Genomic DNA, 72,089 nt, shown 5'->3' on the forward strand with positions numbered 1-72,089 from the left:
GTATCATAAAGCTCCCGGGATCTTTAAGCTTTTCTGGGAAGCTTTTCAAAATGACTGCACTGCATTCTTCAGTGAGGAGAACTATTTCATTTTCTCTCCAATCCTTCTTATGACTCAAGATATCTTTCATGAACTTGGCATAAGAGGGTATTTGCTCAAGTGCCTCTGCAAATAGAATCTTTATTTCAAGAGTCCTGAGATAGTCTGCAAAGCGGGCAAATTGCTTATCCTGCTCCTCTTGGCGGAGTTTTTGAGGATAAGGAATCTTGGCTTTGTATTCCTCAACCTTGGTTGCTGCAGGTTTAATTCCTACAGAAGTGGTTGGAGAAGCCTTTTTAGAGGGGTTGTTATCAGCACTTGTGTGTGTCTGATCCCTCACTGACGTTTGAATGCCAGGGTTAGAAGCTTGATTGCCATTAGACGCCAGCTTCTTACCTATTTCTGGCATTTGAATGCCAGAACTGAGCTTCCATTAGGCGTTTGACGCTAGCTCCTTGCTTGTTTCTAGCGTTTGAATGCCAGAATTGTTCCTCTCTGGACTCTTACTATCCTCAGAGGGATTTTGGATAATATTTTGCTCATCCTCTGTCAGTTGTTCTTTCTTTGGCTTTCTACTGCTCTAAAGTGAGGTATTTAATGTTTTTCCACTTCTTAATTGAACTGCCTGGAACTCATCTATTATCTGTTTTGATAACTGCGGTTTTGTCTGATTCAATTGTGCCTCCATATTTTTATTAGCATTTTTAGTGTCTTGTAGCATCTCCTTGAGTTCCGCTAGCTGTTTTGTTAGAAAGCACAATTGTTGATTGAGTTCAGCAACTTGTTCTGGAGGACCAAGTTCAGTAGACACTACTTTGGCTTCTTCTTTTATGGAGGACCCATTACTTATGTACAGATACTGATTTCTAGCAACTATATCAATAAGCTCTTGAGCCTCTTCAATAGTTTTTCTCATGTATAGAGATCCACCAGCTGAGTGGTCTAGAGATACCTGAGCTCTTTCTGTAAGCCCATAGTAGAAGATGTCTAATTGCAGCCATTCTGAAAACATTTCAGAAGGGCATTTCCTTAGCATCCCTATGTATCTCTCCCAGGCATTATAAAGGGATTCATCATCCTCTTGTTTAAAGCCTTGGATGTCCAGCCTTAGCTGTGTCATCCTTTTTGGAGGAAAATATTGATTCAGGAATTTGTCTGATAACTGTTTCCATGTTCTTATACTTGCTGTGGGTTGGTTATTTAACCACCTTTTAGCTTGATCTTTTACAGTAAACGGAAACAGTAACAACCTGTATACATCCTGATCTACCTCCTTGTCACGTATTGTGTTAGCAATTTGCAAGAATTGTGCCAGAAACTCAGTAGGTTCTTCCTGTGGAAGACCAGAATACTGGCAGTTTTGCTGCACCATGACAATGAGCTGGGGATTTAGCTCAAAACTGCCTACTTTGATAGAGGATATACAGATACTACTCCCATATGCAGCAGTAGTGAGATTACCATATGACCCCAGAGTCCTTCTGAACTGTTCATTTTCACTTAGATCCATGATGGATAAAATGGAATTGATATGAATTGCAAAGAAAGTAAATTTTTTTAAATTTTTTTTTGAAAACCGAAATTAAAATAAAATAAAATAAAATAATTGAAAAATTGACTATAATTTTGAAAATTAGAAGAAAAAGAAATAAAAAAATTGAAAACTAAATTAATTAATTAAAAAGATTTGAAAAAGATGTGGGTGAGGATTTTCGAAAAAAATAAAGAGAGAGAAATTGGTTAGGAAGTTTTGAAAAAGATATGTCTTAAAATTAAAGATACTTGTAAGAAAATAAAAAAAAATAAAAGATATGAAAAATATTTGATTTTAAGATTTGAGATTAGAAAAGATAAGATAACCTAGGTAAGAGAAGATAAGGAATTTAAATTAAAATATTTTGAAATTTGAAATTTGAATTGAAAATTGAAATTTGAAAGTTGAAATTTGAAAATTGAATTTTTGAATTTTCGAAAAAGTTAACAATATAAGATAAGGATTTGAAAAAGATTTAAATTTTGAAAAGATTTGATTTTTAAATTTGAAAATTAGATTTTGAATCTTAAATTTTGAAATTTGAATTTTGAAATTTTGGAAGTTGAAATTTGAAATTTGAAATAAGATAAGATAAAATTTTGAAAAAGATATGATTTTTTTGAAAAAAAAAATTGAATTTTGAAATTTTTAAAACTAAGATAAGATAAAATAGAAATTTTAAAATAAAAATCTGAATTTTTTTGAAAAATTTCGAAATATTTGCTCAAAAATAGTTAGAGAAGATATTTTTTTATTTTTGAATTTTATGATGAAAAAGAAAAACACACGAAAGACACATTTTTAGATCTAATGCTCCTTGTTTTCGAAAATTTTGGAGGAAAAACACCAAGGAACACCAAACTTAAAATTTTAAGATCAAAACACAAGGAAGACTCAAGAATACTTTGAAGACTCACAAGAACACAAGAACATGAAGAAAGAACACCAAACTTAAAATTTTTAGAAAACCAAAATAAAATTTTTGAAAACTAAAGAAAAGTTAATAGGAGAACACCAAACTTAAAGTTTGACACAAGATTTATTCAAAGAAAAATTATTTTTGAAAAAGTTTTAAAAAGAAGATAGCCAATTACCAAGAACATAAGCACAACGCTCTAGCCAATTGAGCTATAAATTTAACGTGTTTTAATAAGGTATTTAATAAATAAATTTTTTTAGATACTAATAATTCGAAAACGCACAAGAAAAACAAGAAAAATCACAAAACAAGAAAAACTAAAGATCAAACAAGAAAAATAAAGAAGAACAACTTGAAGATTAAGAAAGAACAATGAACACAATTTCGAAAATTTAAAAGAAAATAAAAACATACAATTGACACCAAACTTAAAATATAAAACTAAACTCAAACAGAAAAACTCAATTATCAGTTTATAAAATTTTTAAAAAATTTAAAAAGAGAAAATAAGGATTTTAAAAAAAATTTCAACCAAAAACAATAATAGAAGACTCTAGACCAAAAATAAAAATTTTTCCTAATCTAAGTAACAAAATAAACCGTCAGTTGTCCAAACTCGAACAATCCCCGGCAACGGCGCCAAAAACTTGGTGCACGAATTGTGAATCACACTTTTCACAACTCGTACCACTAACCAACAAGAGCACTGGGTCGTCCAAGTAATAGCTTACGTGAGTAAGGGTCGAATCCCACGGAGATTGTTGGCTTGAAGCAATCTATGGTTATCTTGTAATTCTTAGTCAGGATATCAATAATAATTATCAGTTTGGATTGCGAAAAATAAAAGAGCATGAATTAAATACTTGTTATGCAGTAATGGAGAATATGTTGGAGTTTTGGAGATGCTTTGTCTTCTGAATCTCTACTTTCCCCCTGTCTTCTTCTTCACGCACGCAAGGTTCCTCCTATGGCAAGATGTGTGTTGGTGGATCACCGTTGTCAATGGCTACCATTCGTCCTCTCAGTGAAAATGGTCCAGGTACGCTGTCACCGCATGGCTAAACATCTGTCGGTTCTCCCTCATGCTGGAATAGGATCCATTGATCCTTTTGCGTCTGTCACTACGCCCAACCCTTGTGAGTTTGAAGCTCGTCACAGTCATCCAATCCCTGAATCCTACTCGGAATACCACAGACAAGGTTTAGACTTTCCGGATTCTCAAGAATGCTGCCAATGGATTCTAGCTTATACCACGAAGATTCTGATTAAGGAACCCAAGAGATACTCATTCAATCGAAGGTAGAACAGAGATGGTTGTCAGTCACACGTTCATAGGTTGAGAATGGTGATGAATGTCACAGATCATCACATCCATCATATTGAAGTGTGAATGAACATCTTAGATAGAAACAAGCGTGTTTGAATAGAAAACAGAGATAATTGCATTAATTCATTGAGACACAGCAGAGCTCCTCACCCCCAACAATGGAGCTTAGAGACTCATGCCGTCAAAGAGTACAAAGTTCAGATCAAAAAATGTCATGAGGTACCAAATATATCTCTAAAAGTTGTTTAAATACTAAACTAGTAACCTAGGTTTACAGAAAATGAGTAAACTAAGATAGATAGTGCAGAAATCCACTTCTGGGGCCCACTTGGTATGTGCTGGGGCTGAGACTTGAGCTTTACACGTGCCTAGGCTGTTTCTAGAGTTAAACGCCAGGTTGTAACCTGTTTCTGGCGTTTAACTCCAACTTGTAACCTGTTTCTGGCGTCTAACGCCAGAATGCAACTTGGAACTGGCGTTGAACGCCAGTTTACGTTGTCTATCCTTGAACAAAGTATAGACTATTATATATTGATGGAAATCCCTGGATGTCTACTTTCCAACGCAATTGAGAGCATTTCAATTGGACTTCTGTAGCTCCAAAAATCCATTCCGAGTGCAGGGAGGTCAGAATCCAACAGCATTAGCAGTCCTTTTTCAGCTTGAATCAGATTTTTGCTCAGCTCCCTCAATTTCAGCAAGAAAATACCTGAAATTACAGGAAAACACACAAACTCATAGTTATGTCCAGAAATATGAATTTTTCCTAGAAACTAATAAAAATATATTAAAAACTAACTAAAACATACTAAAAACTACATGAAATTGACCCCAAAAAGCGTATAAAATATCCGCTCATCACAATACCAAACTTAAACTGTTGCTTGTCCCCAAGCAACTAAAAATAAAGTAGGATAAAAAGAAGAGAATATACAATGAATTCCAAAAATATCTACGAAGATCAGTCTTAATTAGATGAGTGGGGCTATTAGCTTTTTGCTTCTGAACAGTTTTAGCATCTCACTTTATCCTTTGAAGTTCAGAATGATTGGCATCTATAGGAACTCAGAATTCAGATAGTGTTATTGATTCTCCTAGTTTAGTATGTTGATTCTTGAACACAGCTACATTATGAGTCTTGGCCGTGGCCCTTAGCACTCTGTTTTCCAGTATTACCACCGGATATATACATGCCACAGACACATAACTGGGTGAACCTTTTCAGATTGTGACTCAGCTTTGCTAAAGTCCCCAATTAGAGGTGTCCAGGGTTCTTAAGCACACTCTGTTTTTGCTTTGGACCTCAACTTTTACCGCCCAGTCTCAAGTTTTCACTTGACACCTTCACGCCACAAGTACATGGTTAGGGACAGCTTGGTTTAGCCGCTTAGGCCAGGATTTTATTCCTTTAGGCCCTTCTATCCACTGATGCTCAAAGCCTTGGATCCTTTTTATTACCCTTGCTTTTTGGTTTTAAGGGCTATTGGCTTTTTGCTCTTGCCTTTTAGTTTAAAGAGCTTTTGGCTTTTTCTGCTTGCTTTTTCTTTTTCTTGCTTTCTTTTTTTTTTTTTTGCATTTTTTTTCTGCAAGATTTGTTCTTCACTGCTTTTTCTTGCTTCAAGAATCATTTTTATGATTTTTTAGATTATCAAATAACATTTCTCCTTTTTCATCATTCTTTCAAGAGCCAACAATTTTAACATTCATAAACAACAAATTCAAAAGACATATGCACTGTTCAAGCATTCATTCAGAAAACAAAAAGTATTGCCACCACATCAAAATAATTAAACTATTTCAAAATTCGAAATTCATGTACTTCTTTTTCTTTTTCAGAAAATATTTTTCATTTAAGAAAGGTGATGGATTCATAGGACATTCATATCTTTATGACATAGACACTTAGATACTAGTGATCATGTAATAAGACCCAAACATAAATAAACATAAAGCATAGTAAACAAAAAACAGAGAAATAAGAACAAGGAGATTAAGGAACGGGTCCACCTTAGTGAGGGTGGCGTCTTCCTCTTCTTGAAGAACCAATGGTGCTCTTGAGCTCCTCTATGTCTCTTCCTTGTCTTTGTTGCTCCTCCCTCATAGCTCTTTGATCTGCAGTCAAATGCTCTACCACTGAACTATGGACCCTTGAGATGAACCTCTCCATCTCTCATGACTCGGTGATGGAAGCAACTGCCTTCCTTTTCCTCTTTCTAGAGGTTTCTCCGGCCTTAGGTGCCATAAATGGTTATGGAAAAATAAAAAGCAACGCTTTTTTCCACACCAAACTTAAAAGGTTTGCTCGTCCTCGAGCAAAAGAAGATAGAAGGGAGTAGAAGGAGAAGTTTGAATGGGTGGATATGGGAGGGGAATGGTTTGAATTGGAATGGTGAGGTAGGTGGGGATCCTGTGGGGTCCACAGATCCTGAGGGGTCAAGGACTTAGCATCCCTGCTCCATTGAGGCCTGCAAAATGCCCTTAGTGTGCAATCCTGGCATTTAACGCCAGACTGCTGCTTGTTTCTGGCGTTAAACGCCAGCTTTTCCCCTTTCTTGGCATTGAACGCCAACTTGGTGCTTGTTTCTGGCGTTTAACGCCAGCTTGATGCTTCTTTCTGGCGTTAAACGCCAGTTTGATGCTTCTAAATGCCAGTAAGCTCTTCCTCCAGGGTGAGCTGTTTTAAAGCTGTTTTTGACTTTGCTTTGATTTTTATGACTCCATATGATCATCATCCTAAAGAAAACATAAAATAAAAATGGAAAACAGAAAATTAACATAGATAAGTAAAAATTGGGTTGCCTCCCAATAAGCGCTTCTTTATTGTCAATAGCTTGACAGTGAGCTCTCATGGAGCCTCACAGATAATCAGAGCAGGGTTGGGGCCTCTCAACACCAAACTTAGAGTTTGAATGTGGGGGTTTTGTTTGACTCTGTATTGAGAGAAGCTTTTCATGCTTCCTCTCCATGGTTACAGAAGGAGAACATTGTGTCTTATAGTTTGCAATGTCTGCAAACCACAGAGCTTCCTGAATAGCAAATAATTGCTCATCCGGAAAGGTTTCAGAGATCTCAGTAGGAGGGAGGGATGCTCCTGCTACTGGTTCTATCCGGGACAGGTGATCAGCTACTTGATTTTCTGTCCCTTTTTTGTCTCTTATTTCTATATCAAACTCTTGCAGAAGCAACACCCATGTTATGAGCCTGGGTTTTGAATCCTGCTTTGTGAGTAGATATTTAAGAGCAGCATGGTCAGTATACACAATCACTTTTGATCCTACTAAGTATGATCTAAACTTGTCAATGGCATAAACCACTGCAAGCAATTCTTTTTCTGTGGTTGTGTAATTTTTCTGGGCATCATTTAAAATGCGGCTAGCATAATAAATGACATGCAGAAGCTTGTTATGCCTCTGTCCCAGTACTACACCAATGGCATGGTCACTGGCATCACACATTAGTTCAAATGGTAATGTCCAGTCTGGTGCAGAAATAACTGGTGCTGTGACCAGCTTAGCTTTCAGAGTTTCAAACGCCTGCAGACACTCTGTGTCAAACACAAATGGCGTGTCAGCAGCTAGCAGATTACTCAGAGGTTTTCCAATTTTTGAAAAATCCTTTATAAACCTCCTATAGAATCCTGCATGCCCCAGAAAGCTTTTGATTGCCTTAACATTGGCAGGTGGTGGTAATTTTTCAATTACCTCTACCTTAGCTTGATCCACCTCTATTCCCTTGTTCGAAATCTTGTGCCCAAGGACAATCCCTTCAGTCACCATAAAGTGACATTTTTCCCAGTTTAAAACCAGGTTAGTCTCTTGGCATCTTTTCAGAACCAGTGTCAGGTGATCAAGACAGGAGCTGAATGAGTCTCCATATACTGAGAAGTCATCCATGAAGACTTCCAAAAATTTTTCCACCATATCAGAGAAAATAGAGAGCATGCATCTCTGAAAGGTTGCAGGTGCATTACACAGCCCAAATGGCATCCTTCTGTAGGCAAATACTCCAGATGGACATGTGAATGCTGTTTTCTCTTGATCTTGGGGATCTACTGCAATTTTGTTGTAGCCTAAATAGCCATCCCAAAAGCAGTAATAATCATGACCTGCTAGTCTTTCTAGCATCTGGTCTATGAATGGTAAAGGAAAATGATCCTTTCTAGTGGCTGTATTGAGCCTTCTATAGTCAATACACATGCTTCACCCTGTAACTGTTCTTGTAGGAACCAGTTCATTTTTTTCATTACGAACCATTGTCATGCCTCCCTTTTTGGGGACAACTTAGACAGGGCTCACCCAGGGGCTATCAGAAATAGGATAAATAATCACAGCCTCCAGTAACTTGGTGACCTCTTTTTGCACCACTTCCTTCATGGCTGGATTTAGCCGCCTCTGTGGTTGAACCACTGGCTTAGCATCATCCTCCAATAGGATCTTGTGCATGCATCTTGCTGGGCTGATGCCCTTAAGGTCACTTATGGACCACCCAAGAGCTGTCTTGTGTGTCCTTAGCACTTGAAGTAGCGCTTCCTCTTCCAGGGGATTTAAAGCAGAGCTTATGATCACCGGAAAAGTGTAACCTTCTCCCAGAAATGCATATTTCAGGGATGGTGGTAATGGTTTGAGCTCGGGTTTAGGAGGTTTTTCCTCCTCCTGAGGAAGTTTCAGAGGCTTTTTCAATTCCTCTGAATCATCCAGATCAGGCTGAGCATCTTTAAAAATGTCCTCTAGCTCTGATTCGAGACTCTCAGTCATATTGACCTCTTCCACCAGGGAGTCAATAATATCAACGTTCAGGCAGTCGTCTGATGTGTCTGGATGTTACATAGCTTTGACAACATTCAACTTAAACTCATCCTCATTGACTCTCAGGGTTATCTCCCCGTTTTGGACGTCAATGAGAGTTCGTCCAGTTGCTAGGAATGGTCTTCCTAGAATGAGAGTTACACTCAGGTGCTCCTCCATTTCCAGCACTACAAAGTCAGTAGGGAAGGCAAATGGCCCAACCTTGACAATCATGTCCTCAATTATGCCTGATGGGTATTTAATGGAGCCATCAGCAAGTTGAAGACAGATCCGGGTTGGTTTGACCTCTTCAGTCAAGCCAAGCTTTCTGATAGTGGATGCAAGGATTAGGTTGATGCTTGCCCCAAGATCACATAAAGTTGTCTTGGTGTAATTACCCTCTAATATGCATGGTATCATAAAGCTCCCGGGATCTTTAAGCTTTTCTGGGAAGCTTTTCAGAATGACTGCACTGCATTCTTCAGTGAGGAGAACTCTTTCATTTTCTCTCCAATCCTTCTTATGACTCAAGATATCTTTCATGAACTTGGCATAAGAGGGTATTTGCTCAAGTGCCTCTGCAAATAGAATCTTTATTTCAAGAGTCCTGAGATAGTCTGCAAAGCGGGCAAATTGCTTACCCTACTCCTCTTGGCGGAGTTTTTTAGGATAAGGAATCTTGGCTTTGTATTCCTCAACCTTGGTTGCTGCAGGTTTAATTCCTACAGAAGTGGTTGGAGAAGCCTTTTTAGAGGGGTTGTTATCAGCACTTGTGTGTGTCTGATCCCTCACTGGCGTTTGAATGCCAGGGTTAGAAGCTTGATTGGTGTTAGACGCCAGCTTCTTACCTATTTCTTGGGTTTGAACGCCAGAACTGAGCTTCCATTAGGCGTTTGACGCTAGCTCCTTGCTTGTTTCTGGCGTTTGAACGCCAGAATTGTTCCTCTCTGGACTCTTACTGTCCTCAGAGGGATTTTGGATAATATTTTGCTCATCCTCTTTCAGTTGTTCTTTTTTTGGCTTTCTGCTGCTCTGAAGTGAGGTATTTAATGTTTTTTCCACTTCTTAATTGAACTGCCTGGTACTCATCTGTTATCTGTTTTGATAACTGCTGTTTTGTCTGATTCAATTGTGCCTCCATATTTTTATTAGCATTTTTAGTGTCTTGTAGCATCTCCTTGAGTTCCGCTAGCTGTTTTGTTAGAAAGCACAATTGTTGATTGAGTTCAGCAACTTGTTCTGGAGGACCAAGTTCAGTAGACACTGCTTTGGCCTCTTCTTTTATGGAGGACCCATTACTTATGTACAGATGCTGATTTCTAGCAACTATATCAATAAGCTCTTGAGCCTCTTCAATAGTTTTTCTCATGTGTAGAGATCCACCAGCTGAGTAGTCTAGAGATACCTGAGCTCTTTCTGTATGCCCATAGTAGATGTCTAATTGCACCCATTCTGAAAACATTTCAGAAGGGCATTTCCTTAGCATCCCTCTGTATCTCTCCCAGGCATTATAAAGGGATTCATCATCCTCTTGTTTAAAGCCTTGGATGTCCAGCCTTAGCTGTGTCATCCTTTTTGGAGGTAAATATTGATTCAGGAATTTGTCTGATAACTGTTTCCATGTTCTTATGCTTGCTGTGGGTTGGTTATTTAACCACCTTTTAGCTTGATCTTTTACAGCAAACGAAAACAGTAACAGCCTGTATACATCCTGATCTACCTCCTTGTCACGTACTTTGTCAGCAATTTGCAAGAATTGTGCCAGAAACTCAGTAGGTTCTTCCTGTGGAAGACCGGAATACTGGCAGTTTTGCTGCACCATGACAATGAGCTGAGGATTTAGCTCAAAACTGCCTACTTTAATGGAGGATATACAGATACTACTCCCATATACAGCAGTAGTGAGACTACCATATGACCCAGAGTCCTTCTGGACTGTTCATTTTCACTTAGATTCATGATAGATAAAATGGAATTGATATGAATTGCAAAGAAAATATATTTTTAAATTTTTTTTTTGAAAACCGAAATTAAAATAAAATAAATGAAAAATTGACTATAATTTCGAAAATTAGAAGAAAAAGAAATAAAAGAAAATTGAAAACTAAATTAATTAATTAAAAAGATTTGAAAAAATGTGGGTGAGGATTTTCGAAAAAAATGAAGAGAGAGAAATTGGTTAAGAATTTTTGAAAAAGATATGTCTTAAAATTAAAGATACTTGTAAGAAAATAACAAAAAAAAAGAAAAGATATGAAAAAGATTTGATTTTAAGATTTGAGATTAGAAAAGATAAGAACCTAGGTAAGAGAAGATAAGGAATTTAAATTAAAAAGTTTTGAAATTTGAAATTTGAAATTTGAAATTGGAAATTTGAAATTTAAAATTTTGAAAATTGAAATTTGAAAATTGAAATTTGAAAGTTGAAATTTTAAAATTGAATTTTTGAATTTTCGAAAAAGTTAACAATATAAGATAAGGATTTGAAAAAGATTTAAATTTTGAAAATATTTGATTTTTAAATTTGAAAATTAGATTTTGAATCTTAAATTTTGAAATTTGAATTTTGAAATTTTAGAAGTTGAAATTTGAAATTTGAAATAAGATAAGATAAAATTTTGAAAAAGATATGATTTTTTTGAAAAAAAAAATTAAATTTTTAAATTTTTAAAACTAAGATAAGATAAAATAGAAATTTTAAAATAAAAATCTGAATTTTTTTGAAAAATTTCGAAATATTTGCTCAAAAATAGTTAGAGAAGATATTTTTTTGATTTTTGAATTTTATGATGAAAAAGAAAAACACACGAAAGACACACAACTTAAAATTTTTAGATCTAATGCTCTTTGTTTTCAAAAATTTTGGAGGGAAAATACCAAGGAACACCAAACTTAAAATTTTAAGATTAAAACACAAGGAAGACTCAAGAATACTTTGAAGACTCACAAGAACACAAGAACATGAAGAAAGATCACCAAACTTAAAATTTTTAGAAAACCAAAATAAAATTTTTGAAAACTAAAGAAAAGTTAACAGGAGAACACCAAACTTAATGTTTGGCACAAGATTTATTCAAAGAAAAATTATTTTTGAAAAAGTTTTAAAAAGAAGATAGCCAATTACCAAGAACATAAGCACAACGCTCTAGCCAATTGAGCTATAAATTTAACGTGTTTTAATAAGGTATTTAATAAATAAATTTTTTTATATACTAATAATTCAAAAATGCACAAGAAAAATAAGAAAAATCACAAAACAAGAAAAACTAAAGATCAAACAAGGAAAATAAACAAGAACAACTTGAAGATTAAGAAAGAACAATGAACACAATTTCGAAAATTTAAAAGAAAATAAAAACATACAATTGACACCAAACTTAAAATATGAAACTAAACTCAAACAAAAAAACTCAATTATCAGTTTATAAAATTTTTAAAAAATTTAAAAAGAGAAAATAAGGATTTTAAAAAAAATTTCAACCAAAAACAATAATAGAAGACTCTAGATCAAAAAGAAAAATTTTTCCTAATCTAAGTAACAAAATAAACCGTCAGTTGTCCAAACTCGAACAATCCCTGGCAACGGTGCCAAAAACTTGGTGCACGAATTGTGAATCACACTTTTCACATCTCGTACCACTAACTAGCAAGTGCACAGGGTCGTCCAAGTAATACCTTACGTGAGTAAGGGTCGAATCCCATGGAGATTGTTGGCTTGAAGCAATCAATGGTTATCTTGTAATTCTTAGTCAGGATATCAATTATAATTATCAGTTTGGATTGCAAAAAATAAAAGAGCATGAATTAAATACTTGTTATGTAGTAATGGAGAATATGTTGGAGTTTTGGAGATACTTTGTCTTCTGAATCTCTGTTTTCCCCCTGTCTTCTTCTTCAAGCACGCAAGGTTCCTCCTATGGCAAGATGTGTGTTGGTGGATCACCGTTGTCAATGGCTACCATTCGTCCTCTCAGTGAAAATGGTCCAGGTGCGCTGTCACCGCACGGCTAATCATCTGTCGGTTCTCACTCATGCTGGAATAGGATCCATTGATCCTTTTGCGTCTGTCACTACGCCCAACCCTTGTGAGTTTGAAGCTCGTCACAGTCATCCAATCCCTGAATCCTACTCGGAATACCACAGATAAGGTTTAGACTTTCCGGATTCTTAAGAATGCTGTCAATGGATTCTAGCTTATACCACAAAGATTCTGATTAAGGAATCCAAGAGATACTCATTCAATCGAAGGTAGAACGGAGGTGGTTGTCAGTCACACGTTCATAGGTTGAGAATGGTGATGAATGTCATGGATCATCACATCCATCATATTGAAGTGCGAATGAACATCTTAGATAGAAACAAGTGTGTTTGAATAGAAAACAGAGATAATTGCATTAACTCATCGAGACACATCAGAGCTCCTCACCCCCCAACAATGGAGTTTAGAGACTCATGCCGTCAAAGAGTACAAAGTTCAGATCTAAAAATGTCATGAGATACCAAATAAATCTCTAAAAGTTGTTTAAATACTAAACTAGTAACCTAGGTTTACAGAAAATGAGTAAACTAAGATAGATAGTGCAGAAATCCACTTCTGGGGCCCACTTGGTGTGTGTTGGGGCTGAGACTTGAGCTTTACATGTGCCTAGGCTGTTTCTAGAGTTAAACGCCAGGTTGTAACCTGTTTCTGGCGTTTAACTCCAACTTGTAACCTGTTTCTGGCGTTTAACGCCAGAATGCAATATAGAACTGGCGTTGAACGCCAGTTTACATTTTCCATCCTTGAACAAAGTATGGACTATTATATATTTCTGGAAAGCCCTGGATGTCTACTTTCTAACGCAATTAAGAGCCTGCCAATTGGACTTCTGTAGCTCTAAAAAATCCATTCCGAGTGCACGGAGGTCAGAATCCAACAGCATCAGCAGTCCTTTTTCAGCCTGAATCAGATTTTTGCTCAGCTCCCTCAATTTCAGCCAGAAAATACCTGAAATTACAGAAAAATACACAAACTCATAGTAAGTCCAGACATATGAATTTTGCCTAGAAACTAATAAAAATATACTAAAAACTAACTAAAACATACTAAAAAGTACATGAAATTGACCCCAAAATGCGTATAAAATATCCGCTCATCAAGAGTCGTCTAGTTAAATGCTTGTGGTGATTATGTATCAAGTGGTAATACTTGAAAACAAAGCATTTAGAGTCAAAGCTTTCAAACACATGGTGCAAAGCACCCAAGAAGCTAAGCAAAGAAAAGAATGAAAAGCTTGTTTCAAGGAAGGAACATAAAGAAAAAGATTTCATAAAATGAGCTAGATAGAAGCATTAATCTTTTGAATCTCTTTTGTGATTGTAGCATGCATAAGAAACTAGCCAACTATGAACATAAAAATTGCTACTCTTCTCACCTTGGTTTGTCAAAATATATTGCATGATTCTTTGTTTGCTTGAGGACAAGCAAAGTTTAAGTTTGGTATTGTGATTACTTGCATTTTTTACCCCTTTTTCTTATCTAAAAGGACCATAAAAAGAGCATAATCTCATTGAATCAATGCAATATCATGAACCAAATGATATATATTATGGTACATTGCTTTGAAATGGGTTGTGTTGAATTTCAGGTGAAAAAGAGCAACAAAAGGGGAAGGAAACAACAAATAAAGTTGGGCGTGCCACTTGAAGCTCTGGGCGTAGCACGCCAAGCTTTTGAAGCCAATTATCAACAATGGGCGTGCTACTTGGAGCTCTGGGCGTGGCACGCCAGGCCAACATTCCAGCAAAGAAGGTTGAAGAATTTTACATGGGCGTGCCACTTGGTGCTATGGGCGTGGCACGCCAAGTTTGTGAAGCCAAGTCTCAAAGAAGGCATGCCACTTGGTGTCTTGGGCGTGGCACGCCAGGCTTAAGTTCCAGAGGAGTAATTTTGAGCCCCACTATGGGCATGGCACACCAAGAAGTGGGCGTGGCACGCCGGGGCATATGGCAACCTGACCTCCTCTCATTCAAATGAAGATATCTTGAGCTACACAACTCCAAATGGGGTGGATCCAGTGCCATTAGAAAGTAGACATCCAGGGCAATCCATCCATATATAACACTTTATAATGGACACTAGAATTGAGAAAGATATTGACCCCGAAAACACAAGGAGAAAAATACGTCACTGTAGAGTTACCAGCTTGACATCTTCATCTTCAAAGGAACATAACTTGAGTTGTAGAGGTCCAAATGATCTGATTTTGGTGACGTTGAAAAGTTGACATCAAGAGCTATCCAATGATATATAACACTCTAGAGTGGACATTAAAACTAAAGGTGAAAAAGGCCATTATTTCAGCGTTGCAAAACCTGGCCGTGCCACTTGATATCGAAGATGTGGCACGCCAGCTCTATTTTCATAACGGGCGTGGCACACCAGGTTCTGGGCATGGCACGCCAGTTCTAATGGCCAGAGAGCATGATTTTGTGCATCATTAAAGGTGTGGCATGCCAAAGAGTGGGCATGGCACGCTAGTTTCATAATATATGGGCGTGGCACCCCAAAGAGTGGGCGTGACACGCCGGGGTACTGACAGACTGACCTCTTCACCTTCAAATGGGTATAACTTGAGCTATAAAGGTCCAAATAAGTTTATTCGAAAGGAGTTGGAAAGATAACATCCAGGGCTTTCCAACAATATATAATACTTCATAGTGGACATTCAATTTGAGGCCCAAACAACTCCATCAATTCAGTTTTGCAAAGTGGGTCATAATCCAAAGTGAAAATTCAAGTAGGAGTGGCACTTGAAACCATACGCCAACTTCTCCCTGCAACCCCTAACCTTCAATCAAGCCCACTCCAACTCTCATTCAAGCTACAATTGTCAACCAATCAATGCCACAAGAAGCATCTAGAATAGTTCATTTTCATTTCATTGTAATTTGCTTTTAATTTCATTTCAATTTGTAATTTAAGAAAGCCTATATAAAGGCCTTAGTTCATAGAATTAGGCATGCTGGATTGGGGGGAAGTCCTAGGACCCTCTCTATTCATCATCAGTTTCCTTTCTTTTCTTTCTTTCTTTTGTAAATATCTTTTAGTTATGAATTACTAACTCTTTCCATTGGGAAAGAGAGCTCTATTGCTATTTGACGGATTAATTGTTTTTATTCTTCTTCTTCTATTCATCTCTCTTTGATTTACTAATTTGTTCTTCATGTAGAATTCAATTATCTTGGGAAAGAGATTGAATGCAATTGGGTTTTATGGGATCCTTAGAAGAGGAAACATAAAACCATGCTTGAAATTCTTTCTCACACTTGAGTAGGATCTGGGTTTTGGTGTTTGGATATGGTGACATATAATCCTCCGTCTACTTGGACCTATGATGATGTGTGGTATAATCAGGGACCATTCTTCATCTCTTCTCATGATCAATTAAACCAAGGAATTGACTATTGATCAAGATTTGAGAGATTGAGTCACCAAGGAATTAGGGCTCAATCAATCATGATTGCCAAGAGGTCAATGAGTTGCATGATTGAAGATGACATGAAATCAATTAATCCGGAGAATGCAATATCTCTTGATCCCAATGTTTATTTTATCTTTCTTTCTTTTATTTACTTTATGGTTATTTACATTTTCTGCACTTTACATTTCTAGCATTTTACTTTCCTGTACTTTACTTTCCTTGCCATTTACTTTCTTGCACTTTATTGCTTTCCTTTACTTTCATGTCATTTACTTTTCTTGTTGCTTATCACTCAAAATTGAATAGTCTAACTAGGATAATCAATCAACTATTGTTTCCTTTAATCCGTTAATCTCTGTGGGATTCGACCCCACTCCTAGTGGGTTATTACTTGACAATATTTGGTGAGCTTGCCAAAGAATGGATTCATCATTTTTATATGGGAGTGAATTTTGGTCATCATTGACTGAGGGTTTTGTGATCTTGGAGAGAGTATAAACTTAATGCCCTTGTCTCTCATGAGGAAGCTGCAAATCAATGAGTTGAAACCCACAAACATAACGTTTAGTTGGCTGACAAGACCTTCAAACAAGCACTAGGAGTGGTAGAAAATGTGCTGGTGAAGGTAGGGAAGTACTTCCTCCCTACAGACTTTGTTATTCTTGAGATGGAAGAAATTTATCTTCATCTAATCATTCTGGAGAGACCATTCTTAGCTACAGCCAAAGCACTCATAGATGTTGAGAAAGGGGAGCTAATGTTGAGAATACATGACGAACAAATGACCTTTCATGTCTTCAAACCATCACATGATTCAGAACAAAAAAATAGAGGCTTGAAGGATGATCATAAGGAAGCAAATTTGGAGGAAGCAAGCAATGAACCACAAGTAGAGCCTCTGAAGGCATCTTTGGTAGAAAAACAGTAAATAAAAGTGGTACAACAATCTAAAAGATCCAAGGAGGAGCTAGAACCATAACTTTCAAAAGGAACTATCAGCAAGGACCCTCCTGACATAAAAATCACTAAATCACCACTTGAAGGAGAAAAGAGGTTTGAGAAAAAGGTGCCAAGAGGGTGGAAAAATAAGAAAATCCCTATGGAGGACTTCTCTCCAGGGGACAGAGTGATATCAATCCACTAACCACTAATCCCACCTCATTTTCCTATAATTCCATCCCAGCTACCTCAAGTGTACACAATCAATAGAATCCTCTCCTTGGAGCATGTAGAAATTCTCAAAGAAGGAAGTGGAGATAGATTCACCATGAGAGGAGAAAACTTGAGACACTACCAACCTCCCTGACAAGGGACAACCATCAAGCTAATAACGTTAAAGAAGTGCTTCATGGGAGGCAACCCATACTTTATATCCTTTTGAGTTTATGCTTTGATAGTAGATAATAAAGTAGTCCTCATAATAATTAAATCAAAAGTGACAAGGATTCAATTGAATTTTCGCATAAAACATATAGTGGACAACAAATTTGGTGTGCAAGACACCTAGGATGATACATAAGGCTCATAATATGTATATCTTAGGAGTTTAATCAACTTTCTTACACCACATGACCAAACACTAAGTTTGGTGTTCACATATGTTACATGCATACTTATAAGGAGTCACAATTTTTTTTATTATTTATGAGAAATACTTAGTTTCTTGTTAAGTTAGACAATTGATGAAATTTTAAAAATTAGTTAGTTGCATTTTATTTTGCCGCCACCAATTGAATTCAATTTTTGTTTATTGTTTTGAATAGGGAAATTGAGAAGGAGATTGATGGAGATGACAATCCAAGGAAGGAGGGAGGATTCGGCTACTTTATGAAGGGCTAGGCACATGCCCTTGAATGGTATTTGGTGCACAAATTGTGAATCACACGTTTCACAACTCGTACCACTAACCAGCAAGTGCACTGGGTCGTCCAAGTAATACCTTACGTGAGTAAGGGTCGAACCCCACGGAGATTGTTGGTTTGAAGCAAGCTATGGTTATCTTCTAACTCTTAGTCAGGATATAATATCAATAATAATTCTTGGTTTTAATTGTAAAAAGTCAAAGGGCATAAAACAAATACTTGTTACTCAATAATAGAGAATATGTTGGGGTTTTGGAGATACTTTGTCTTCTTTATTTCAGTTTTTCTCTTGTACTCCTCTTCACACACGCAAGGCTCCTTCCATGGCAAGCTGTATGTAAGGTGTCACCGTTGTCAATGGTTACTTCCCGTCCTCTCAATGAAAATGGTCCAAATGCTCTGTCACAGCACGGCTAATCATCTGTTGGTTCTCGATCATGTCGGAATAGAATCCCTTGATTCTTTTGCGTCTGTCTCTACGCCCAACAATCGTGAGTTTGAAACTCGTCACAGCCATTCAATCCTTAAATCCTACTCGGAATACCACAGACAAGGTTTAGACTTTCCGGATTCTCATGAATGCCGCTATCAATTCTAGCTTATACCACGAAGATTCTGATTAAGAAATCTAAGAGATACTCATTCAATCTGATGTAGAACGGAGGTGTTTGTCAGGTACACGTTCATGGATTGAGGAAGGTGATGAGTGTCACGGATCATCACCTTCTTCATAGTGAAGCGCGAATGAACATCTTAGATAGGAACAAGCGTGTTTGAATGGAAAACAGAGATAATTGCATTAATTCATCAAGACGCTGCAGAGCTCCTCACCCCCAACAATGGAGTTTAGAGACTCATGCCATCAAAGAGTACAAAGTTCAGATCTAAAAATGTCATGAGGTACAAAATAAATCTCTAAAAGTTGTTTGAATACTAAACTAGTAACCTAGATTTACAGAAAATGAGTAAACTATGATAGATAGCGCAGAAATCCACTTCTGGGGCCCACTTGGTGTGTGCTGGGGCTGAGACTTAAGCTTCTCACGTGCCTGGGCTGTTTTGGGCGTTCAACACCAGGTTGTAACCTGTTTCTGGCGTTGAACTCCAACTTGTAACTTGTTTCTGGCGCTGGACGCCAGACTGCAACATGGAACTGGCATTGAACGCCAGTTTACATCGTCTATCCTTGAGCAAAGTATGGATTATTATATATTTCTGGAAAGCTCTGGATGTCTACTTTCCAACGCAATTGAGAGCGCGCCATTTGAAGTTCTGTAGCTCCATAAAATCTACTTTGAGTGCAGGAAGGTCAGAATCCAACAGCATCAGCAGTCCTTTTTCAGCCTGAATCAGATTTTTGCTCAGCTCCCTCAATTTCAGCCAGAAAATACCTGAAATCACAGAAAAACACACAAACTCATAGTAAAGTCCAGAAATGTGATTTTTAATTAAAATCTAATAAAAATATACTAAAAACCAACTAAATCATACTAAAAACTAAGTAAAAACAATGCCAAAAAGCGTATAAATTATCCGCTCATCAGTATTCCTTGGGAAGTGTTACCATGCAAGCATTGGATAGTTGAGTGTGTCATAGATTCCACCCTTGAAGACCGAACCCAACCACCTCATAAAGTAGTGATCCTTGTATCCATGCCACTTTACATACACACCATTCATTCTCACCACACAACATTAATCTCTACCCTTCATTTACCCACCACCTTTTAATATAAATAGCTCACACTCTATGTGACCGAACCCCATAATCACTTCTACACTTCAACTCTTCTACACTTTAATTCTATTGGATTTCATTGTAAGCTCTTTCCATATCTCTTGCCTTCGGTCACCTCATCCCAATTACACCTCCACATCTTTTTCTTATAGTTAGCACTCTTGATCACTCATCCATCTTCCTTCTCAAACCACACCCTCAACTCACTTCACTCACTATACTCGCCACCATCCTCTATATCCTTTCTATTCGGTTCCTCACTTATGGCATCATCAAGCTCCAAGAGAAGAAAGGGAAAGGAGCCTATGGACTAACACCCCTTTGATGAAAGGAAATTCAGGTCCTTATACCATGCATTACAATTCGGGTGGATAGAAGATAAGGAGATAGTGCACGAGCTGGCCTTCCAATTTAAGGAGAATGAATGCCCTGAAATAAGGGAGAAAATTGGAAGGAGAAGGTGGGAACTCCTTGTTGATCCAGTCACAAAAGTGAGTGCAACTCTTGTTAGAGAATTCTATGCAAACGCACTTCGAGAAGACAAGACTGATGACTTTTACAAGAGCTATATAAGGGGGGTGGTGGTTGATTTTAGTCTACTTTCCATGATGAGGGTTCTTAAGCTAAGATCCATACAATTTGAGGAAGCATGTTACCAATCAAGAATAAGTGGTTATCCTGATTGTGAGGAAATTGCAAACGACATCTGTGTTGTAGGGGCTGATTGGGTGAGAGACTCCAACGGAGCACCAAAGTTCATTAGAAGAGAAGACCTCATTCCGGAAGCCAAAGGATGGTTCGAGATAGTAAGGAGGTCCATTCTTTCTAGCTCGAACAATTCCGAAGTTAACAGTAACAAGGAAACTATGGTGCACTGTATAATGAGGGGAGGAGAAATCAAGGTTCATGAAATCATAGCAAAAGGTATTCGAAACATGGCCGGGAAGAATGATCCTGAAGCCTGGCTTGGCTATCCTAGCACTATCTTTTGTTTGTGCAAAAAAGCTAAGGTAGTGTTTGAGGATGAAGACACCCAATGGGTGACAGTTGGTAAGTCAATCACTCCTCAACGAATGAATTATGTTGCACCTGCCCATGTTCAACGAAGGCCCCAAAGAAAGAAAAGAGCAGTGCCACAAGCCTCAGAAAGACAAGCTTCGGGAGGACAAGCCCTAGCCACCTTGGATATGAGCCATGTCCAAGAAGCCATTGATAGCTTATCAAAGCAATATCTAGAAAGCCAAAAGCAACAGAGGAACCTTCAAATGCAAATGATGAACCAACAAGAGGAATTCCAATCCCAAATGATGGATCACTGGTATGCAAAATTGTTACTCTGAGGTTGTAAAATTTGTTGTTTGTTCTCTCCCTGGCAATGGCGCCAATAACAGGTGCACAATACCATGGTCCAAACATAACTTCACAACTTCTCACAACTAAGCAGCAAGTGCACTGGGTCGTCCAAGTAATAAAACCTTACGTGAGTAAGGGTCGATCCCACGGAGATTGTCGGCTTGAAGCAAGCTATGGTCACCTTGTAAATCTCAGTCAGGCGGATATCAAATGGTTATGGAGTTTTCGAATAATAATAATAAATAAATAGAAAATAAAGATAGAAATACTTATGTAATTCATTGGTTAGAATTTCAGATAAGCGTATAGAGATGCTTTCGTTCCTCTGAACCTCTGCTTTCCTGCTGTCTTCATCCAATCAGTCTTACTCCTTTTCATGGCAAGCTTTCTGTAAGGGCATCACCGTTGTCAATGGCTACATCCCATCCTCTCTGTGAAAATGATCCAAATGCTCTGTCACGGCATGGCTAATCATCTGGAGGTTCTCGGTCATGCTGGAATAGGGTTCACCCTCCTTTTGCGTCTGTCACTACACCCAGCACTCGCGAGTTTGAAGTTCGTCACAGCCATCCCTTCCCAGATCCTACTCGGAATACCACAGACAAGGTTTAGACTTTCCGGATCTCAGGAATGGCCATCCATGGGTTCTAACTTATACCACGAAGATACTAATATCTCGGACTCGGTCCTCTGTATTAGATATCTAAGAGATACTCATTCTAGCTTGTTTGCATGTAGAACGGAAGTGTTTGTCAGGCACGCGTTCATAAGTGAGAATGATGATGAGCGTCACATAATCATCACATTCATCATGTTCTTGGGTGCGAATGGATATCTTAGAAGCGGAATAAGTTGAATTGAATAGAAAATAGTAGTACTTTGCATTAAATCATGAGGAACAGCAGAGCTCCACACCTTAATCTATGGTATGTAGAAACTCTACCGTTGAAAAATACATAAGTGAAAGGTTCAGGCATGGCCGAATGGCCAGCCCCCAAACGTGATCAATAGATCAAAAGATAATCCAAAGATCATAAGATGTCTAAAAGACTAGTAAAAAGTTCTATTTATACTAAACTAACTACTAGGGTTTACAGAAGTAAGTAATTGATGCATAAATCCACTTCCGGGGCCCACTTGGTGTGTGCTTGGGCTGAGCTTGAAGTTTACACATGCAGAGGCTTCTTCTGGAGTTGAACGCCAAGTTGTAACGTATTTTTGGCGTTCAACTCTGGTTCGTGACGTGTTTCTGGCGTTTAACTCCAGACTGCAGCGTAGAACTGGCGTTCAACGCCCTTTTGCGTCATCTAAACTCGGCCAAAGTATGGACTATTATATATTTCTGGAAAGCCTTGGATGTCTACTTTCCAACGCAATTAGAAGTGCGCCATTTTGAGTTCTGTAGCTTCAAAAAATTCACTTTGAGTACAGGGAGGTTAGAATCCAACAGCATCAGCAGTCCTTCTTCAACCTCTGATTCTGATTTTTGCTCAAGTCCCTCAATTTCAGCCAGAAAATACCTGAAATCACAGAAAAACACACAAACTCATAGTGAAGTCCAGAAATGTGAATTTAACATAAAAACTAATAAAAACATCCCTAAAAGTAACTAGATCCTACTAAAAACATACTAAAAATAATGCCAAAAAGCGTATAAATTATCCGCTCATCACAACACCAAACTTAAATTGTTGCTTGTCCCCAAGCAACTAAAAATCAAATAGGATAAAAAGAAGATAATATACTATAAATTCCAAAATATCAATGAAACATAGCTCCAATCAGATGAGCGGGACTTGTAGCTTTTTGCCTCTTGAATAGTTTTGGCATCTCGCTTTATCCACTGAAGTTCAGAATGATTGGCATCTATAGGAACTCAGAATTCAGATAGTGTTATTGATTCTCCTAGTTCAGTATGTTGATTCTTGAACACAGCTACTTTATGAGTCATGGCCGTGGCCCTAAGCACTTTGTTTTCCAGTATTACCACCGGATACATAAATGCCACAGACACATAATTGGGTGAACCTTTTCAGATTGTGACTCAGCTTTGCTAAAGTCTCTAATTAGAGGTGTCCAGGGTTCTTATGCACACTCTGTTTTTGCTTTGGACCTTGACTTTAACTGCTCAGTCTCAAGTTTTCACTTGACACCTTCACGCCACAAGCACATGGTTAGGGACAGCTTGGTTTAGCCGCTTAGGCCAGGATTTCATTCCTTTAGGCCCTCCTATCCACTGATGCTCAAAGCCTTGGGATCCTTTTTATTTACCCTTGCCTTTTGGTTTTAAGAGTTATTGGCTTTTTGCTCTTGCCTTTTGGTTTTAAGAGCTTTTGGCTTTTTCTGCTTGCTTTTTCTCTTTTTTTTTTATTTTTTTTCGCCATTTTTTTTCTTTCTTTTTTTTTTTCTGCAAGCTTTTGTATTCACTGCTTTTTCTTGCTTCAAGAATCATTTTTATGATTTTTCAGATTATCAAATAACATGTCTCCTGTTCATCATTCTTTCAAGAGCCAACGTATTTAACATTCTAAAACATCAACTTCAAAAGACATATGCAATGTTCAAGCATTCATTCAGAAAACAAAAAGTATTGTCTCCACATCAAAGTAATTAAACTAAGTTCAAGGATAAATTCGAAACTCATGTACTTCTTGTTCTTTTGATTTAAAACATTTTTCATTTAAGAGAGGTGATGGATTCATATTCACTACTTTAAGGCATAGACACTTAGACACTAATGATCATGTAATAAAGACACAAACATAGATAAACACTTAACATAAAGAAAATGAAAAACAGAAAATTTGAGAACAAGGAATGAGTCCACCTTAGTGATGGTGGCGTTTTCTTCTTGAGGAACCAATGATGTCCTTGAGCTCTTCTATGTCTCTTCCTTGTCTTTGTTGCTCCTCCCTCATAGCTCTTTGATCTTCTCTAATTTCATGAAAGATGATGGAGTGCTCTTGATGTTCCACCCTTAGTTGTCCCATGTTGGAGCTTAATTCTCCTAGGAAGGTGTTGATTTGCTCCCAAAAATTCTGTGGAGGAAAGTGCATCCCTTGAGGTATCTCAGGGATCTCTTGATTTGCAGTCAAATGTTCTACCACTGAGCTATAGACCCTTGAGATGAATCTCTCCATCTCTTATGACTCGGAGGTGGAAGTTTTTGTCTTCCCTTTCCCTTTTCTAGAGGTTTCTCCGGTCTTAGGTGCCATCAATGGTAATGAAAAAACAAAAAGCTTATGCTTTTACCACACCAAACTTAGAATGTTGCTCGCCCTCGAGCAAAAGAAGAAAGAATAGAAGAAGAAGAGGAAGAGATGGAGGTGAGTTGATGGTTTGAATTTGAGTGGGTGGGTGTAGGTGGGTTGTATGATGGTTTTAGGGGAGTAATGGATGTGAGTGGTGAATGGAAAACAGAAGGGATGACTGTGAATGGAGAGAGAGAGAGGGTGATATAGGATTATGAGGAGGTAAGGTGAGTGGAGGTATGTGGGGATCCAGTGGGGTCCATAGATCCTGAGGTGTCAAGGATTTACATCCCTGCACCAATTAGGCATGTAAAATGCCTTTGCATGCAATTCTGGCATTTAAACGCCGAATTGATGCTTGTTCTGGGCGTTCAACGCTCAGATGCAGCATGTTTCTGGCGTTGAATGCCAGTTCTATGCTTGTTTCTGGCGTTCAGCGCCAGCTTTCCTCAGTGTGCATTCTTGGCGTCTGAACGCCAGGATGCTGCTTATTTTGGGCGTTCAACGCCAGATCTATGCTCTATTCTGGCGTTGAACGCCAGCCAGATGCTCCTTACTGGCGTTTAAACGCCAGTAAGCCCTTCCTCCAGGGTGTGATTTTTCTTCTGCTGTTCTTGATTCTATTTTTAATTTTTTGATTTATTTTGTGACTCCACGTGATCATGAACCTAATAAAACATGAAAGAACAACAAAAACAAAAATAAAAATAAAATTAGATAAATAAAAATTGGGTTGCCTCCTAACAAGCGCTTCTTTAATGTCAATAGCTTGACAGTGGGCTCTCATGGAGCCTCACAGATGTTCAGAGCATTGTTGAGACTCCCCAACACCAAACTTAGAGTTTGGTTGTGGCCCCCCGACACCAAACTTAGAGTTTGACTGTGTGGGCTCTGGTTGACTCTGTACTGAGAGAAACTTACTGTGCCTCTTTCCCATGTTTATAGAAGGATGACCTTGAGTTTTAAACACAAGGGAGTCCTCATTCAATTGAAGGACTAGTTCACCACCTCTGTCAACATCAATCACAGCTCTTGCTATGGTTAGGAAGGGTCTTCCAAGAATGATGAATTCATCCTCATCCTTCCCAGTGTCCAGGATTATGAAATCAGCAGGGATGTAAAAGCCTTCAACCTTTACTAACATGTCTTCTACTTGTCCATAAGCCTGTTTTCTGAAATTGTCTGCCATCTCTAATGAGATTTTAGCAGCTTATACCTCAAAGATTCCCAATTTCTCCATTACAGAGAGTGGCATGAGGTTTATTCCTGACCCCAGGTCACATAGAGCCTTCTCAAAGGTCATGGTGCCTATGGTACAAGGTATTAGGAACTTTCCAGGATCCTGTTTCTTCTGAGGCAATCTCAGTTGATCCAATGCATTTAGTTCATTGGTGAACAGGGGAGGTTCATCTCCCCAAGTCTCATTACCAAATAAATTGGCATTCAGCTTCATGATTGCACCAAGGAACTTGGCAACTTATTCTTTAGTGACATCCTCATTCTCTTCAGAAGAAGAATACTCATCAGAACTCATGAATATCATAAGGAGGTTTAATAGAATCTCTATGGTCTCTAGATGAGCCTCAGAGTCTTTTGGTTCCTCAAAGGGATACTCCTTAATGATCATTGGACGTCCTAGGAGGTCTTCCTCCTGGGATTCACGTCCTCCTCCTCTCTTGTGGATTCGGCCATGATGGTCAATTCAATGGCCTTGCACTCTCCTTTTGGATTTTCTTCTGTATTGCTTGGGAGAGCACTAGGAGGGGTATCAGTGATCTTCTTACTCAGCTGGCCCACTTGTGCCTCCAAATTTCTAATGGAGGACCTTGTTTCATTCATGAAACTCAGAGTGGACTTAGATAGATCAGAGACTAAGTTTGCTAAATTAGAGGTACTTTGTTCAGAGTTCTCTGTCTGTTGCTGAGTGGATGATGGAAAAGGCTTGCTATTGCTAAACCTATTTCTTCCACCATTATTAAAGCCTTGTTGAGGCTTTTGTTGATCCTTCCATGAGAGATTTGGGTGATTTCTCCATGAGGGGTTATAGGTGTTTCCATATGGTTCACCCATGTTAATTCACCTCTGCTATTGCAGGGTTTTCAGGATCATAAGCTTCTTCTTCAGAAGATGCCTCTTGAGTACTGTTGGATGCAGCTTGCATTCCATTCAGACTCTGAGAAATCATATTGACTTGCTGAGTCAATATTTTTGTTCTGAGCCAATATGGCATTCAGAATATCAATTTCAAGAACTCCCTTCTTCTGAGGCGTCCCATTACTCACAGGATTCCTCTCAGAAGTGTACATAAACTGGTTGTTAGCAACCATGTCAATAAGTTCTTGAGCTTCTGTAGGCGTTTTCTTTAGGTGAATGGATCCACCTGCAGAAGTATCCAATGACATCTTAGCTAATTCAGACAGACCATCATAGAATATATCCAGGATGGTCCATTCTGAAAGTATGTCAGAAGGACACTTTTTGGTCAATTGCTTGTATCTCTCCCAAGCTTCATAGAGAAATTCACCTTCCTTCTATCTGAAGGTTTGAACATCCACTCTAAGCTTACTCAGCTTTTGAGGAGGAAAGAACTAAGCTAAGAAAGCCGTGACCAGCTTATCCCAAGAGTTCAGGCTATCTTTGGGTTGAGAGTCCAACCACACTCTAGCTCTGTCTCTTACAGCAAATGGGAAAAGCATGAGCCTGTAGACTTCAGGATCTACTCCATTAGTCTTAACAGTATCACAGATCTGCAAGAATTCAGTTAAGAACTGAAAAAGATCTTCAGATGGAAGTCCATAAAACTTGCAGTTTTGTTGCATCAGAGAAACTAATTGAGGTTTCAGCTCAAAATTGTTTGCTCCAATGGTAGGGATGGAGATACTTCTTCCATGTAAATTGGAATTAGGTGCAGTAAAGTCACCAAGCATCCTCCTTGTATTATTATTATTTTCGGCTGCCATATCCTCTTCTTGTTCGAAAATTCCTGTAAGGTTGTCTCTGGATTGTTGTATTTTAGCTTCTCTTAGTTTCCTCTTCAGAGTCCTTTCAGGTTCAGGGTCTGCTTCAACAAGAATGTTCTTGTCCTTGCTCCTGCTCATATGAAAAAGAGGGAACAGAAAAATAATAATAATAGGGATCTTTTTTACCCAGGTATAGAGGTTCCCTTGTTGTTAGTAGAAGAAGAAAGGGAATAAGAGTGAAGAAGAATGGATAATCCAAACATAAGGGTGAGGATAGCAGAGATATGAGCTGAAGAGAAGTGTTAGTAGATGAATAAATAAATAGAAGAAGATGAGATGTGAGGGAATTTCGAAAATAATTTTTTTGAAAAAGAGTTAGTGATTTTCGAAAATTGAAGGAGAATTAAAATTAAAATTAAAATTAAAACAATTAATTAATTAAAAAGAATTTTTGAAAAAGAGGGAGGTATTTTCGAAAATTAGAGAGGGGTAGTTAGTTAGGTAGTTTTGAAAGAGATAAGAAACAAACAAAAAGTTAATTAGTTAGTTGAAACAAATTTTGAAAATCAAATTTTAAAAGATAAGAAGCTAAGAAGTTAGAAAAGATATTTGAAAGAGATATGATATGAAAAGGTATGATTTTGAAAAAGATAAGATAAAAAGATATTTTTGAAAAGATATGATTGAAATTAGTTTTGAAAAAGATTTGATTTTTAAAATCACAATTAATGACTTGATTCACAAGAAATCACAAGATATGATTCTAGAACTTAAAGTTTGAATCTTTCTTAACAAGTAACAAACTTGAAATTTTTGAATCAAAACATTAATTGTTGATGATATTTTCGAAAATATGATGTAAAATTAAGAAAAATATTTTTGAAAAATATTTTTAAAATTTTCGAAAATAAATAAGAAAAATGAAAAAGATTTGATTTTTGAAAAAGATTTTGAAAAAGATAAGATTTTTAAATTGAAAATTTGATTTGACTTATAAGAAACAATTGAATTTTAAAAATTTTTGAAAAAGTCAATCCAAATTTTCGAAATTTATGAGAGAAAAAAGGAAAGATATTTTTTTTATTTTTGAATTTTTAAAGATGAGAGAGAAAAACATGAAAAATGATGCAATGCATGAAAATTTTGGATCTAAACATGTGATGCATGCAAGAATGCTATGAATGTCAAGATGAACACCAAGAACACTTTGAAGATCATGATGAACATCAAGAACATATTTTTGAAAAATTTTCAAGAAAAGAAAACATGCAAGACACCAAACTTAGAAATTTTTCATGTATAGACACTATGAATGCAAGAATGCATATGAAAAACAAGAAAAGACACAAAACAAGAAAGTATGAAGATCAAACAAGAAGACTGGCCAAGAACAACTTGAAGATCATGAAGAACACTATGAATGCATGAATTTTCGAAAAATGCATAAATTTTTTTAGAAAAAAAATGTAATTGACACCAAACATAAAAATTAACTCAAGACTCAAACAAGAAACACAAAATATTTTTGATTTTTATGATTTTATAATTTTTTTTATTTTTTCGAAAATTAATGTGAAAAAGAAAAATAAAGATTCCAAAATTTTTAATATGAATTCCAGGAATCTTGTGCTCTTTAGTCTAAAGCTCCAATCTGAGGGTTAGACATGGCTTAATAGCCAGCCAAGCTTTAGTATGCTATTACATGCATTGAAGTGATTAGTTGAATCCTCAGTCCAAAGGAATTTAGACATAGCTTTACAGCCAGCCAGGATTCAACAAATCATCATGAAACACTAGAATTCATTCTTAAAAATTCCAAAGAAAAATATATTTTATTTTTTTGAAAATATTTTTTTTTCGAATATTAATTGGGAAAAACGAAAAACAAGAAAATATTTTTGAAAAATTTTTGAAAACTTTTTGAAAATAAAATAAGAAGAAAATTACCCAATCTGAGCAACACGATGAACCGTCAGTTGTCCAAACTCGAACAATCCCCGGCAACGGTGCCAAAAACTTGGTATGCGAAATTGTTACTCTGAGGTTGTAAAATTTGTTGTTCGTTCTCTCCCTGGCAATGGCGCCAATAACAGGTGCACAATACCATGGTCCAAACATAACTTCACAACTTCGCACAACTAAGCAGCAAGTGCACTAGGTCGTCCAAGTAATAAAACCTTACGTGAGTAAGGGTCGATCCCACGGAGATTGTCGGCTTGAAGCAAGCTATGGTCACCTTGTAAATCTCAGTCAGGCGGATATCAAATGGTTATGGAGTTTTCGAATAATAATAATAAATAAATAGAAAATAAAGATAGAAATACTTATGTAATTCATTGGTTAGAATTTCAGATAAGCGTATAGAGATGCTTTCGTTCCTCTGAACCTCTGCTTTCCTGCTGTCTTCATCCAATCAGTCTTACTCCTTTCCATGGCAAGCTTTCTGTAAGGGCATCACCGTTGTCAATGGCTACATCCCATCCTCTGTGTGAAAATGGTCCAAATACTCTGTCACGGCATGGCTAATCATCTGGAGGTTCTCGGTCATGCTGGAATAGGGTTCACCCTCCTTTTGCGTCTGTCACTACGCCCAGCACTCGCGAGTTTGAAGTTCATCACAGCCATCCCTTCCTAGATCCTACTCGGAATACCACAGACAAGGTTTAGACTTTCCGGATCTCAGGAATGGCCATCCATGGGTTCTAACTTATACCACGAAGATACTAATATCTCGGACTCGGTCCTCTGTATTAGATATCTAAGAGATACTCATTCTAGCTTGTTTGTATGTAGAACGGAAGTGTTTGTCAGGCACGCGTTCATAAGTGAGAATGATGATGAGCGTCACATAATCATCACATTCATCATGTTCTTGGGTGCGAATGGATATCTTAGAAGCGGAATAAGTTGAATTGAATAGAAAATAGTAGTACTTTGCATTAAATCATGAGGAACAGCAGAGCTCCACACCTTAATCTATGGTGTGTAGAAACTCTACCGTTGAAAAATACATAAGTGAAAGGTTCAGGCATGGCCGAATGGCCAGCCCCCAAACGTGATCAATAGATCAAAAGATAATCCAAAGATCATAAGATGTCTAAAAGACTAGTAAAAAGTTCTATTTATACTAAACTAACTACTAGGTTTTACAGAAGTAAGTAATTGACGCATAAATCCACTTCCATGGCCCACTTGGTGTGTGCTTGGGCTGAGCTTGAAGTTTACACGTGCAGAGGCTTCTTCTGGAGTTGAACGCCAAGTTGTAACGTGTTTTTGGCGTTCAACTCTGGTTCGCGACGTGTTTCTGGCGTTTAACTCCAGACTGCAGCGTAGAACTGGCGTTCAACGCCCTTTTGCGTTGTCTAAACTCGGCCAAAGTATGGACTATTATATATTTCTGGAAAGCCCTGGATGTCTACTTTCCAACGCAATTGGAAGCGCGCCATTTTGAGTTCTGTAGCTCCAAAAAATCTACTTTGAGTGCAGGGAGGTTAGAATCCAACAACATCAGCAGTCCTTCTTCAACCTTTGATTCTGATATTTGCTCAAGTCCCTCAATTTCAGCCAGAAAATACCTGAAATCACAGAAAAACACACAAACTCATAGTAAAGTCCAAAAATGTGAATTTAACATAAAAACTAATAAAAACATCCCTAAAAGTAACTAGATCCTACTAAAAATATACTAAAAATAATGCCAAAAAGCGTATAAATTATCCGCTCATCAATCACCAAAGAGAGTGGCATAGGCAAATAATGGAGTAGCAACTTGAGCAAGGCATACAAGTTGGTGAATCTGTCAATATGGTAAATCAAAGGCAAGCCCAACAACAGGAGGCCATCCAAAAATTACTCCAAATGCAAGCTCACCAAGATGCACATATTCATGAAATGCGTCGAAGGCAACATGATCACATGGAAGCATTTGATGAGTACATAGCATTTCAAGAAGGAAGTTATCTAAGCAAAGATGGGTATGATATAACCACTCAAGCTAGGCTCAGCTACTTGGTTGGGCAGCTACCCCTGCTGAATCTAAAAATCAAAAGATATGAAGAATTTCATGATGAGCTAGCACAATTAGAGAAAGAGAGAGCAGAGCAGAGCCATGCATCAGTGAGAAAAGCATTGGAGGATTGGAGGAAGGCAAGGATGGAACAAGGGCAAGGAGGTACAAGCAGACAAAATGAAGGAACAACAAAGAAAAAGGACAAACAAGTGGAAGAACATGAACAAGGAAAAAGATAAACAAGGTGGTGGAGATTTCTTTTAAAGCTTTAAATAAGGAAGTGCATGTATGAAACAGAACATGCCTCCATATTTAGTTTATGAATTTCAATTCAGTCATTTGCATTTAGTTTCTTTTAGTTTATCCTTGGCTTGCTAGTTTAAGTGACCATATCATCTCACCTTGCTTAAGTTGTATGTTTTGTCCTTGAGCTTTAATAAAAGAAAATGTAAGAAAAATTTGTGAAAAAAAAGAAGAGTAGAAGTCCAAAGTTTGCAGAATAAAGTTCTAGTGTTTGTGGTGGTATTTGCTAACTAAGTTGGTTCACTAATAAGGTTGAAAGTTAGAATATCTCTTGAAATATGAGCTTCATATGCATTCTATGAGACTTAGATGAATAAAAAGATCCTGGAAAGAAAAAGAAAATGAAAAAGAAGGAAAAGAGCAAACAATAAAGCTAGGCACCAATAGTTTGAATCCTAAGATATGTATCTGTGGTGTTTTTGTGCAAGGATATGTTTTGATGATTAGGTTATAAGGAGTACTTCATCACTTGATAACTTGGGTTAACTAACTTGGGATTATCAACCGAAAGTCCACTATCAAGAGCAACATTGTCACAAAATATTTAGTAACCCAAAAAGGTGCTGGGTACCAAGGTCTTAGGAATGAATAACAAGCTATGTACCTGTGGTGTGTATGTGTTGAGGAGAGCCTTGAGTAAGTAAGTCCTCAGGGTGTTTCAACACCTAGCACCTTAAACCAACTGGTTCGAATTAGCTGAAAGCTTATCATAAAGAGTTGCCTTAACACAGAGCACTTAGCTGAATAAAGTAATAAGCTTCTAAAGAGAAAAAGAGAACAAAAACAAAGCTAAGCTAAGGATCAAGAATAAGAGTCTCATAGATGGCAATAAAGTGAGTATTTAAGAGCAAATTATGGCCTGGAAACCAGCAAGAATATGAACCTAAGTTGTCATGCATGAAACTCCATGAACCAGGTTTGAATTCTCTCAATAAGGACTCATATCTCTCTGTATTTTCATTCATTTTACTTATGTTCTATCACTTGTTTGGGGACAAGCAAGATTTAAGTTTGGTGTTATGATACTAGGGCATCTTGGCTAGTTTCACAAGCAATTTTGAGTATGTTTTAGGTTAGTTTCATGCATTTTCTTAGGCAATAAGCAAGCATTTGGATGAGTAATGCATACATGTCTTGATTCAATCAAACATTGTGAATTCTAAACAATTTCATGAGAATAATGCAAGGATTAATTGATGCGATGAATAATGTATTATCTTGTGATTAGAGCAAAATTTTGATGGAATGGTTTGGTTGATTTCAGGTAAGGGAGAAGCAGAGACAAAGTGGCGTTAGTGGCCACGTTAGTGCCACTAATGCCAGCACCAACGTGGCCAAGGAAAGGCTTGGTGGCGTTAATGGCAATGTTGGTGCCATTAACGCCACCATCAACATGGAAAGCAAGGGTAAAGTGGCGTTAGTGGTGGCGTTACTCACCCACTAACGCCAGCGATGCCAAAGATGCAAGAGAGGAGTGGTGTTAGTGGCCACGTTAGTGCCACTAATGCCAGTGCTAACGTGGAAGAAGGCAGGCTTATGGCGTTAGTAGTGACGTTAATGCCACTAACGCCAGCGATGGTGACCAAAGGCAAAGATTGAGTGGCGTTAGTGGCCACGTTAATGCCACTAACGCCAGGAGCAATGTTGGCTTAGGCAAAGATGTGGCGTTAGTGGCCATGTTAGTGCCATTAACACCAGGAGTAACGTGGATTCAAGGGGTTTTGGGACGTTAGTTACCATGTTGGTGTCACTAACGTCATCAAGCCATGAAATTACACATAACGTTACTCACACTAACGGCTTAACTAACGTGACTATTGCCTCAACTAAACTCTTTCAGCAAGTTGAGCAAAGCCCAATGAGTTTGTTAACTGCTTCAACTAAGGCCAAGGGCCCACATCCAGATACTTGAAGACTCAACTGAGGAGCAGAAAAGTAGTATATATAGGAGTAGTTTTGAACTAGAAAGGAGATTGGAATCTGGGGGATCCAGAATTATAAACACTCACAATTTACTCTTCTATATAATTAGTTTACTTTCTGATGCACTTTAAATTTCGAATTCTATTTCCCAGAGCTATGATCAACTAAATCCCACTTCATTGAGGGAGGGAGCTCTGTTGTAATTTAATGGATCAATAATAGTTCTTATTGTTCTTCTTCTATTCATTCTCCTTGATTTGCTTGAAAGCTTTCGATCTTCACCCAATTGTACAATTGTCTCAAAAGAGAAATTGTTCATACTTGGATTTCCTTGGAACCTTCGAAGAGGAATGAGGAAATCATGCTAGAAATGCTTTCTTATGTCGGACTAGATTGGGGGTTGGACGGATATAGTGACATATAATCCTCCCGATACTTTGATCTAGAAAAACATGTGGTATAATCAGTGATCGTACTTCATCTCTTTCTATAAGCAATTAGATCAAGGAATTGGGCAATTGTTCAAGCTTAGAGAGATTCAATTACCAAGGAATTGGGATTCAATCACCTAAGATTGCTAAGAGATTAATGAGTTGCATGGATTGAGGAAGAGATGAGAATTAACTTGATTCGGAGAATGCAACATCTCCTGAACCCAATGAACTTCCCCATTCTTATCTTCCCATTCTCTATATTCTATTTACATTGATGTTCATCACGCCATTCCCATTTAAATTCTTGCTATTTACTTTCTACAATTTACATTCAGCAATTTACATTTCAGCAGTTTAATTCAACTATTTACCCTTCTGTCATTTACATTTCTTGCTATTTATGTTTCCGCCATTTAAATTTTTACAAATCTCAATTTAATTCTGTTTAGTTCAACTAGACCATTCCTCTGATTAAAGTTGCTCAACCAATCAATCCCTGTAGGATTTGACCTCACTCTACTGTGAAGTTTTACTTGACAATAATTTCGGTATACTTGCCGAAGGGAGTTTGTAGAGATACAAAATCCGCGTATCAAGGCCTTTTCTTGGATAGAAACTCCTTCATGAACTTGACATAGAGAGGCATTTGCTCCAAAACCTTAGCAAATGGAGTGTAGTGCCAATTTCTTAGTGATTTAATCTCCTCTAACCTAGTCGACTACCAATTCCTTTGTCACTTAATATAGATTAGAGGGTTAGGTTTAATTCTAGTTTATTAGCCACAAAAACCCTAATTACCCTAATATAAGAGGATTATATGTCATGTATCCCGTTAAGTCCAAGCAATTAGTGGTTTAGGAGGAGTTTACTTTCAAGCTAGTATTCAAGTGAGATAACTTTTCCAAGAATTAACAAGACTTCATGTAGAATAAGAGTTATTTTTCAATACACTCAAATTAATAAGATGAAGAATGAAAATAATCCTTGAAATTAAATCAATATATTAATTAAAATAGAATGGAAATAGTATCAATCCATAGAATAAACAGAGCTCCTAACCTTAACCAATGAGGTTTAGTTGCTCATGACTTAGAGAGAAAATTATGGTTCGAAAAATGTGAAAGTGCAGAATGAGGTCCCAGAGAAGAGATCCAGCCCGAAGAGCTAAATATTTTTCCTTTTATATCTAACCTAGTTTGATTTGAAAATAAAATTAAATAATAACTACCAAAGCCTAAAAGATTGTGTTTATAAATAATAACCAAAACAAAGTAAAATATAATGAATATGACCCAAATCTAACTAATGAAGCCCTTTTGTTGAAGTTGGATCCGCGCTACTGGCGCTAAACCCCAGAATCGGTATTTAATGCCCCACGAGGTAGTAAGCTTCCCATTTGTTTCTATCTTCCTTGCCCTAAATGCCTGGCTGGGTGTTTAGCACCCCACGAGGTAGTGAGCCACACATGTTACGGTAGTAATCTAACTAAATGCCGCGACATTGGCGTTTAGCACCGTGACACCAGGAAAAAAAGTATAGACTATTATACATTGTGGTAAAGCTCTAGAAGTTGGCTTTCCAATGTCCCTAAAACTACATCAATTAGATCTCTGTAGCTCGTGTTATGCTTGTTGGAGTGTAAAGAGATTAGGGTTGATAGCATCCACTTTCTTCATTTTTTCTTTTGCACGAATTCTGTCAAACGTGCCCGAATCTTTCCTGAAATTAATAAAACCACAATGCACATCAAAGTAGCATCCAAACATGCCTCAAACACTAAAAAATCTCATAAAAACTTAATAAATCTATATCTAAATTGCTAAGAAAATATAGAAAAGATGCTCACACATCACGTACCGACCACAGTAGGGACTAGAAGATCATCCTTACTTCAGGTGCATTCAAATAGCAGACAAAAACTCGGTAAAAGCTCCATAATTCCCATTGTTTTATGCATTATGAACACTTCTTTTGTATAAACCATGTAATGGGTATTTGTTTGTAGATTTAATGGACATCTTTTGTGGAACTAGCACTGGTGGGCTTATGCACTCGATCACCCATAACAAACTGTATTTAAAGGTCATGAAAAATATTGGATAATTATAACACACAAAAATTGAGCAGAAATAGGCTAACATACACCAAAATATGTGAACTCAAATGTAAACTTCCTTTTACACCAACGTAATACCAATTATTCTCTATTCAAAATTCCCAATGACACAAATAAATAATAAATAAAACAAGTAACTAAAGCCCATACCCAAGCCTACTTCTTATTTCACCTGGCCTTTGCATCCTCCTAGTAAACAATTGTTGTATTGAAATTGTCGTGCGCCTCCTACGCTAACCTCTGCATAATCTGCAACATCAATAACCTCATTTTGTCATCAATCAAAAGATACCATTAAAATCACAACAAAAACATAACATAGACAAATAATTACTACAAAAATCTACTTCCTTACGAGAAGATCTTTGTCAAGCTCACTGACTAAAAAACATTATAAGCCATCAAGCCATATGTTCATTTCCTTAAAATAATTTGATTAAAGATAACTCATCATGCTACTGTTATCAAACATTGAATAAAATACCCATAATTGAAGCCAATTCATGGCAAACAATTTCTAACTATATAAGAGAAAAACAGTTACAAAATCTATTCAGGAATCATCAATGTTCAGCTAAGATAATCACAGCTCTAGTGACAGCAATTGTTCAGCCGTTTGGATAATCACTTTGTGGGCATCAATAAAAATATCTATTTAGAGTTTCAGCACATTAGCATCTAGTAAACACAGCAATTCAGCACATTATAGAATAAAATTGTATTATATAAGTGGATTGTACAGTAAAATTATAAAAATTGCAGAGAAGTCCTTGTTAAAGGTATGTATCTGTTAAACACTAAGACAATATACAATGAAATAATGGAACATGCATAAAGATGTTCTGAACAGACACCAGGACTATACCCTTTCACGAATGTCAGCCTTAATGTATCAATTGCACTCTCTTAATCTAGAAAAAAATTCAAGACTACTTTACATTTTTAATGCATTAGCACTTTTCAGTTGCTAGAGATAGAGGAATGGCAAATGTAGACAAAAAAAATGATTGCAGAACAATTAAGCTAATCTATTTATATTAGCATTTTGAAGAACAAATAGAGCTAGCTATATACAGATTGTAGATTACATGTAAACAAGTATCAAATAAATTAACTCACCCACAACGAGTTCAATTCACAGATCACGATAACAGGAACAAGTTGCACAAATAGAAACTTAATTTCAAATTATAATAACAACACACAATAGAAAATTGATTAAAACAGATTGCATAAATACAAATTTAATTTTAACAACATCAATAAAAAGAGCAACACAACAATTAACTACAACTTTGAATACTTCTATTAATCGTTTCAAATCCTTCAAACCAGGAAAAAAAGAGGAAAAATTCACATTAAAGTTGAAGTTTCAGTGTATCGAAAAATCCAAAAAAGGGGATGGCATTGATGAGAAGGAGAAGTGAAGTGGCAGACTTACCATAATTGACGGCGACAGTGAACAACAGTTGTTATTGTAAACTTCAGACGAACAACGAAAAAAGCCACCCAGCCCAGCTTTTGCGATAACAAGAAGAGAGAAATCGCGAAGCGAAGGATGAGAGCAAATACGACTCGTGATTACAGGAACTTTACCCATGGAGGAGCTTGAACGACCCATGCAGAAGCTGCGCACGATCTGTGAAGAAAAAATCCTGCTGGTGAACTCTTCTCCTTCCTCCAAAATGACGAATCGGTAGAGAATGCCAGAACGGGAGAAAAGGTGTGAAATGGTAGTAAATGAGTGAAAATTGAAAAAACGAGAGAATGATAAATACTTGATATCAATGAACATGAAAATGGATTGACAATCAAAGTATAATTTCATTAATTTGAGAGAGATGTTTACAGGAATTTATTTTGGTGGTTAACACTTAGAATTTTTTAAATTTTAGTAGAAAACAATCAAACGAAAAAGTTGAGATAGAGAGAGAGAGAGAGCACATGCGTTAGTTTTAATCGAAGGAGAAAAGCATGTCTTACTTTGATCGACACTACCAAAAAAAAACGAATTTTATATATTAACATATGTATCTTAGTCATAATTGGTATTGATAAATTTGGTATTTTGTTGATAAAATAGACTTTTTTTTATATATAAAATATCATAATCTCATGCGTCATTTAGAATATAACGATTACTAAGAATATAACGATTACTAAATTATCAAAATGACAAATAAAAAACACCACAAATATTACTAAATTAAGGGGGTGACTTTTGGCATTATATAACAGTAGCCTTTTTAACCCCATGAAAATGACATGATGTATTATATTTCCGTTCTCTTGTTATGCAACGGAACCCAGAAGAGAGCAAGTGATGATGATTAAAAAAAATGGTTTAGTTAATCTGTATTTTTGGACAGATAGTAAGATTATAAATTAAAATTGTTTTATTAAAAATATAAAAAATATAAATTATTAATATATTTATTTTATATTTATTAAAAATATTTAAAAATTGTTATTAATAAGATATAGTTAAACCTTTAAACAAATGACAAGTGCTAATAATCTAATAACATTATTACAGCAATCACAACTAAATACTAAATAGTAAATACTCCATTAATAAGCAGTGGGCAATTTTGGCGTCTAATCGTTCAGAGTATTTTTAGAGTATTATTTTAATATTTTTAAAAATAAATTAATTTAAAACTAAAATATGTATTAAAATTAATTTATAAAATAAAATTAATATCGCTTTAAAAATATAATGTTATTTTAATAAAAAATTAATAAAATTTTATTATTCATATAATTATATTGATAAAATAATTTAAAATAATGTAAAATTTTAATTAAATTAATATTAAATATTAAAAAAAATTATTTTTAATTTTAAATTATTATTTATGACATATAATTTTATAAATATTTGTATAAAATTTAAAATAAAATAAAATTAAAATTAACCTTGAAAGGCTCTAATTACTGTTTACTTTAGCACAAGTCTCCGAGACAGTCTCATAATTAATTAATTACTTAATAGTAAATAATATGCAAAAGTGGGTAATTAAGCCAACAAATGCAAAAGCAAAAAAGCGAGAAAGCACAAATCGGAATAGAATAGAATTCCAGAGAAGATAGAAAGCAGTAACTAATAATAACTAGAGAAGAGAGGAGAGTGTGTCTCTGAGAAACTGAGAAGGGTGCCTTAATTTCATGTGCTTTTGAGTTGTGTTGTCAGCATTTACCTCTCTCTCTCTCTCTCTCTCTCTCTCTCTCTCTCTCTCGTTCGTACTGTTAGATCCAATCTCCATATCTCTCTCTAAACTCTTTTCTTTCTCTTCAATTCAACCCTAACTCTGAAGTGTTGCCCAATTTCTCTCTCTAACCGTTTCAATCTCCTCGCTCTTTCGTTCAATTTCTTTTCCCAGGTACTCTGTTGCTTTGCTAATTCCCTTTGCTTAATTGTTTCGTTGTGATTTCTTTTGATCTTTTGCCCCGATTTATTAGCTATCTGGAGTCCCGAATTTGCGAAATTTCCGCTTTTTTGTCCGTTTCTTTCTTTGTATATGTATCATTTTTCGTATAATTTCGTTTTTATTGAATCTTTTAATTTAATGACAAAAAGGTAACTGATTTTTAGGCTTCGAATCTGTCTGGTTCTGTTACTGTTTGGTGATTTGGTTTCTGCTTTCTGAGTTACCTTGAATGGGACTTAAGATCAGCTAATGTAATAGGATTTTTAGTGTGTAAGTTCAAAATACTGGAGCATAAATACAAAATGTTGAAATCTGAAAAGGTTTCGGAGCAAAAGTAGCTCGGAATGGATATCTAGCTTTTTAATTTTAAATTAACTTGTGTTCTTAATTATTATTGTTGTTAAGTCATTTATTGCTTCTGGCATTTTAACAGTGGAATTGAACAAAGAATACACTTGGCAGTTTCCCATTATTGGTGGTCTGTAATTGAAATTGTTATTCAGTTCTTGAAGCTTAGGCAAAAGTATGAGTGGAGGGTGCCTTATTTCTGATTTATAGCTGGTAGAGTTACCAACCATGGGAGCAAACAGTATCACTCGTGATTATATAGTAGGGACCTAGAAGAGGAATAGAGGGAGAGAGTTGGGAGAGAGATCTATGGAAGATTTGTCCAAGTATGCTCATAGTCCTGCTCACTTGGCAGTTGCCAAGCGTGACCATGCTGCCCTAAGATATATTGTCTCTGTACTGCCCCGCCTTGCCAAGGCTGGCGAGGTCAATACAGAGGCTGAATCTCTGAATGCTGAGCTTCGAGCTGATGAGGTATCGGCCGTTATTGATCGCCGCGATGTTCCTGGTAGAGAGACCCCTCTTCATCTTGCAGTCCGTATCAAGGATCCAGTGTCTGCTGATATTTTGATGGCTGCTGGTGCTGATTGGAGCTTACAGAATGAGAATGGTTGGAGTGCTCTCCAAGAGGCTGTGTGCACCAGAGAGGAAGCAATTGCTGCGATCATTGCGAAGCACTATCAACCTCTGGCTTGGGCTAAATGGTGTCGCAGACTTCCCCGGATTGTTGCTTCTGCTGCTCGTATCCGTGACTTTTACATGGAGATTTCTTTCCATTTTGAGAGCTCTGTCATTCCTTTTATTGGTCGGATTGCCCCTTCAGATACATACCGAATTTGGAAGCGTGGTTCTAATCTCCGTGCTGATATGACCTTAGCAGGTTTTGATGGCTTCCGCATACAACGATCAGACCAAACATTTTTGTTCCTTGGAGAGGGCTATACTTCAGAAAATGGCAATTTGACTCTGCCACCAGGCTCTTTGGTTGCTCTTTCCCATAAGGAGAAAGAAATCACCAATGCCTTGGAAGGAGCTGGTAACCAGCCAACAGATGCTGAAGTTGCTCATGAAGTTTCACTGATGTCTCAGACAAATATGTATAGGCCGGGTATTGATGTTACTCAGGCTGAGCTTGTTCCGCATTTGAATTGGAGGCGCCAAGAGAAGACTGAGATGGTTGGGAACTGGAAGGCAAAAGTTTATGACATGCTTCATGTGATGGTAAGTGTGAAGTCAAGACGGGTTCCAGGTGCTATGACAGATGAAGAGCTTTTGGCTGTGGAAGATGGAGAAAGTATGGTAAATGGAGAAAACAATGATGAGTATGACGATGTATTGACTGCTGAGGAAAGAATGCAATTGGATTCTGCATTACGCATGGGGAACAATGATGCCACTTGTCAGGATGAGGAAAATGGAGTCTTTGATGGTCATGAAAATGCTTCAGCAGCTTCCTATGAGAATTGTGAAGCCAATGGAGTGGTGAAAGACAAGAAGAGCTGGTTTGGTTGGAATAAAAAAAACTCAAAAGGCAACAGTGATGAACCTGAGGATCCAAAAACCTCAAAGAAATTTTCAGCACTGGGTCCTGCTGGCGGCCACCAAAGATCTGGTGATCAGCAAAAGCCGTCATCTGAGTTTCAGAAGGAGGACCCAGAGGACACAAAGAAGGGAAAGGATAAAAGCAATAAAAAGAAAAAGAAGAAAGGAGCAGCTAACGAATTTAAGAGTGAGAGTGAGTACAAAAAGGGTTTAAGGCCTGTTTTGTGGTTAACACCAGACTTCCCTTTGAAAACAGATGAGCTTCTGCCTCTACTTGACATCTTAGCAAACAAAGTTAAGGCTATTAGGAGACTCAGAGAACTTTTGACAACTAAACTTCCTCATGGAACCTTTCCTGTGAAGGTAATTCACCTTCCAGTATAACCCTCAGTACTTAAAATTTTTGTAGACTATTGCTCTGTGCGCTTGTGATTACAGTTTGCTAACTTCTTTTCTAATAACTAATAAGTTTATTTGGTACAACTGCATAATATATGCTTTATTCACATGTTTCTTTATACATGATAGTTATAAGTTTTCCCCAAGTGAATTTTAATGTATCAAATTCTTGTAGTTAAGTGTATATATATGGTTCATCTAAATACAGTTATTCCTCCTTGAAACTTGAAAGATTTTCGTTTCTTTTTGGGTTGAGAGACGGTCATCTTTTGTTTTGCAGGGGAGATAAATTATTTTCTTGTGAATCCTGTCACATTAGATTTCTACCTGTCTGGCTCTGAGTGATGATAGTTAATTGTTGCTAAGAGAGTCTATTGATGTACAAAAAAATGGATAATTCTCCTGAAATAGCAATTATCACTTTATCAAATGTGTAACTTAAACTTTGTAACTTCATTACTGAAGATGTTGTGGTGTCACATATAATGCATGGTAAATTCTTCACAGATAAACAAAAATTCAAATTACAGTTGTTTTCTTAATTTCTTTTCGTATTTCACCCAGATTTATTCTCTAAATTTATTCAAGAGAGGAGTATGCTGGTGTCCTGAATGGAATGGACATCTACATCTGAATGATTACAGTTTTCCTGCTAAATTACTGGATCAAAAAATAGTGAAACTCCTGAACATATATGAGACATGTTTGAAGTTGGCAGATATATATTGCACAATTTGTTTGTTGGTTAAATATTCACACACGTCTTTTGTATTTTATAATATACTTCATATATTAAGTTGCTATTACGATAGTAACATGCCTTTTTGTTGATTCACACACTTCTTTTGTTGCTGTATATTGTGTTATTTTCTGGTATGAATTGTGGTGTATTCTGCATCCATGCATGTGTTTCATAGGCCCATAATTTTGTTACTGCCCTTCAGGTAGCTATCCCAATAGTCCCGACGATACGGGTCCTTGTCACTTTCACAAAATTTGAGGAGCTTCAACCAGCAGAGGAGTTCTCTACTCCACTATCCAGCCCAGCATACTTCCAGGATGCCAAATCTAAGGAATCCGAGGGGTCTTCTTCATGGATTTCATGGATGAAAGGAGCTCGCGGCACACCAACCATCGACACTGATAGTCACAGGTATAGTAAGGATGAAGTGGACCCTTTCAGTATACCTTCAGACTACAAATGGGTGGATGCCAATGAGCGGAAACGGCGAATGAAAGCTAAGAGAGCCAAAACCAGGAAACACAAGAAGCAAACTGCTGCAAAAGGAGGAGATGGAGTTCATCTAGGCAGTGAGAATGTGGAAGAACAACAATAATAATAATAGCATGGTGTCTCTGTAATTGTTGCTTTGATCATCTTTGCCGAAAAAGTTAGTCTTTGTGCACAGCTGACTTTACTTTCCACATTGGATTAATTCGCGAAGACTTTGCCAAGATTTTCAGGCAACCAATTATTTCTCATTCCAATAGGGTGCCTGTGTGCTTTTCCCTGTCGCAGTATTGGCTTAAGAAGAGAGAGCTCTAATCATCCGGAAATTGTTGTATACTTGTATTGTCCACACGAGTTGAAAACTTGAAATTGAAGAGGAGAGAGAGAGTCCATGCATATCAATATTTGTATCTACATCTGTATCGACGATTATTGACTTTGCAGTTTTGTGAGTTGTATTTCAGTCTTCCTGTTGTATCCTCAAGTTTTGGTTATTTTGTCAAACTGACTTTGCTGTAGTAAAATTTGTTCAACTATTATTGTATCCAAATTATTGAATTACAGGAACACTTCTGTTTTCTTTTCTTGTTATGATAGGTTGAATCTTTCTTTTTTATTTCTCATCTCTTTTGTCCTTCTTCCAAAGTGGAGAATCCAAAGCTCCCTTCAGCTATATTGCAACTCCTTATCCAACTCTAAAGAAATGTGTGTATCCTGTTTTCTCTGCCCATCTGAAAACGAAGCTAGAGATGTTTTATTGTCGAGCGATGTTATATGAAATTTTCAAATTAATGTATTTGTTAGGACATATACTAATTATCATTTAAAACTGATTTGTTATTTCAATTAGCTATTACTTGAATATGAGAAGAAAGTACATAACAGATGTATATTAGGTTTTTTATATTAGAATGAGCAAATTATAAAGCTTCCGCGCTTAGTTAGTTTTAAATAATTCAATATCCATTTTCTTCTTAAAATCTTCAATTCGGATATGGTAAATGAAAATGTTTTATGGTAATTGAAAATGTTTTAACAGTAAAAAAGTTACAACATGTTGATCAAACTAAAATTAATACAAAAAATTCAGGGGGAATTTTTATCCTAAATAAAAGAAAATACTTGTGATGAAAATTCCTTTTTGACGAGTAGAAGTCACTTTAACAACTAGCAATTACCAAATACCGTAAAAAAAAAAAAAGAAAAAAATACCAAAAGAGATATTTGCATATAAAAAAATTGTGAAAAAAAAGTGTTTTTTTCCCCCATAATTTTAAACTAAAGAAACGGATTAAAATGTTCGTTGTGCCCCCCCTTTCATTCATTTTTCACACCTATTACTCTTCTTCCCCATCATCCTCTTCTTCCAAGAAAGTCTTCGATCACACTGCTCTTTTCTTCGGCATTGATGATCTTCCAACACCTCTTATTCATATCCTTCTGTTACATCTAACTCAACTCGCTTTTCTTTCATTCCACTTTTTCTTGTTAGTCGATAAGTACAAGATACTCAAGAGAAAGGTGAACTGAGTATCAAAAAACGATGATAAATTTTCAATATATAGAGGCGTACTTAAATTAATTATGCAAATAATTTTGTACTAGTATTTTTCTAAGGGTTTGTGAGTGAATCCTAAGTACATATAAAGAGCTATTGTTATTTTCAACTTTGGAGGTTTTCAATATATCAAAATTCAAAGGAAAATTTGAATGAAATCAGAATTAGTTGGAGAGTTGTAGATGGATTCATGTGGGAATTCGGGTTTGCCTATAAATGGAAGACATATCAACACCAAGGAGAGTCAATCAAATAATCAGAGAAGTGAAGTAGCAAAGCAAAACAAAACAACATTAGCTTCTTTTGCTTGTTACATTTAGTGAGCTACTTTCTAGTGAGTGTAATATTGTTGAGAATGTGATATAAAATCGGAATGTTGTGAGAAAGATACACTAGATTTTAGGTACTCTTTAGTGCTCATTAGTTACTACAAATTATAGTAGAAGAATGTCCACTGTGATCACACTATATTATAATTACGATTAAATATAGGGGATATTTTCAGAGTTTGGCTTGTAGTTTTTTCCGTGACGACAATTTTGGAAATTTTCACATTAGATTGAGGGTGTTATTCTGATTCTGAAATAGTACATATTTTACTGTTCATTGTGCGGTACTATTCACTTGTACGGATACTGATCACCTATACAGTTATTATTCACTTGTACAGTTATTGTTCACTTGTACGATTTTACAGCATCCACAGTTTTGTTTGCTGTAATTACTAGAGATACTCTATGTCAATTTTGGTGCGCTTCCACTCATGCTCGTAGTGTTTAATACGCTAGGAGTGTACCTAACTCTGATTATCCCTAACAAGTGATATCAGAGTCACTTGGTTTCAGGATAAAGTTAAATTTGAGTATGCTTTGTGGTTGCAACACTATCTAATCTTCCACATCAGAAAAGAGTTATTCTTTATTAACGGAGAGTTATTCTTGGTTTCAGATCCAAGATGTTGGTACCAAAATTTAAAGTGGATAAATTTGATGGTTCAAATGATTTCAGCTTATATGGAAGCCGAAGGTGGCGTCTCTACTAGACCATTATGGGATAGTAGATGCATTACAAGGTGAAGGTAAATTTTCAACAACGTTTTCTGATGGAACAGTCAGAATAACAGTAGAAGATGTTGATCAAGCTATAATGTTGTTAACGTCACTACCTTCCTCGTACGATAATTTATATGATACCATGGTATATGCTAGATCCGAAATCATAGTGCAAAATATCAAAGATGCATTGATGACAAACGAACACTAGAAATTAGTATCTGGATCCATTGTTGAATAAGCAGCAGATTGATTGTTTGTGACAAGAGGACGTAGTAATGATAGAGGATCCACAAGCTCAAACAAGAGAAGGTCGAAATCTAGGAAGCACAAGTCTGTCAAGTGCTTTCATTGCTAGCAGCTGGGACACATTAGAAGAAATTACCTACAAAAGGACAGAGAAATCAGAAAACTATGCCAACATAATCTGGTTCTACTCTAACCATATTTATTGATAACTACAGAGACAAAAGGATCATGGATTCTAGCGTATCCTTCCACATGACACCTAGCAAAGATCTTTCCATTTCCTACAAAAATAGGAAAGAAAAGGTCAGACAGGGAGATAATAGACTAATTACAGTTGTAGGTGAAGGAGAAGTGCATATTGAATTAAATGATGACACTAGTATATTGATGTATTCATGGCACATACTAGAACTGGGTAAAAACCTGATTTCATTGAGTGCTCTTATGAAAAAGGGGTTACAGATTCATTAGTGAATGTGATTTCTTGAAATTACTAAAAGGCTTAATGGTGGTAATGAAAGGAAGGCGTCATGGTGGGATCTATTTATTGCAGAAGAGCACTATTAGCAAAAATGCTGTTGTCTTATCCTCGAAAAAAGGTGATAATAATGCTATACGACTGTGGCATATGAGGCTTGGTCACATGAGTGAAAAAGGAATATTGGTTTCTGTGAAAACTGTATCTTTGGAAAATAAAAATGAGTAAAGTTCAATGCTGGTAAACATAATAGCAAGCGGATAGATGTCCACGCGTTGGGTGGTGCTCTTTATTTCTTACATTGATTGATGACTATTCTAGAAATATATGGGTTTATTTCCTGAAGAAAAAAAAGAAGTGTTCAAAAAATTCATGTAATAGAAGGCCATGGTCGAGAAGCAAACTGGCGGTCAATCAAGAGACTGAGAATTGACAATGGACGAGAGTTTTATAGTCAATAATTTTTATGGTTTTTTAGAAATACTAGTATAGTGAGGCACCATACTGTACTAGAAACACCATAGCCGGATGAAGTTGCAGAATAAATGAATAGAACACCTATGGAGCCTTCATGATGTGTCCAAACTAATGTAGGTCTTCCCAAGTCATTTTGGGTTAAGGTGGTAAATATAGTTGTATACCTGGTAAATCGATCTCCATCAACTACAATTGATACGAAAATTCCACAAGAGATATGGTTCGGTCGACCCATAAATTATTCTGATTTAAAAATATTTAGTTGCCCTGTGTATGCCTATGTGAGTGATGGTAAACTTATGGTGAGATAAGAAGATGGATATTTTTAGGATATGCGGAGAGGTAAAAGGCTACAGATTATGGTATATAAAGAAAGCGAGTTTTTCTAAGATAGTTGTCAGCAGAAATATCCCTTTTGATGAGGCTACAACGATAATTAAAAATAGGAGTTTAAATTAGATCACACAAATACAAATCATGGTGTCCAGAAGCAGGTAGAGCTAAAGATTGACGACGAAAAGATAAAACAAGAAAAAGAAAATCAACCTAGTACTTCAGGTATTACTTTACCTGAAGTAGAACAACAAGATGAATTAGATGGCATAAATATGGGTGGAGAAATCAAATAAAATCACCATACAATATTGTAACCGAAAAAAGAGATAAATCCAGAAACCTAAAGATATATGGATTATGCTTCTTGTTCGTTTGATCCAACGGAGGTAGATCCTATAACCCTTGCACTTGCTATGACTGATGATGTGGTAGAAGATGAACCATCCTACTATCATGAAATAATTAGTAGCAAGGAGTCAAAGTAGTGGCTAGATGTAATGAATGAGGAGATTCAATCTTTTCATAAAAATTAAATGTGGAAGCTGGTGGAACTTCCAAGGGAAAAGAGTGATTGGATGCAAATGGATCTTCAAAAGAAAGAAAAGAATTCCTCGCATTAGATCATCTCTGTTAAAGGAAAGACTGGTAGCAAAAGGTTATACTTAGAAGGAAGGTATTAGCTTCAATGAATTATTCCCTCACATTGTGAAGCATAGCTCTATTCGAGTTCTATTAACTACTATAAGTATGTTTTACTTAGAGTTTGAACAATTTGATATAAAAATGAATTTCCTACATGGTAAGCTAGGGGAAACAAACTATATGAGTCAACCAGAAGGATTTTTAGAACATGAGGAGGATCATCATGTTTGCTTGTTGAATAAGTCATTTTATAGCTTGAAGCAATCCCTAAGACAATAGAATAAGAGGTTTGATCTTTTATGATTAGTTTTAGTTATAACAGAAAACAATTTGATAACTACATCTACTATAAGGAACTTCTAGATGGTTTGTAGATTTATCTATTGTTGTATGCTGATGATATACTAATTGCAGCTAATAATAAATCTAAAATTAGTGTATTGAAAGCTTAGTTGGGAAAGGAATTTTGAGATGAAGGACTTGGATGCAACAAAGAAAATTCTGAAAATAGAGATTCATATGGAGAGGCATTGAGGTAGGTTGTGTTTAATACAACAGAGTTACATTACAAAAGTACTATGATGCCTCAATATGGATCAAGCTAAACTAGTTCAGACTTGTTAGTTGCACATTTAAGCCATCCTCAAAAAAATGTTCAAAAATTAAGGAGGTGGAGTTTATACCTCATATAGCATTCTCTAGTGCTGTTGGTAGTCTCATGTATACCATGGTATGCACTAGGCTGGATATTTCACAAGCAATAAGTGTAGTTAGTAGATTTATGAGAAACTCTGGAAAGGTATACTGGAAAGTTGTGAAATGGATTATGGGGTACTTGAGAGGTTCCACTAATGTATGTTTGGTGTTTGATGGTAAGGAGAACCATGAAGTTGTTGACCATGTTGATTCTAATTATGCAGGTGATCTAGTTAAAAAGAGGTTGTTGACAGGTTAGGTTATATTTTTGCAGTCTTTGGATGTACTATTATTGGAAGGTGATGTTTCAAGCTATGGTGCATGATGAGCGGATATTTTATACGCTTTTTGGGGTTAATTTCATATAAATTTTAGTATATTTTAGTTAGTTTTTAGTTTATTCTCATTAGTTTCTAGGCAAAATTCATATTTCTGGACTTTACTATGAGTTTGTGTGTTTTTCTGTAATTTCAGGTATTTTCTGGCCGAAATTGAGGGAGCTGAGCAAAAATCTGATTCAGGCTGAAAAAGGATTGCTGATGCTGTTGGATTCTGACATCTCTGCACTCAAAATGGAATTTCTGGAGCTACAAAAGTCCAAATGGCGCGCCTCTAATTGCGTTGGAAAGTAGACATCCAGGGCTTTCCAGCAATATATAATAGTTCATACTTTGCTCAAGGATAGATGACGTAAACTGGTGTTCAACGCCAGTTCCATGCTGCTGTCTGGCGTCCAGCGCCAGAAACAAGTTACAAAGTGGAGTTCAACGCCAGAAACAGGTTACAACCTGGCGTTGAACGCCCAAAACAGCCCAGGCACGTGAGAAGCTTTAGTCTCAGCCCCAGCACACACCAAGTGGGCCCCAGAAGTAGATTTCTGCACTATCTGTCATAGTCTACTCATTTTCTGTAAACCTAGGTTACCAGTTTAGTATTTAAACAACTTTTAGAGATTTATTTTGTATCTCATGACATTTTTAGATCTAAATTTTGTACCTTTTGATGGCATGAGTCTCTAAACTCCATTGTTGGGGGTGAGGAGTTCTGCTGTGCCTCGATGAATTAATGCAAGTATCTCTGTTTTCCATTCAAACATGCGTGTTCCTATCTAAGATATCCATTCGCGCCTAATTATGGAGAAGGTGATGATCCGTGACACTCATCACCTTCCTCAATCCATGAACGTGTGTCTGACAATCACCTCCGTTCTACATCAGATTGAATGAATATCTCTTAGATTCCTTAATCAGAATCTCCGTGGTATAAGCTAGATTCCATTGGCAGCATCCTTGAGAATCCGGAAAGTCTAAACCTTGTCTGTGGTATTCCTAGTAGGATTCTGGGATTGGATGACTGTGACGAGCTTCAAACTCGCGAGTGCTGGGCATAGTGACAGACGCAAAAGGATAGCGAATCCTATTCTGGTATGATCGAGAACCTACAGATGATTAGCCGTGCGGTGACAGCGCACCTGGACCATTTTCACTGAAAGGAAGGATGGTAGCCATTGACAACGGTGATCCTCCAACACACAACTTGCCATAGGAGGGACGTGCGTGCGTGAAGAAGAAGATCGGGAGAAAGCAGAGATTCAAAGGACAAAGCATCTCCAAAACTCCAACATATTCTCCAATACTGCACAACAAGTATTTAATTCGCACTCCTTTATTTTCCACTATTTAAACTGACAAACATAATTGACTTTCTGACTAAGATTTACAAGATAACCATAGATTGCTTCAAACCAACAATCTCCGTGGGATTCGACCCTTACTCACGTAAGGTATTATTTGGACGACCCAGTGCACTTGCTGGTCATGTGTGCGAAATTGTAAGAGAGTAACAATTTTGTGCACCAAGTTTTTGGCGCCGTTGCCGGGGATTGTTTGAGTTTGGACAACTGACGGCTTATTTTGTTGCTTAGATTAGAAAAAAAAATTTTCTTTTTGGTTTAGAGTCTCTTATTATTTATACATTGTTAAAACACTTTAAATTTATAGCTCAATTAGTTAGAGCGTGGTGCTTATGTTCTTGGTAATTGGCTATCCTATTTTTAAATTCTTTTTCAAAAAAATAATTTTTCTTTGAATAAATCCTGTGCCAAACTCTAAGTTTGGTGTTTTCTTGTTGATTTTTCTTTATTTTTCGAAAATTTTAGTTTGGTTTTCTAAAAATTTTAAGTTAGGTGTTCTTTCTTCATGTTCTTGTGTTCTTGTGAGTCTTCAAAGTGTTCTTGAGTTTTCCTTGTGTCTTGATCTTAAAATTTTAAGTTTGGTGTTCCTTGGTGTTTTCCCTCCAAAATTTTCGAAAACAAGGAGCATTAGATCTAAAAATTTTAAATCTTGTGCTATTTTATTGTTTTTCTCTCTCCTCTTTAAATTCAAAAATATCTTTTCTCTCTAACTTTAAAACAAATTTTCAAAATTAATTTTAAAAATTCAGAATTTTTTTTAAATTTAAAATCTTTTCCAAATCATATCTTTTTCAAAACTTCCTTACCACTTTCTCTCCCCTCATTTTTTTTCGAAAATCTTCACCTATTTTTATTTATTTTATTTCAATTTATTTTATTTTCGAAATAAATAAATAAATAAATAAATAAAAATAAAACTTTTTATTTTACATCATCTCCCTTTCTCCATCATGGATCTAAGTGGAAATGAACAGTCCAGGAGGACTCTGGGGTCATATGCTAACCCCTCTACTGCTTCATATGGGAGTAGTATCTGCATACCCTCCATTGGAGTCAGTAGCTTCGAGTTGAATCCTCAGCTCATTATCATGGTGCAGCAAAATTGCCAGTATTCCGGTCTTCCACAGGAAGAACCTACAGAGTTTCTGGCACAATTTTTACAAATTGCTGACACAGTACATGATAAGGAAATAGATCAGGATGTCTACAGACTATTACTGTTTTCATTTGCTGTAAAAGATCAAGCTAAGAGGTGGTTAAATAACCAACCTAAGGCCAGCATAAGGACATGGAAACAGCTGACAGAAAAATTCCTGAATCAATACTTTCCCCCAAAACGGATGACACAGCTAAGGCTGGACATCCAAGGCTTTAAACAAGGAGATAATGAATCTCTTTATGATGCATGGGAGAGATACAGAGAGATGCTACGAAAATACCCCTCTAAAATGTTTTCAGAGTGGGTTCAGTTAGACATCTTCTATTATGGGCTTGCAGAAGGAGCTCAGATGTCTCTAGATTACTCAACTGGTGGATCTATCCACATGAGAAAGACAATTGAAGAGGCTCAAGAGCTCATTGATACAGTTGCCAGGAATCAGCATCTGTACATAAGCAGTGACCCTTCCATAAAAGAAGAGGTTAAAACAGTAACTACTGAACTCAGCCCTGTAAAACAAGCTGCTGAATTCAATCAGCAATTGGACTTTCTAACAAAGCAGTTTGTCGAATTCAAGGATAAACTACAAGAGACAAGGATGGCTAATATAAATATGGAAGAACAATTGAAGCAAACAAAGCAGCAGCTGTCAAGACAAATAACAGAAGAATGCCAAGCAGTTCAATTAAGAAGCGGGAAAACATTAAATACCCCACCTCAAGGCAGCAAAGAGCTAAGGAATGAGCAAACCACCTAAAATTCACCTAAGGACAGTAAGAGCCCAGGGAAAAGTAATTCTGGCATTAAAACGCCAGCAATCTGGTGGAAGGCTGGCGCTGAACGCCCAGACCATGCCCAAGACTGGCGTTCAACGCCAGTAACAAGCAAGGACTGGCGTTCAACGCCAGAAACAAGCAAGAATCTGGCGCTGAACGCCCAAAATGGGCACAGTTCTGGCGTTCAGACGCCAGGAACAGACAAGGAGTTGGCGTCTCACGTCACTCCAGCTTCTAACTCTGGCACTCAATTGCCAGTGAGGGATCAGACACACACAAGTGCTGATGACAACCCCTCTAAAAAGGCTTCTTCAACCACTTCTATAGGAAATAAACCTACAGCAACTAAGGTTGAGGAATATAAAGCCAAGATACCTTATCCTCAAAAACTCTGGAATGAGGAGCAGGATAAGCAATTTGCTCGCTTTGCAGATTATCTCAGGACTCTTGAAATAAAGATTCCATTTGCAGAGGCACTTGAGCAAATACCTTCTTATGCCAAGTTCATGAAAGAGATCTTGAGTCATAAAAAGGATTGGAGAGAAACAGAAAGAGTTCTCCTCACTGAAGAATGCAGTGCAGTCATTCTAAAAAGCTTTCCTGAAAAGCTTAAAGACCCTGGGAGTTTTCTGATACCATGCATATTAGAAGGTAATTGCACTAAGATAGCTTTGTGCGATCTTGGGGCAAGCATCAACCTAATACCTGCATCCACTATCAGAAAGCTTGGCTTAACTGAAGAAGTTAAACCAACCCGGATATGTCTCCAACTTGCTGATGGCTCCATTAAATACCCATCAGGCGTGATTGAAGACATGATTGTTAGAGTTGGGCCATTCGCCTTTCCTACTGACTTTGTAGTGCTGGAAATGGAGGAGCACAAGAGTGCTACTCTCATTCTAGGAAGACCCTTCCTAGCAACTGGACGAACCCTCATTGATGTCCAACAAGGGGAAATAACCCTGAGAGTCAATGATGATGAGTTTAAGTTGAATGCTGTCAAAGCCATGCAGCATCCAGACACATCAAAAGACTACATGAAAGTTGATCTTATTGACTCTTTGGTAGAAGAGATCAACATGGCTGAGAGTCTCAAATCAGAGTTGGAAGACATCTTTAAAGATGTTCAGCCTGATTTGGAGGATTCAGAGGAGATTAAAGAGCCTCTGAAATTTTCTCTGGAAGAGGAAAAACCTCCTAAACCCGAGCTCAAACCATTACCACCATCCTTGAAATATGTATTTCTGGGAGAAGGTGATACTTTTCTAGTGATAAGACAGCTCTTGGGTGGTCCATAGGTGACCTTAAGGGCATAAGCCCAGCTAGATGCATGCACAAAATCTTATTGGAGGATAATGCTAAACCAGTGGTTCAACCACAGAGGCGGCTAAATCCAGCCATGAAGGAAGTGGTGCAGAAAGAGGTCACCAAATTACTAGAGGCTGGGATTATTTATCCTATTTCTGATAGCCCCTGGGTGAGCCCTGTCCAAGTCGTCCCAAAAAAGGGAGGCATGACAATGATTCATAATGAAAAAAATGAACTGGTTCCTACAAGAACAGTTACAGGGTGGCGCATGTGTATTGACTACAAAAGGCTCAATACAGTCACCAGAAAGGATCATTTTCCTTTACCATTCATAGACCAGATGCTAGAAAGACTGGCAGGTCATGATTATTACTGCTTTCTGGATGGCTACTCAGGCTATAACCAGATTGCAGTAGATCCCCAGGATCAAGAGAAAACATCATTCACATGTCCATCTGGAGTGTTTGCTTATAGAAGGATGCCATTTGGGCTGTGTAATGCGCCTGCAACCTTCCAGAGATGCATGCTCTCTATTTTCTCTGATATGGTGGAAAAATTTCTGGAAGTCTTCATGGATGACTTCTCAGTATACGGAGACTCATTCAGCTCCTGTCTTGATCACCTGAAACTTGTTTTGAAGAGATGCCAAGAGACCAACCTAGTTTTAAACTGGGAGAAATGTCACTTCATGGTGACTGAAGGGATTGTCCTTGGGCATAAAATCTCAAACAAGGGGATAGAGGTGGATCAAGCAAAAATAGAGGTAATTGAAAAATTACCACCACCTGCCAACATTAAGGCAATCAGAAGCTTTCTGGGGCATGCAGGATTCTACAGGGGGTTTATAAAGGATTTTTCAAAAATCGCAAAACCTCTAAGCAATCTGCTAGCTGCTGACACGCCATTTGTGTTTGACACAGAGTGTCTGCAGGCGTTTGAAACGCTGAAAGCTAAGCTGGTCACAGCACCAGTCATTTCTGCACCAGACTGGACATTACCATTTGAGCTAATGTGTGATGCCAGTGATCATGCCATTGGTGCAGTATTGGGACAGAGGCATGACAAGCTTCTGCACGTCATTTATTATGCTAGTCGCGTTTTAAATGATGCCCAGAAAAATTACACAACCACAGAAAAAGAATTACTTGCAGTGGTTTATGCCATTGACAAGTTCAGATCATACTTAGTAGGATCAAAAGTGATTGTGTATACTGACCATGCTGCTCTTAAATATTTACTCACAAAGCAGGATTCAAAACCCAGGCTCATCAGATGGGTGTTGCTTCTGCAAGAGTTTGATATAGAAATAAGAGACAGAAAAGGGACAGAGAACCAAGTGGCTGATCATCTGTCCCGGATAGAGCCAGTAGAAGGGACGTCCCTCCCCTTTCTTGAGATCTTTGAGACTTTTCCGGATGAGCATTTATTTGCCATTCAGGAAACACCATGGTTTGCCGATATTGCAAACTATAAAGCTGCAAGGTTCATACCCAAAGAGTACAATAGGCAACAAAAGAAAAAATTAATCACTGATGCAAAGTACTACTTGTGGGATGAACCCTATCTCTTTAAAAGATGTGCAGACGGAATAATCCGTAGGTGTGTTCCTAGAGAAGAAGCACAAAGGATCCTATGGCATTGCCATGGATCTCAATATGGAGGCCATTTCGGAGGTGAGCGAACAGCCACCAAGGTCCTCCAATGTGGCTTCTATTGGCCCACACTCTATAAAGATTCCCGAGAGTTTGTACGTAACTGTGATAGTTGCCAAAGAGCTGGTAATCTGCCTCATGGTTACGCCATGCCTCAACAAGGAATCTTGGAGATTGAGTTGTTTGACGTATGGGGAATTGACTTCATGGGATCTTTCCCACCATCATTCTCAAACACTTATATTCTGGTGGCAGTTGACTATGTATCAAAATGGGTTGAGGCCATTGCCACACCCACCAATGATACTAAAATAGTGCTGAAGTTCCTCCAGAAAAATATCTTCAGCAGGTTTGGGGTCCCTAGAGTACTAATCAGTGATGGGGGCACTCACTTCTGCAACAAACAGCTTTACTCTGCCATCGTCCGGTATGGGATTCGCCATAAGGTGGCGACTCCATATCATCCACAGACTAATGGACAAGCTGAAGTCTCTAACAGAGAGCTAAAAAGAATCCTAGAACGGACTGTAAATACCCGTAGAAAGGATTGGGCAAGAAGCTTGGATGATGCTCTGTGGGCATACAGAACAGCATTCAAGACTTTTATAGGGACCTCTCCATACCAACTGGTCTATGGTAAGGCATGTCACCTGCCCGTGGAACTGGAACATAAAGCCTACTGGGCAACCAGATTCCTGAACTTTGATGCTAAATTAGCTGGAGAAAAAAGATTGCTCCAACTAAATGAGCTAGAGGAATTCAGATTCACTGCTTTCGAAAATGCCAAGCTTTATAAAGAAAAATAAAAAAAAGTGGCATGACAGAAAGCTGTCATCTAGAATCTTTGAACCAGGACAAAAGGTTCTGTTGTTCAACTCTAGGCTCAGGCTATTCCCCGGGAAACTGAAGTCCCGGTGGAGGGGACCATATGTGATTACAAGTGTATCACCATATGGTTATGTGGAACTTCAAGATATTGATTCTGATAAGAAGTTCATTGTCAATGGACAGAGAATCAAGCACTATCTTGAAGGCAATGTTGAGCAAGAGTGCTCAAGGCTGAAGCTAGACTAAAAGCTCAGCAAGGTCCAGCTAAAGACAATAAAGAAGCGCTTGCTGGGAGGCAACCCAGCCATGGGGCATCAATCCTCTAAGCATTTTGCCCTATTTTTATTTTTATTTGTTTATATAAAGTTCATTGATAACAAGGTAAAGAATCAATTGCATAAGTTCACAGGGTTACAGAAGAATTCTGCACACAAAACAGAGAAAAAGAGCTCACTGGCAAGAAAACGCCAGTAAAAGTCTGTTTTGGGCGTTCAACGCCCAACAGAAGCATCCACTGGGCATTGAACGCCAGTGAGGATAGTCATCTGGGCGTTAAACACCAGAAAGAAGCTCTTTCTGGGCGTTTAACGCCAGATTTACAGCATTCTGGGCGTTCAGAAAAATGCCCAGTAACAAAGGACTTCTTGGCGTTCAACGCCAGAAAGAAGCAGCAGCTGGGCATTGAACGCCCAGGAGAGGCAGCATTTGGGCGTTCAAACGCCAGGATGGTGGGGAGGAGGTAAATTCATTTTTTCTTCATATTTTTCATTTTAATCTTAATTTTCATGCTTCAATTCATGATTTCTTGCATAAACATGTTAAGAACCCTGATTTCTAAAATCCCTAATTTCTAAAAATCCTACCTTAAAAATATCAAATGTATCTTAATCCATAAGCACAAACCCTCTTTTTCAAATTCAATCCAACTCTTTTTCAAATTTTCAAAACAAATCTATTTTTTAAACTAATATCTTTTTCAAATCTCCACATTATCTTTTTCAAAATCTAGATTTATCTTTTTCAAAAATTTTTCATATCTTTTCAATTTTAAACTATATCCTCTCTTATCATATCTTCTATCTTATCTTTTCCAAATCAATCTTTTTATCATATCTTTTCAAAATTTTCGAACCCACCCCCCTCCCTTTATATAAGGGTTCGGCCTCCACCCTCCTCCATCAACAATTGCACCTAGCTCTCCTTCTATCCCTCTCCTTTCTTTTCTTTTGCTTGCGGACAAGCAAACCTCTAAGTTTGGTGTGTTTATCCGTGATCACTAAGAGCATGGCTCCTAAGGGAAAATAATCCACTTCAAAAGGCAAGAAAGAGAGCATTCCAAAACCACTTTGGAATCAAGGGAAGTTCTTATCTAAAGAACATTCAGACCATTATTATAAAAAAATGGGTCTAAGATCAGTGATCCCGGAAGTTAGATTCGATCTGAAAGAAGACGAATATCCAGAGATCCAGGAGCAAATTCGAATCAGGAACTGGGAGGTCCTGGCTAATCCTGAAAAGAAAGTGGGAAGGAATATGGTCTAGGAGTTCTATGCTAATATGTGGCATACAGACAGACAAAGACTATCTGGATCTGATATCTATGACTATCGAACCGTGGTCAGAGGAAAGATTATTCATACCCACCCTGACAAGATCAGAGAGATCTTAAAGCTACCTCAGCTAAAAGATGATCCAAACTTCTTCAATAGGAGAATGATGAGAACAAACAAGAGCCTGGATAAGATTCTAGAAGACATATGCATCCCTGGAGCCAGGTGGACCACCAGCACGAAGGGTGTTCCTAATCAACTCAAAAGAGAAGATCTCAAACCAGTGGCCAGAGGCTGGCTGGACTTCATTGGGCATTCTCTGCTGCCCACTAGCAACCATTCTGAAGTCACTGTTAAAAGAGCAGTGATGATCCATTGCATCATGATGGGAAAAGAAGTGGAAGTTCATCAACTGATTTCAACTGAATTCTACAAAATTGCTAACAAAAATTCTAAAGAGGCCAGGTTGGCTTACCCAAGCTTAATTTCTCTGCTCTGTAAGGACGCTCGAGTAAGGATGGGAATAACTGAGTATATCTCAACTGAGAAACCAATCACCAAAGTATCAATGGAAAAACAACAAGCACATGATGACCTCATCAAGAAGAAAACACAAGAATTTCTCCCAGAAATCCCTCAATCTGAATATTGGGAGTATCTTGAAAGATCAGTTACCAAGATGCAAGAAGCTATGGAACAAATAATAAAGGAACAGAAGGAACAAAGTCAAATTCTTTGCTATTTGATTAAAGAACAAGAAGAGCAAGGGCGTGACTTGAGGGAATTAAAGCGCCAGAAGTTATCTCTTAAAGGACCAAGCACCCCACAGATCCGAGGAACATCCACTTCCCAGAACAAAGGTTGTTAAATTCCAATTTCTTCTTTAACTCTGTGATAGTTGTCGTTATAGGAGTTTACCTTAGGAGTCATATAGTAGTAATTAGTGTCTATTTTGATTTTATCTCCAATTAAGTTATAGTCTATTTTTCTCATCATCAGCAAACATGAATAAAATAGCAGATCTTTTGAATAAGAGGCAATAAAATTTGAGTTTTAATAAGAAAAATTCTAATTAGTAACATGTGGTGGCAATGCTTTCTGTCTTCTGAATGAATGCTTGAACAGTGCATATATCTTTTGAATTTGTTGTTTAAGACTGTTAAATATGTTGGCTCTTGAAAGAATGATGAACAAGAGACATGTTATTGATAATCTGAAAAATCATAAAAATGATTCTTTAAGCAAGAAAAAGCAGCAAAGAACAAAGCTTGCAGAAAAAAAAATAAATTAATAGAAAGAAAAAGAAAAGCAAGCAGAAAAAGCCAAAAGCTCTTAAAACCAAAAGGCAAGGGTAAATGAAAAGGATCCCAAGGCTTTGAGCATCAGTGGATAGGAGGGCCTAAAGGAACAAAATCCTGGCCTAAGCGGCTAAACCAGGCTGTCCCTAACCATGTGCTTGTGGCGTGAAGGTGTCAAGTGAAAACTTGAGACTGAGCGGTTAAAGTCAAGGTCCAAAGCAAAAAGAAGAGTGTGCTTAAGAACCCTGGACACCTCTAATTGGGGACTTTAGCAAAGCTGAGTCACAATCTAAAAGGGTTCACCCAATTATGTGTCTGTGGCATTTATGTATCCGGTGGTAATACTGGAAAACAAAGTGCTTAGGGCCACGGCCAAGACTCATAAAGTAGTTGTGTTCAAGAATCATCATACTGAAATAGGAGAATCAATAACTCTATCTGAATTCTAAGTTCCTATAGATGCCAATCACTCTGAGCTTCAATGGATAAAGTGAGAAGGCAAAACTGTTCGGAAGCAAAAAGCTACTAGTCCCGCTCATCTAATTAGAATCTGAGCTTCACTCAAAAACTCTGAGATATTATTGCTTCTTGACTTATTAGTCTTCTATTTTATTTGTCTAGTTGCTTGAGGACAAGCAACAGTTCAAGTTTGGTGTTGTGATGAGCGGATATTTTATACGCTTTTTGGGGTTAATTTCATATAGGTTTTAGTATATTTTAGTTAGTTTTTAGTTTATTCTCATTAGTTTCTAGGCAAAATTCATATTTCTGGACTTTACTATGAGTTTGTGTATTTTTCTGTAATTTCAGGTATTTTCTGGCCGAAATTGAGGGAGCTGAGCAAAAATCTGATTCAGGCTGAAAAAGGACTGCTGATGCTGTTGGATTCTGACCTCTCTGCACTCAAAATGGAATTTCTGGAGCTACAGGAGTCCAAATGGCGTGCTTCCAATTGCGTTAGAAAGTAGACATCCAGGGCTTTCCAGAAATAAATAATAGTCCATAGTTTACTCAAGGATAGATGACGTAAACCGGCGTTTAACGCCAGTTCCATGCTGCTGTCTGGCGTCCAGCGCCAGAAACAAGTTACAAAATGGAGTTCAACGCCAGAAACAGGTTACAACCTGGCGTTGAATGCCCAAAACAGCCCAGGCACGTGAGAAGCTTTAGTCTCAGCCCCAGCACACACCAAGTGGGCCCCAGAAGTAGATTTCTGCACTATCTGTCATAGTCTACTCATTTTCTGTAAACCTAGGTTACCAGTTTAGTATTTAAACAACTTTTAGAGATTTATTTTGTATCTCATGACATTTTTAGATCTAAATTTTGTACCTTTTGACGGCATGAGTCTCTAAACTCCATTGTTGGGGGTGAGGAGCTCTGCTGTGCCTCGATGAATTAATGCAAGTATCTCTGTTTTCCATTCAAACATGCGTGTTCCTATCTAAGATATCCATTCGCGCCTAATTATGGAGAAGGTGATGATCCGTGACACTCATCACCTTCCTCAATCCATGAACGTGTGTCTGACAATCACCTCCGTTCTACATCAGATTGAATGAATATCTCTTAGATTCCTTAATCAGAATCTCCGTGGTATAAGCTAGATTCCATTGGCAGCATCCTTGAGAATCCGGAAAGTCTAAACCTTGTCTGTGGTATTCCTAGTAGGATTCTGGGATTGGATGACTATGACGAGCTTCAAACTAGCGAGTGCTGGGCGTAGTGACAGACGCAAAAGGATAGCGAATCCTATTCCGGTATGATCGAGAACCTACAGATGATTAGCCGTGCGGTGACAGCGCACCTGGACCATTTTCACTGAAAGGAAGGATGGTAGCCATTGACAACGGTGATCCTCCAACACACAGCTTGCCATAGGAGGGACGTGCGTGGGTGAAGAAGAAGATCGGGAGAAAGCAGAGATTCAAAGGACAAAGCATCTCCAAAACTCCAACATATTCTCCAATACTGCACAACAAGTATTTAATTCACACTCCTTTATTTTCCACTATTTAAACTGACAAACATAATTGACTTTCTGACTAAGATTTACAAGATAACCATAGATTGCTTCAAACCAACAATCTCCGTGGGATTCGACCCTTACTCACGTAAGGTATTACTTGGACGACCCAGTGCACTTGCTGGTCATGTGTGCGAAATTGTAAGAGAGTAACAATTTTGTGCACCAAGTTTTTGGCGCCGTTGCCGGGGATTGTTTGAGTTTGGACAACTGATGGCTTATTTTGTTGCTTAGATTAGAAAAAAAAATTTTCTTTTTGGTTTAGAGTCTCTTATTATTTATACATTGTTAAAACACTTTAAATTTATAGCTCAGTTAGTTAGAGCGTGGTGCTTATGTTCTTGATAATTGGCTATCCTATTTTTAAAATCTTTTTCAAAAAAATAATTTTTCTTTGAATAAATCCTGTGCCAAACTCTAAGTTTGGTGTTTTCTTGTTGATTTTTCTTTATTTTTTGAAAATTTTAGTTTGGTTTTCTAAAAATTTTAAGTTAGGTGTTCTTTCTTCATGTTCTTGTGTTCTTGTGAGTCTTCAAAGTGTTCTTGAGTTTTCCTTGTGTCTTAATCTTAAAATTTTAAGTTTGGTGTTCCTTGGTGTTTTCCCTCCAAAATTTTTGAAAACAAGGAGCATTAGATCTAAAAATTTTAAATCTTGTGCTATTTTATTGTTTTTCTCTCTCCTCTTTAAATTCAAAAATATCTTTTCTCTCTAACTTTAAAACAAATTTTCAAAAATTAATTTTAAAAATTCAGAATTTTTTAAAATTTAAAATCTTTTCCAAATCATATCTTTTTCAAAACTTCCTTACCACTTTCTCTCCCCTCATTTTTTTTTCGAAAATCTTCACCTATTTTTATTTATTTTATTTCAATTTATTTTATTTTCGAAATAAATAAATAAATAAATAAATAAAAATAAAACTTTTTATTTTACATCATCTCCCTTTCTCCATCATGGATCTAAGTGGAAATGAACAGTCCAGGAGGACTCTGGGGTCATATGCTGACCCCTCTACTGCTTCATATGGGAGTAGTTTCTGCATACCCTCCATTGGAGTCAGTAGCTTCGAGTTGAATCCTCAACTCATTATCATGGTGCAGCAAAATTGCCAGTATTCCGGTCTTCCACAGGAAGAACCTACAGAGTTTCTGGCACAATTTTTACAAATTGATGACACAGTACATGATGAGGAAATAGATCAGGATGTCTACAGACTATTACTGTTTCCATTTGCTGTAAAAGATCAAGCTAAGAGGTGGTTAAATAACCAACCTAAGGCCAGCAATTTTTAATTGTTTGGTGTAAACAAGACCCGAATGGCGACTCGTGGACGAGGATGAGGTTGAAGATGGAGAGGTAATGAAGGAACCGATCCAGTAAATAATTCAGTTGACTTTATGACTACTTTGGAGAATATGGCCACTGGCATGTAGGCTACTGCTGAGATATTAGGAGAGTAGGCTGGGAATGGAAATGGTGGAGGAGGCAATGAGCCTAATGGGGGAAATAGAAGACCAATGAATTTGGCTACCTTCTTGAAGGTGAATCCTCCTAACTTTAAGGGTACGACTAACCCTTCTGAGGTGGATAATTAGTTCCAAGTATGGAGAGAGCTCTGCAAGCTCAATGGTGCGGAATTTCTAGATCCACAAACTAATTGGCAAGTGCACCGGGTCGTACCATGTAATACCTTAGGTGAGTGAGGGTTGATCCCATGAGGATTGATGGACTGAGCAACAATGGTTGAATGATTGGTTTAGTTAGGCAAGCAAAAAGTGATTGTTGTGGGATTCAAAGCATTAAATAGTAATTAAAAGAATAAGAAAGCACAAACAATGAGAATAGTGTGAAATGTTTGAGAGAAAACAGTTACGGTTTCGGAGATGTTTACTTTTCAGGATTAAATTTTCTTACCAACTATTTTAATCATGCAAGATTCATTTCATGGCAAACTGTAATTGACTAGACCCTAATGTCTTAGTAATTTAGTCTCCTCTAACCGAAATTAACCGCCAATGTCTTGGTCACTTAATGTAGATTAGAGAGTTAAGTTCAATTCTAGTTTATGGTCACAAAAACCCTAACCCAAAGTTAAGAGGATTATATGTCACGTATTTCGATTAGTTCAAGTAATTAGCAATTTAGGAGAAATTTGCTTTCAAACTGTTGTTCAAGCGAGATAACTCTTTCAAGAATCACAAGAACACATATAGGACAAGGGTTATACTATCGTTCTACCCAGATTCATATGGTGAAGAACAAAAGCAATCCTTGAAACTGAATCAATACATTAATTAAAATAGAAAAGTAATAGTCTCAATCCATAGGAATAAACAGGGCTCCTAACCTTAACCAAGGAGGTTTAGTGGCTCATGACTTAGAGAGAAAAAAAGGGTTCCGAAAAGTGTAAAAGTGCGAAAGTGAGAAGATCCCCCCAAAGGGTTGAATCTTTTCCCTTTTAGATCTAACCTAATTTGATTTGAAAGTAAAATAAAATAATAAATCCTAAACCTAAAAGATTTTATTTGTAAATAAAAATTACAAAAATAAAAGATAAAATAATAATTAAAAGCTAAATCCAACTAAAGATGCTCCAAGAGTGAGGTGAGATCCGGATTGCCTGGTGCTAAACTCCAGGATTGGCGTTTAGCGCCCAAAGGGGTAGAAACTCCTTTCCAACGCTGGGTTGCTGGCGCTAAACGCTAGCTTGGGGTTTAGCGCCCTAGCAGGAAGCTTCAAAACTTCTCTTTTTTGCACCAAACTCTGCTAAATTGCTTTGAATTTCACCTAAAATAATTAAAACAGAAAAACAACTCAAAGTAGTATCTAAGGAGGATTTTAACACTAAAATATACTTAAACTCATTAAATTCTAACTTAAAATAAGCAGAAAATGGGTATAAGATGCTCATGCATCACAACACCAAACTTGAACTGTTGCTTGTCCTCAAGCAACTAAAAATAATATAGGACTGAAGAAGAGAAAATGCCTAAGACTTGAATGTTTATTTAAGCTCCTGTTTAATTACTGAGTGGGGTTTATGGTACTATGATTCTGAATAGGTTCAGCATTTCACTATCCTTTGAGGCTCAGAAATGTTGATGCCTTTTAGAACTAGAACTCGGATGATATTATGGATTCTCTTCTTCCTTAAGCTCTGATTAATCCTTGAACACAGCTTTTTATTTTCTTTTCTTTGGTGCTTTACAACTTGAGCCTAGCCGTGACTCTAAGTGTTTTGTCTCAAGCTTTACTCGACACAAAAACACCACAAGCACTTAACTGAGGAACTCCTTGAGTTCTAATTTCTTCTTTTAATTTCTCTCAGTCAGTGGTGCTCAGAGCCTTTGGCATACTTTGTTAAATTGCATCCGGTCACGACTCTTAGTGCTCTGTCTCAAGGATTCCTTGAAATATTCACACCACAAGTGTATGGTTAGGACAATAACTCTTTTGAGTTTTTTAATCAAACTTGACCTTCCTAACCATTGATGCTCAGAGTCTTGGACCTTTATTTTTATTTTTTTTCTTTTTTATTATTTTTTTATTTTTTCTATTTGTTTTGCTTCAAGGATCAATGTCTTACTTAGTCTAGAGAATCCATAACATTTCTCTAAGTTCCTGTACCTCAAGAACCAACATTCTTAACTTCAATATCAAATATGCACTATTCAGTTCATGCATTCAGAATCAGAGATAATACCACCACATCAAAGTAACTAGATTAACTCATAATATATAACTCAAGCCTCATGTATTTTACTACTTCTTTTCTACTTCTTTTGATTTTTCAAGTTCAGTGAGCAATACATGAGACATCTTTTAAAATAAACATAAATCTCAAAATAGATAACTAAGGTAGAAAATAATAAAATACTACTAATGATCATGAAAATACTTCAAACAGATAATAGAAAATAAGATAAAGTACTGAAAAATAGAAAATAAATAAAGCAAAGGATAATGAAACTTAACCACCTCAGTCACGGTGACTGCTGCTCCCTCCCAGGAATCCTGATAAACCACTATTTTATGATTTATCTTGTGCTAAATTGACTGGTTTCTATCAGTTCTTCGCACACTTATTCATACAAATTGCATGGTTTTACAAATCCTTTCTAATTTTGTTCCATGATTGAAAACTTGCTTCCTAAGCCTTTAAAATTATCAATTTTTAATTCCCCTTTATACCATTCGATGCAGTGATCTGTGTGTTAAGTATTTTCAGGCTTTATAGGGTAGGAATGGCTTAAAAGATGGAGAGGAAGCTTGCAAAAGTGGAAGGAACACAAGAAATAAAGGAGCTGACCAGCAAGGATCGACGCGCACGCATGGCTCACGCGTTCGTGTGACTTGGAGCATTTCACAGTGAAGCGTACGCGTGACCAGCAAAGTCGCACAACGATGCGTACGCGTGACAGAGCGACGTGCTGCATTAATCAGAACTCGCAGGGGGTGATTTTGGGCTTGTTTTGGACCCCGTTTCCGGCTCAGAAACACAGACTATAGCCAGGGGGCAAGCAAAGACTCAAGACACATTCACATTCACTTAGTTTAGTTTTTAGTTTTGGAATTCTAGAGAGAAAAACATTACTTCTTCTAGGGTTCTACACATTCTTAGATTTTGAGTTTTATGCTTTTGGGTTGGATCTTGAGAGAGTTACTACCTTCGATTGAAGTCTTCATTACTATAGTTTGCTTTTCTATCACTCTATTCTTTCCTTTTCCATTTAGTTGTTCCAATTCATGTTCGGATTTAGTTAAGTTAAATTTATTAATATAGGGAACTATTTTTATATTTACTTCCATTGCTTGCTAATTTCTCTGAATTAATTATCAGTTTTAATTTTGCTTTTGTTAATTTTAATTCAATTACCATGTTTCCCATCTACTCCCTTTACATGTCTATGAAAATGGCATTCATGTTAATGGAGTAGAGCTCCAAACTTGGCTTTGGAGTTGATCAATAGTAAACCCTTGAGTTGGAATCCTCAAGTATTGACATGTAATTGGAAATTGCTGCCAACTGGATTTTTACTAACTCTAATCCTTCCTTGGGAGGTGATTTGGACTTGTGAATTAGAGTTAGTATTACCTACTTGACTTTCCTCTATTAGTTAGAGGATAACTAAGCAGAAGTAACAACCTTTTTCTATTATACTTGAGGAAGTCAACATGGATAGAAATTCCAATTGATCTTCTCCTAGCCAAGGCTTTTCATTTTAAATACACAACATATCTTGTTAATTTCTCCTTGCTTAATTCCTATTTATTTATTTTTCCGTTTCCAACTTCTAAAATTTCTCAGACGATTCCTGACCAATAAATTGCACTCTTTTGTCAACTCTTTGGGAGACGAACTGGGAATTCCACTCCCAGTTAATTGATTCTAAATTGTGACAACTCTTTTTAAATTGATAAGTGAACTTTTCGTCCGTTAAGAATTGTACTTGCAATGCTATTTTTATTATAAATTCTTAACCGTCAATTTTTGGTGCCGTTACTGGGGAGTTGCAACAGTGTGCTAAATTATTGGTTGGTGTAAATATTTTTTTTATATTTACATAATTGCATTTTCATTTTATTTTTATTTGTGTGTTTTTTATTTTTAGTAGTTTTATAGTTTAATTTTCTTAATATATTTTATTACCATGAGCTTTATGTTTCTTTCATTGAAAGACGCGTTCACTATCGGATTCGAGCTTAGCCGCGTTTGACCCCAAAATTGAAAAAACTATTTCATGTATTAGGCAAGCTCGGCGTCGGTTAGCCTCTGATGGTGGTGGAAGGGTTTTTACTAATTCACCAGTCTTATCTGAGGATGAATTTGAAGCACCATTTGAGGAAGAAACAAGCTCCTCTTCTACTGATTTTGTTGATTTAAGTGCAGGTAATATGGCAGAGCCTAGAAGGATTACTCTCCTGGAAGCAGGAGCTCCGGACTTTACAATACAACCATATCAAGCGTGTCATCCAAATTTGGCTGCGGATTTCGAACTGAAGACCGCTTTGATTAATCTACTGCCCAAGTTTCATGGCCTACTTGCTCAAGAACCTATCAAGCACCTTAGGGATTTTCAGACAGCCTGCTCAACTACTAGGTGTCATGGTGCGGATGAGGTTACTATTTGGTTATATGCCTTCCCATTTTCTCTTGAGGGAAAGGCAAGGGAGTGGTTCTATACTCAACCTAAAGCAGTTGTTACTAATTGGGATCTGCTCAGAAGGGAATTTCTGGACAATTTCTTTCCAGTAGAAGTTACAGATAGACTGGGGAAAGAAATTTCCTGCATTATCCAATGCGAATTAGAGACTCTTTACGAGTATTGGAAACGCTTCAGGAATCTCCTAGACTCATGTCCCCGTCACAAGATCGACCAGTTAGTGTTGATTAGCTATTTCTGCCAAGGCATGAAGCCTCAAGACAATACTATATTAGATGCTGCGAGTAATGGCTCTCTGACTAAGTACAAGACGGCGACAGAAGCGTGGCAACTAATCACCGATCTAGTTGAGTCACCCGAAATGCAAGGCACAGGAACAACCATCCCAAGGCAATTGCGGAGGTTTTCTCTAGTAGTGAGACAGCTACTCTCACAAAGACTCTGGGAGAGATGACCAATATACTGATGCAGCTCCAGCTTAATCGACAACAACCTCAGCCTCCTCCACAACAACAGTGCCAATAGTTAGTCTCTCAGAGAGTGTGTGGAATATGCGCCTGCTATTCTCACTACACTGATGAATGTCCTCAACTCCAACAAGAAGATAACACCTTGGCAGCTACTAATACTTATTACAACTGTCCGAATCAAGGGTATTATCAACAAGGCGGTAATTATAATCAAGGTGGGAACTACAATCAAGGTTGGCAAGACAACTCCAACCAAGGATGGAGAGACAATTCCAACCACGGGTGGAGAGACAATACCAACCAAGAATGGAGGGACATCTATAATCAAGGAGGCAGAGACAACGGTGGAAATCAGAGATGGAACAACAACAACAACTATCAGCAGAACCTGTATCAACAGAACCCTCCATACCAGCAGCAGAACCAAGGCCAGACTTACCGAGCACCTCACCAAAGGCAAGCTCAAGTGCCTCAAAACAACAAACTACAAGCCCCTCAAATTACTTACCCCTCCCTCCTCCAATGATGAGATGCTTCGCTCTATTTTGAAAGGACAAAAAGACCTTCAAAGTGCACTCAACTCTAGCATCAATGGTCTTAACTCCATTTTACAAGCTCTCATATCCCTGATGGAACCACCTTTTACCCCCAACAGTCAACCTTCAAGCTCCAGTGCACTTCTCTCTCAACCTCTACCCAACCCCAAAGGTGGAATCAATGCCATTACTTTGAGGTCCGGTACCAAATTGCAAGAGAGAAGTCCCATGGAGCCAAGCTCAAAAGAAGACATTCGAGTTGAAGACATTGTTGAGGTAGAAGATGTTGAAGAAGAGGATGATGTACAAGATACGGCTCAAGAAGAAGCGGCTCAACCAAGGAATGGAGTACCTAAGGAAGATGATACTGTGAGAGAAGCCATTCCCATTCCTTTTCCACACCTTGCTAGGAGGACCAAGAAGCAAGTGGAGCTAGACCCTAAGATGGTGGAGATCTTCAAAAAGGTTAAGGTAACTATTCCCCTTTTTGATGCTATTCGCCAGGTACCTAAGTATGCTAAGTTTCTAAAAGATTTATGCATGAATAAAGATAAAATACATGATTTAGAAACTATACCTCTAGGTAGCTCTATTTCTGCTTTAATGGGTGCTATACCGGAGAAATGTGGTGATCCCGGTCCCTGCATGGTTACTTGTACTATAGAGGGTGTACAATTTTTTGATTACATGTGTGATTTAGGTGCATGTGTGAGTATTATGCCATTATCTATATATGATGCCTTGAGGCTCCCACCCTTGAAAAGGTCGGCAACATGTTTTGTTTTGGCAGATAAGAGCATAATCTCAGTGGTTGGAATTGCTGATGACGTCTTGGTGAGCATTAAGGGGTTGACATTTCCTATAGACTTCTACATTTTAGAGATGCCTCCTAATGACTTAGGAAGACCTTCGTCCATCTTGCTTGGAAGGCCATTTTTGAAGACTTTGAGATTTAAACTGGATGCCTTCTCAAGTACTTACTCTTTCGAGATAGATGGCAGAGTAGTGAGCTTCAGCCTGGATGAAGCTATGAAGGACCCACCAGAAGATCACTTCATCTTTCACTGTGACATTATTGAAGAGATTGTGGCTGAAGTTCACCAAGAGGCAGCAGAAGAGAAGAACATGGAGCAAGATGCAAGTGTGGAGAAATCCTATGAGCATACTAAAGACACCTTGCTACCTCCAATGGCTCCGGATGATCAAGTGCCAAGCCATGGGTTGAAAATGGAGTTGAAGCCTGGTGCACGAAAATTACTTCACACTATGTAATTCCGCATAACTAACCAGCAAGTGCACTGGGTCGTCCAAGTAATACCTTACGTGAGTAAGGGTCGATCCCACGGAGATTGTTGGCTTGAAGCAAGCTATGGTTATTTTGTTATTCTTAGTCAGGATATCAATTATAATTATCAGTTTGAATTACAAAAAAATAAAAGAGTATGAAATAAATACTTATTATGCAGTAATGGAGAATATGTTGGGGTTTTGGAGATGCTTTGTCTTCTGAATTTCAGCTTTTCTCTTGTATTCCTCTTCCCTCATGCATGCAAAAGTGCAAAGTTCCTTCCATGGCAAGCTGTGTGTTGGTGGATCACCGTTGTCAATGGCTACCATCCGTCCTCTCGGTGAAAAGGGTCCACGTGCGCTGTCACTACACGGCTAATCATCTGTCGGTTCCCACTCATGCTGGAATAGGATCCATTGATCCTTTTGCGTCTATCACTACGCCCAACACTCGCGAGTTTGAAGCTCGTCACAGCCATCCAATCCCAGAATCCTACTCAGAATACCACAGACAAGGTTTAGACTTTTCGGATTCTCATGAATGCCGCCATCAATCTAACTTATACCACAAAGATTCTGATTAAGGAGTCTATGCGATACTCATTCAATCTGATGTAGAACGGAGGTGGTTGTCAGACACACGTTCATGGATTGAGGAAGGTGATGAGTGTCACGGATCATCACCTTCTCTATAATTAAGTGCGAATGAATATCTTAGATAGGAACACGCATATTTGAATGGAAAATAGAAATACTTGCATTAATTCATCGAGACGCTGCAGAGCTCCTCACCCCCAACAATGGGGTTTAGAGACTCATGCTGCCAAAAGGTACAAATTTCAGATCTAAAATGTCATGAGATACAAAATAAATCTCTAAAAGTTGTTTAAATACTAAACTAGTAACCTAGGTTTACAGAAAATGAGTAAACTATGATAGATAGTGCAGAAATCCACTTCTGGGGCCCACTTGGTGTGTGCTGGGGCTGAGACTTAAGCTTCTCATGTGACTGGGCTGTTTTGGGCGTTCAACGCCAGGTTGTAACCTGTTGTTGGCGTTGAACTCCAACTTGTAACCTGTTTCTGGCGCTGGACGCCAGACTACAACATGGAACTGTCGTTGAACGCCTGTTTACGTCATCTATCCTTGAGCAAAGTATGGACTATTATATATTGCTGGAAAGCCCTAGATGTCTACTTTCCAACGCAATTGGAAGCGCGCCAATTGGACTGTTGTAGCTCCAGAAAATCCATTCCGAGTGTTGAGAGGTCAGAATCCAACAACATCAGCAGTCCTTTTTCAGCCCGAATCAGATTTTTGCTCAGCTCCCTCAATTTTAGCCAGAAAATACCTGAAATTACAGAAAAATACAAAAACTCATAGTAAAGTCCAGAAATATGAATTTTGCCTAAAAACTAATGAAAGTATACTAAAAACTAACCAAATCATACTAAAAACTATATGAAATTAACCCCAAAAAGCATATAAAATATCCGCTCATCAAAGCCCCTTCCACCCCACCTCAAGTATGCTTATCTTGAGGATAATCAGAAGCTCCCAGTCATTATTGCAAAGGAACTTACTTCCCAACAAGAGGAGCAATTGCTTAGTGTGCTTAGAAGACACAAGAAAGCTATTGGGTGGAGTTTGGCAGACATAGTAGGCATCAGCCCTCAAGTCTGTGAGCACCGGATACTTCTAGAGGAGGGAGCAAGGCCTATCCATCAACATCAAAGGCGGTTGAACCCTACCATTTTAGAAGTTGTCACGAAGGAAGTGACCAGACTCCTTGAAGCCGACATCATCTATCCAATCTCGGATAGTGAATGGGTTAGCCCAGTACAGGTAGTTCCAAAGAAGTCTGGCGTCACAAAAGTGAAGAATGAGCATGGGGAACTCATGGCTACAAGAGTGCAAAACTCCTGGAGGGTGTGCATTGACTATAGGCGTCTGAACCAGGCTACTCACAAGGATCACTACCCGCTACCTTTCATCGACAAATGCTTGATCGCCTGTCAGGTAAATCACACTACTATTTTTTAGATGGTTATACTGGAAATTTTCAAATTCATATAGCTCCAGAAGATCAGGAGAAAACTACTTTTACATGCCCCTTTGGAATGTATGCATATAAGAGAATGCCTTTTGGCTTATGTAATGCACCGGCTACATTTCAAAGATGCATGATAAGTATTTTCTCAGATCTTCTTGAGAACTATATGGAAGTTTTTATGGATGACTTTAGTGTTTATGGTGATTCATTTGACCTTTGTTTGGATAGTTTAGCTAGAGTATTAGAAAGGTGTGTTAGTTCAAACCTTGTACTTAATTTTGAAAAATGTCATTTTATGGTAAAACAAGGTATTGTTCTAGGACATGTTGTTTCTAATACTGGTATATCTGTTGATCCTGCAAAGGTAGATGTTATTTCTGGTTTACCTTACCCCTCCTCTGTGAGGGAAGTCCGTTCGTTTCTTGGTCATGTAGGTTTCTACCGACGATTCATCAAGGACTTCAGTAAGGTTGCACTGCCTTTGTCCCGACTGCTGCAAAAGGACGTTGAGTTCGAGCCGAGTGAAGGCTTGACTTGAGTCGGCCATTTGAGATAATGTGTGACACATCCAACTATATGGTAGGAGCGGCACTAGCTTAGCGCGAAGGTAAGGACCCTTATATAATTGCTTATGCTTCTAAGACTTTAGACGGTGCTCAGTCTAATTATACTACCACTGAAAAAGAGCTTTTGGCCATTTTTTTTGCTTTGGATAAATTCTGAGCTTATTTACTTGGTACTAAGGTGGTAGTATATTCAGACCATGCAGCTCTAAAATATCTGTTAGCTAAAGAAGAGTCCAAACCAAGGTTAATCTGTTGGATATTGTTGCTG

General features: G+C 37.4%; 1 protein-coding gene and 1 long non-coding RNA gene across 2 annotated transcripts; one reads left to right on the forward strand and one right to left on the reverse strand.

Moving 5' to 3' along the window:
• Positions 1-34,871: 34,871 nt before the first annotated feature.
• On the reverse strand, positions 34,872-39,083 carry LOC112776991 (uncharacterized). The gene is made up of 4 exons (XR_003190245.3): positions 37,457-39,083; positions 36,166-36,264; positions 35,757-35,969; positions 34,872-35,618 (listed from the first exon to the last, which is right to left on the reverse strand). It is a non-coding gene; the product is annotated as an uncharacterized lncRNA (long non-coding RNA).
• Positions 39,084-39,155: 72 nt separating this feature from the next.
• On the forward strand, positions 39,156-43,545 carry LOC112776989 (uncharacterized). Its single transcript, XM_025821274.3, has 3 exons — positions 39,156-39,398; positions 39,880-41,699; positions 42,680-43,545. Exons 2-3 carry the CDS (start codon positions 40,104-40,106, stop codon positions 43,070-43,072), a joined length of 1,989 nt encoding a protein of 662 aa, XP_025677059.1. The 5' UTR covers positions 39,156-39,398; positions 39,880-40,103; the 3' UTR covers positions 43,073-43,545.
• The last annotated feature ends 28,544 nt before the right edge of the window (positions 43,546-72,089 follow it).

The sequence above is a fragment of the Arachis hypogaea genome, chromosome 19 (genome assembly GCF_003086295.3).
Source record: "Arachis hypogaea cultivar Tifrunner chromosome 19, arahy.Tifrunner.gnm2.J5K5, whole genome shotgun sequence".
In the NCBI taxonomy this organism is placed as follows: domain Eukaryota; kingdom Viridiplantae; phylum Streptophyta; class Magnoliopsida; order Fabales; family Fabaceae; genus Arachis; species Arachis hypogaea.

Excerpts from the sequence above, each read along its gene's own strand:
- LOC112776989 (XM_025821274.3), top strand. The coding sequence starts at position 40,104 with ATGGAAGATTTGTCCAAGTATGCTCATAGTCCTGCTCACTTGGCAGTT. Across the intron at positions 41,700-42,679 it reads ATGGAACCTTTCCTGTGAAG|GTAGCTATCCCAATAGTCCC; the intron begins GTAATTCACCTT and ends ACTGCCCTTCAG.